Raw genomic sequence first — 60,948 nt, forward strand, 5'->3', positions numbered from 1 at the left:
ATTAAATGCTAATGAAAGCAGTCTTGAAACTGAAAACTGAAAAGAGGTAAGCATCCCACAGAACTGATGTTAGAATTATCTCCACTTACCTCTGTGTTTTAGCAACAGATTAGCACAAGATTTGTCTATCTCAATGCACTTGAATTGTAAGAGGATTTCATTTTAAGATAAGATAAAAACCATCACTAGTTTTGATCTTGCAAGGGCATACTTGAATCCAATGCCTTTTCTTTTAAACTATGTAGTCAGTGAATGTAACCTAGTGATTTTCCGAACCTAGCACAAAATTCATGTATTCAGCTTAGCTTTCCCACTGAAACTTTTCACACCTATGAGCACCACCATGCACCACACTGAAAACAGCGTAAGCAAAGACAACAGGATCCCTGCACAGGAATCAAGCTATTTGTCATGCAGACCAAAAATGATTATTTGAAATAAGGCTGAACCTGAAGAAAAGTATTAGTGTATATTATTCAGATGCTTATACAGGTATCACCTTAGTCAGTATGCTAAGGGTGCTAAGTGGTGTCCATTTCTGAGTCTCACAGACCAAAAAAGTTCGATATCCTATGAAAGCAGTGTCGTTATGAAATACCTGTGATAAGATCACAGTGCACTGTAAATTATCACTCACCAGGTTCCATAATTTCTCCTGTTTCTGCCGTAACTGAACCTATTTGTGAATATTCTTTTTCATTTCGACTTAAATTTTCTCACTCAATTCCAATATAATCATCCTTTCTCTTTTAAAAACCCTATCACTTATTTTCTAGCATAGACTCCATGAATGACAATTGAAGGATATAAAATGCTATAACAATTTTATGCTATTATTTGCCATGATTTCATTGGGCCTACATCTTCTCTATAGCTTTCTTCTTACTTACAGTCCATACTTTCTGCATACTGCTTAATACAAAATAATGGAAAATACTCCTGGATAATGCCAAATTTTCCTGATTTAAAGAAACTCTTTTACACTCTTCTCTGACCGACAAGATTGAAATCTACATATATTTCTGGGACCTGATCACCTCTGTCATTCTGGACTGACACACGCCTTTTATGACCTCTATTTTCTTTAACAGCCTAGTTTTATGCAACCATAATTAAAATCTCATCCTCTTTTCACACATCCTTTGGCAACCTACTTACAATTAGCTACCTTCTCTTCATGACTTTTTCTTTTCTAATTCTCTTTCCTTAGTACTTCCCTCATTCTGTTCTCTGTGTTCACCATTTGTTGATGTCTGCCTAATCACTTATTCTCATTAGAAATACAGTCATCATTTAGTTTTGGAACCTTGTCCAAGATTCAACCTCATCTATCAGTCCCTATCCCTCATGAAAATTGAAAGCCTTCTTAAAGGCATGAAGTTTATTATTTGATATAATGTATCATTTATCCATTAATTCGATTGAAAGTTTCATTCTTGTTTAACTAGAAGCTCTTTAAAGTCTTGCTACCAAAGCATCACAAGGTATATGATGATACTATGAAGTTGAGGTGAAATTTCTAAGGGCATTAAGGCTGAGATCTTGAATGGTTTTGCTCTTGATTTCTAAAGGCTACAGACTTCAGGTGGCCACCACAGCCTTGCTCAACAACCTCTTTTCTTGCCATGGCAGATAGATTTCTTTATTTTCCCTGCACAATGGGGACCTTCAAACAGGCAGTGTCAAACACAGAAACTAGCTAAGGCCTTGGAAGTTAAATGTAGCAGAGGACGGACCAGATTTAGTGCACAGAGGCAAATACTGTGGTACAGCTGGGCTCAGTGAGTTTTGAAACAGTTCATGAGCAAATCATGTCTCCAGTCAGAAGAGAAAATACCTTTGATCTGTGAACATGTCAAAGACAGGCTGTCAGGTGGAGCTATATTGCAGGAGGAAAAATAAAACAAAAAGTAGATTTTAGCTGTGGGAGGAAAGAAGTCTACTGCATCAGAGTTTCCACACTCTTGTCAGTTGTTCCACTACACTAATTGTCTCTTAGTGTCCTACTACTATTAAATAAACTCCTCAGAAAGAAGAATGGCACATAGGAGAGTTGGATGTTTTGGGCCTAATTCTGTTATGTTAAGTGTCTATAGTATTACTGTGCCTTCAGGGCTCCACATATATGAACAAGACAAGGCCTCATTGACCTTAAAAGGAAGGTTTTATTCCAGTTCTGTTCCCAGTGCTGCACAAAGATAGCAGAAAGATATGTCGTAAATGGTTGTGGATATGCATAGCTGAAGTACATCCACAGTGTCTGTTGTAACACTCATCTGCAAGAACAGATTATATATAATGGAACAAATGCTGAATGTTTCTAGAGAGGATGAATTTCTGTTTGTCTAGCAGCCCAATGAGTAATGATACTCGTGGAAGCTTGAGAATCTGTGAAAGAGCGTGTAGCAGTTACTGTAACACAGTGAATTAGGGCTGCTGGAGCAGTACTTGGTCTTGAAGTGGGGAAGGAAGCCTTTAAGATGACATATAAAGAGCAACCCGAAATGGCCTGGGAACTAAAGATCTCAGAAGACAGCAGATGGCATGAAAGACTGAAAGTTACTAACCGACAAATGAGGAGGAAATGTTTTCATAACAATATTTAATTGAAAGTCTGTTCAAGCCGAATCCAGAAAGCTTTCGGAGTTATTATCATGGTTTCTCTAGCATTTCTACATCAAGTAAATCTGAACACCTAAATGTTTGGATAGTAACACTTAAAACCTAGAAGCCAGCTAGTAAAGAGAGCCTCAAAATCCTTTCTTATCTGGTCCTATTTAACACCTGGGAAGAAAAGGATTCTAACACCTACAACAATAAAGCAACTGTCATAAACATAATGTGAAAAAGAAATTAGTTTTGTAGTGAAGCCTCAGGCAGGCTAGCACGACCTTGATTTTGAATGAAAACCTGAGAGTCAGTTGTACCAGCACAGGATCTGAGATGTATGATCTCCATGGACAACTCTGGGATGAAGATCAGATAATCTTTTACATGAGCAGTAACACCAACCATACAGAAGTCAAGGTGGTTTATGGGTCCAAATCAGAGAGATCCCATCATATTTATTATATTTCTTCCCCAAAAGAAAAAATGGAATAGGAAGAACCCACGAAAACCTCTCCATGTGAAGTGGTGGAGCTATGCTGGAGATAACTACTAGATGGATTCGAAGAGAAAAAAGGAATAGGAATACAGGAATGCAGCAGACAGAACAATCTGTAGCTAAAGAATAAGATCTGAAAAGAGGAATCTAACATCAATTTTTGCTTTGACTAAATAAAGCATTCCTGGATTCCCAGTAGGGTGGGACAATGACAATTGCACAATGTGTATCCTCAAATTGATATTGTGAAATCCAATGAAAACATTGAAGATGCTATTTAATAAATCAAAATAGGGCTGTTCCATACAGCTGCACAATAGCACAAATAAAACTTCTAGCTACAGACAAGAAAAATGACTGTGTGACAACTCAGTAATATTAATGGCCTGATAACCTTAAAAAATTAAGACTTCGCGCTAAAAGTGATATAAAAAATCCTGCATCAATTTGTTAAAGATAAATCATGCCAGATTCCTTCTTCAATATGATAACTGATTTTTAAGAACATATGACCAAAGTTGACTCCAACAAATTTTTGTATGTTCGTTCTATGAGAAATCACCAGTTGAAATAAAGATAGGGAATTGACTATAAGAATTGAAGACATGTAAGAAACTGACTGAAAATAAAACAATGAGTTGCTCTGAAAAGAACACTTGTCAGTGTAGTGCAGGGGTCCTCAAACTACGGCCCACGGGCCGGATACAGACCCCCAGGGTCCTCAATCCGGCCCCCTGTATTTACAGACACACACACACCCCCCGCCAGGGGTTGGGGGTGGAAACCAAGCAGCCGCAGATGACTGCCTGAAACTGCATCCGTGCACCAGCCCCCTGGTTAAAAAGTTTGGGGATCCCTGGTGTAGTGAAATTCTTCAATAAACAGTCACCATTAATGATCACAACATGGTAACATTTTCTGATGGTACAATAATTGAAAACACGATATTGTTGGTTGACTGGAATCTTACACAGGAAATTTCTTACAAGAAATTACATACTAGGAAACTAATAGAATTTATATAGAACAAGGTGCAATGACCCACAGTCAGGACATAAGTATTTCTGCCATAACCTGGGAGATCATCGGTACTAACAAGGAAGGAAAAGAATAAGGGTCTTAAACTGTTGGTCAGTTTTAGACTGAGGGTGTGCCTCCTCATGGAAAGCACAGGTATGATCCTAGGTTACATCAGATGGAACCAGCATTCCTGTGGGAGTATGTAAAATTACCGCTACTTTACAAGGTGTCACTGAGAACTTATCTAGGTGGACACCTTTCTTTTCAAAAAACATAAACTCAAACTAGAATGATGCTGAGATGATTAGGATGCTAGAGAAAAGAGTACTACTAGAGAACACTATAAGGATTTGGCCAGTTTAGCTTAGCAAAATGAAAGTTAAGAGTAAATAAGATGGGTCTACATCAGAAGGATAAACACCAGAAAAAAGAATAATAAACATGGACAAAAGGCAACAAAGGCAGTGGAATAAATGGATAAAAATTGATTATAAAAAGAAATGGCTAGGAAATTAGGTCAGATTCTTGCCTACAGAAGAGTGATGGTTAAGTTCAGAATTCAAAACATACCTTTCAGATCAATTTTGGGCCAAAGATATGAGGATACAACTACTTGTCTTTGGATAGTGGCTGCCCACTTCATGTAATCTTGGGGAGCATATTGCACTTATGTTATCTAACGGTCACTGTGCCCACAAATAAGAATTTTGTCTCCACACAGACAACAGATTAAGCCCTTGAGATACAGAAAGGAAGTCTTTACATTTGAAACACACACATGACATTTCAAGAAACTTATGTTTTAAAAATTCTGGCACTTACTTCAGGCTCCTCTAATTCTTAGACCCAGTTAGAACTTACCAGCAAGTCCTCTGCTTTCTCAGTATTTACACCTAAAAGATACTAATGCACCAGGAGAATTACTGGCAAAATTTATGGGATTAAGATTCAATTTCTGTTCCATTTACAGAGTACTTTGTGGACCTGCTAGCCATTCCTTGGGTGTTAACCAAGGTAATTTCTTTAGCCTGATCAATAAAGTGTCTGTCATATATTTCAAAAATATCATGTTCACATCCTGCTGGAGTTGTATTTTCACTAAAAATTCTTTACTTATTTCTTTCTCTCAGTGTCAAAGGGTTGTCAACATACCCATTTATTATTTATTAAACATTTTCAGCCTTCCTCTGTTTTTAGCTTTGTTTTTTTAATCAAATCAAACAAATTGTGTCAACACAAGAAAAAAGCATTAAACATGAGAACAGATGAAAATAATCTCTCAGTGACTGGATGCCCTCTGTACTGATTAATATGACACACACTAAAACAAACAAAAACATACAGCAATTAAAGTCAGAGAGAAAAATGTGCAGAGTGAAGAAGAGGGAAAGAAAAAGAAAAGGGAAGGAGACACATGGACTTAACCCCAGCTGTTTGTCTAAGTCTCCAACTATGAAATCCATTTAACTGATTCAAAGGGACTAAGACCCCTTAACAATTGCTGTTCATTCAGTATTATTCTTTGTCACATCCCGCAACCACCAAAAATTTAGTAACTGCCTGTTCTACGCCATATAGAGACACCATTCATTAAGGTCAACAAGGTATATTATGATTACACTGATATCACACCAGAACTTTGGAAGACAGGACATGAACAAAAACCTACACAGTACTGCTTCCCCTACACCAGGGGTCCTCAAACTACGTCCCGCGGGCCGGATACGGCCCCCCAGGGTCCTCAATCCGGCCCCCGGTATTTACAGACCCCCCCGCCGGGGGTTGGGGGGGGGGGGGAACCAAGCAGCCGCAGATGACTGCCTGCCACTGCATCCGCGCTCCGGCCCCCTGGTTAAAGAGTTTGAGGACCCCCGCCCTACACCTTCAACATCAGTCAGTGGTTCAACTTTTATGTCATAAGGCCCCTGAAGTGCCAAGGCATTGAAAGATTATTTCGGTTAAAACTGAATGATACATATATATATATATATGATGGTCAAAGATTGCTCCTTTAATCTCATATGTTGCTCTTTTTCATTCTAAGTGAGCAAGAGGTTTCTTCCTAATCCTCATTACATTTGTTAACTTTGTATGTGTCTCTGTATACACATGCATGTGTACATGTGTGTATGAATAATCCATATGTGTCTATATATATGATTTTATAATATATAAAATGATTCTGATATAAATATATTGATATAATTTTATAATACTTGTCTGTGTAAACTTTGGTGTTTCAGTGGAAACTTACACTGTAGTTGGCAGTCTCTGCATACATAGTATCACTTTCCGTAACGAGAGGATTTAGGTGTTTCAATGACATAAAAATTTGGGGGCTTTATTCTGATGTAAGTGATATATCTAAACATATCGCCTTATTTCAGTACATGCTAGACTTCTTGGCAGCTCAAGATAGGTGGAATCCAGGCCTCAGTTACTAACTGAGACATATTTTTGGAGGTGTATACATATATGTGTGGCAGCCAGTCTTTTCTCAACCTTTCCCTTCAATTCTTAACTTGAAACTTTCTCCATATGGGAGGAAACCTAAACTGATGTTGATACATTAATCAGGCCTTTATCTGACAGGTTCAATGAATACTACAGATTAACTAAACATTCCGAGTTCAGAACCACAGTATAAATAATGGGACTCAAGCATATAGGCATTGCATTTGTGATAGAAAGTAGACGTTGTATAGCCTGGTTTATTTATAAATGGGGTACTTCCAGAGCTTTAGAAGCCAAATACTGTCAGACAAGCAGATAAGGGCAAAAAGGCAGTTCCCATTTTTAAGGGTATCCCTGATTTTCTGAAATTAGTGTTGAGGTAGAAATCTCCCTGAGCCCTTACTTAATCTCAGTAGAAATACTGATTTCCATCTTTCTTTTCTCAGTCTGAAAGACACTCATTTAACTAATTCTCAGTTAGTGTTTGGTGTAATAATGGCATTGATTTAGCAGGCTGGTTTTGACTGGGGTAGAGATAATTTTCTTCATAGTAGCTAGTATGGGGCTATGTTTTGAATTTGCATTGGAAACAGTGTTGATAATTCAGGGACATTTCAGTTATTGTTGAGTAGTGCTTGAGTGGGGCAGCCACAAAACACCATAACTCCATCCATCTCCCCCTTCTTTCTTCTTCCCCCAGCTTTACATGCTGAGTACAGTGCCATATGGTATGGGGTATCCCTTCAGTCAGCTGGGATGTATCCCCTCCCAACCTCTTGTGCACCCCCAGCCCACCCGCTGGTGAGGTGGGGTGAGAAGCAGAAAAGGCGAAAAGGCCCTGACTGTGCCTCTTTAATGAGAAAGATTCTGAAATCTAATTATCTATTATTTGCCTTAGTGAGGGGTCAGTATATGACAATTTAATCTGATTCTTAAAAGGGACGTTAAATCCCTTTCCTTCAAGGGTTAGGAAAAAAATTCCCAAGCAACCCAATCTTTTTTCAGTGTCCAGCAGCCATGCTACCATGCATTCCTTCAAGCACAATTACATTTATGAGTTGTCTGCCTCTTGCCAAGATTGAATAAATCTGACCTGATTTACGTGTCTAATTAGAGTAATAAGAGGCTGGGGGTTTTTTCATCTTACAAGCCAACAGCTCTGGCAAGAACCTTTGTGTCACAATACATCAAGTAAATTGAGCAGTAATTTGTGCCATTCACAGATAGATTCCAAACTTCTGTAATGAAGGTTCTTCAGCTTTCTTAATTGTTACACCTCTGTAGTAAATTCTGGTTTTGCTTGCCAAAATGTCTTTGCCTGTGGAGGACTGACACGTACGATGGCTAATACTAGCCAATGGGTTCATTGTTTGTATTAGCACTCATTCAACATTGGTTTTCAACAATATAACCCTTCCTTAATCTAATTTTAACACTTTTTGTTTCAAAAAATTCCAGGTTGAAAAGTAGAGATTCACAAAATCTGAGCCTATCTGTAGATACTTTGTAAAGTAATGCCAAATGTTTTGAATCCATGGGAACCTCCACAAATAATTCAGGCTGCACAAAGTTTGTGTTCTATGGTTGCAAAGACTGAATTAAAGACTTTCAGGTGGGGGGTGAGGGGTGGGGTGGGGTGAGAGGGTGTTGCAAAAGAAGAGTTGAAAGCTACTACCAAACAGAACTTTCTGATTTAGGCATGGTGACAGGCCAAATCCCCAGTCTTATTTGAGATTAAGAGACAAATTATCTCCTGTAGCTTGACTCTACTCCAATCCAATTGATCCTAAGGTCAAGTAAACCGGACGAAAAATTCTTGAAGGAACTTGATCCATTCCACACATTTAGTGGTGATACATCTCCGTGGCTTGCTGCCTTTAGGGCAGTTGTTCACTGGACCAATTTCTGTATTTAATAGCCTACAGACTATATCTTGCAGTTTACCGGGAAAGCACACATGTGTCTTGAAAACATGACTTTGTGTGCACGCTGTCCCAAAAAGCTGCTTCACACAGATTCTTTTTACTTTCAAAGAGACTATAAATGCCCAAATTCTCAGCTTTACCCCAACTTCTCCCATAATACTATGCGAGTATTAAAGGTTAAAGCACAATAAAAGATAGTTTATGAAGCTAAAATTCACACAATTAATTACAAACCTGTAAACTGCATTGCAAATAGTAAATGCATTTTAGAATGCATACTTAAAATTTAACAGCAATGCTTTTTCCTTAGGTGCTCTAGAAATTCTTGTTGCAAAAGCTAAGGGTGCAAAATTCATCAAATTACTCCATCTGCTGGGTGATTCCCTCCAATCCTGGATTATTTCTCTTAGACTGTGTATTCCTGTCCCTTTTTAATGCAAATGAAACATTCAAAGCTTGATCAGTGTCCTTTCAAAGCAAATGAAATATTCAGGATTTGCCTTTGATATTCAAAGCACTTCCCTGGAATCATGACTCCCTCTTTTCTCTCTCCATTTACAGTTTAAGAAGACCTTTATATTGCAATTTTAACATATTCTTTCTTCCACAGAAGGCACAAGACAAATGTTTTAACACTTTCTTGACTTTACTAGCCTTCCTATGTTGCACATCATAAAAAGTATGAATTACACAACAATTTGGCTAAGCTTATGGTTTCTGGTGCGTTGCTGTTTTCCTATGGAGAGGATTCATGACTTGTTAGAAACACAGATGTCCTACTCTGCAACAGAGTATTCAGACTCTGTGGCTGCCTCCCACCCTTCATACATCCTAACCCTCCTGAATAGTCTTTCCTGGACCCTAAACTCAACTGTGCTACACAAGATACTGTGGCAACTCTACTTCTTCATGAGTCAGTGTCCTCCGGTATGTTGTATCCAGTCATGCTCATCCAGTATTCATTGAGGGCTGCCCCATATACCCCTTTTTCAGGATTTGTCTGCAGGTATGAAATTTTCGGTACAGCCTTCTCTCTTTCATGTTGTTCATGTCCTTTTCTGAACATCAGTATTGCCACCCATCTGCATCCCTGTTCCTCAGGTTTTGGTGTTAGGTCTCAGAAATGACATTTCATACCCAAATGTCTCCTTTGATGCTCCCATTTAGGGATAATTTTCATCCTGTAGAATCTGCAAACACTTAGCTTCATTGTCTTGACGTGCGGAATTTGACTCTATAACTCGAAAGTTATAAAGTAGGTATGTTTATTGCGCGCAGATGCACGGGGGATCGCTCCTCCACAAGCGTGCATACCCGAAGTGACGAACCATCTCACATTTATACAATGAACAAATGAATATTCAATTAACGCCTATACATATTTGTTACCTAAACCCCGCTTCGTATGTTAATTAGCTTATCAGTCCGTTTCCTGGAATGTGGTGGTCTTGCAGGTTTGTAGGTGATTCATGTTCTTGTGACCATCCGATCTTCTTCAGGTGATTCATGTCCTTGTGACCACCCGATCTTCTTCAGGTGATTGTGACCACCCAATCTTTTCCAGCAAGGAGACTTAACACTCCCTCCCTCTAGATAGCATTTGAATGTCTCTCATCTTTTCTTATTCTCTTTTAAATAGCCCCTTTGTTAGAGGAAGAAGGGCAGGCGTCTCCCCTTTGTTAGAGGAAGAGGGGCAGGCGTCTCCCCGTCTCCCCTTTGTTAGAGGAAGAGGGGCAGGCGTCTCCTCCAAACTGTGGTTGTCACCGCACCCATGACTAGTCACCATACCCACATTCCTTAAGCAGACACATACAATCACAATCCATGTCCATTATCCCCATTTCACATTATTTCTCCATATCAATCCCCCCTTTTCTATTAAATTAAGTAAATTCTTTTACTTAAGCAGCCTTCCCGAATGATATAAAGCATCATACATAAGTATTACTCTTTTAAACATTCTCCAAATCCACAAATATAACATAATGGTTAGTATTAAGGAAATTCCTAAACTGATCAATAAGATCACAATGGGGTGTACAATAGTGTTAAGAATTCCTGTTGCAGAGGGTGACCAGCCAAAGAGAGTATCCCACCAATTATGGTTTCCATCCTGTTCTACCTTTTTTAAAACTTTCTTGATCCCCTCTACATCATGATGGATCATAAGAAGAGTTTCATGTCCCTTTTCTTTGGTTTCTTCCAGTATACGTTGTAAATCTGCATGTTTTAATAGTTCTTTTATACTGCTTATATTTAGTCCTATGGGGGTAGGAATTATCTGTGATAGGGTAAAACTGGATTTTAAGAATTGATGAGACACTACTGGGGCCGAGTAACTAAAATCGCATCCTATGATAGTAGTAAAATTACAAATACAATAATTTGAATACTGTGCAGTCTCTTTTACCTCCCCATCTATGGTTATTGTGTTACACTTAGTTCTCAAACACGCACATCCCTTCCCTGCATATATAATTACTGTTTTCAAGTTTGCATTTGGTCGGGCCTCGAAATGACATATTTTCTGATCTGTATCTAAACAAGTATCCTGAGCCATTATAGTATTGCTTTCACAGAGGAAGCCCTGCTGTTCTCGCATAATACAAGATTCTAAATCTACTGTTTGCCACTTGTCGCCTGTCTTTCTGGCCCATGTTCTATGTTCAAAAGGGTATAGGAGCACCCCATTATGGTTAATTCCAAGGGCTACAATGGGGTGTATGGTAATTATTACTGCATTATGTATGGTTAACACAAAAGCTGTGATGGTGTGTGTGTTGGGGTCATAGGTAAAGTTCACCACATTCCACCATGACTGGAGTTTTCTTTCTACCTCCGTAGCACTGTCCCAAACCATCTTTCGAATTTCTGTAGGAAATATGCCTTCCTCTCCTTCTCTTATTATGGATGCAGCTATTGATTGCATCCACATTTGGGCTTGGATGCAACTTAGAGCCAGGGCGACGTCATCCTGTAAACCACCTAATGCCTTAGTGATGAGTTGATGATCTTCCATGTTTATTTGTTCCCACCTGGGGAGTACCTTCGATATCAACCATTGATGTGCCCCTAATGCCAATAATGAAGATTTTAGTGGTTGTTGTAGTTTTGATAGATCGGCCGTGGTGGCGGCTAGTTTATTCATTATCACCTCTGAGTCTATGGAATTTAATACTCAGAGTCCTGTTCCCAACATTCCAGTTACATCTCTCACTATTCTGTTTCGATAAATATTTCCCCTTTTTCTTAACCAAGTTGTCCATCCCTCATAAGAGGTTCGTAAGAAGGGGGAACAGGATGGATTAACATCAGAAACATTGACTTGTATTTTTAACTCTATTCTTTTAAGAGACCATTTTGGGTTAAACAACAGTTGTTGCTGACCTGTATTTCTGATTACATATGGTCCAATTGTATAAATCTTTGGATCTGGTTTAGTTAATTTAAGATCGAGCGTTAATGGGGTTGTTGTAACTGTGGTGGTGGTAGGAACAGTGGTTAGCATGATTGTTTTCAGAAAAAAACACCATAGCTAGTTTTGTCTTTGAGTCCACCTTTCCCATTATTCCAGTGTGGTTTTTCTGGGCATGATTCCAAGGCCAATTATCAGGCTCTTGGTTGTAGGCAAGAGAGAGGGTACAAAAAAACACAAATGGTTTAAACCCACTATTGATCATTTTAAGAATCTAAACGTTAAAATCTGTTTTGATCAAAAATATCTTTGTTTGAGTTGGGGCTTACTAATAACAAGTTGGGCGAGCCTGGCCACTGGCTCAGTCCCCGACTCTTGTTCTATATTGTTTGTTGTGGTGCCCTTCCCATATGGTGGATCCGCAACTGCTCAGGTTCACTTACTTGCCACCCACATTGTTCCCATTTGTCCGAGTAAATTTGAGTTTCAGTTCTTTTTTATCTGGGGTTACTTTCCAAGAAGTTGCAGGGGCTTTCTTAATCCGGGTATGGTGAATTCAAGAATTCTGTCCCTCAACCTTGATTGCAGTGTAGGTGGTGAGTAGGACTTGAAAAGGTCCGGTCCACTGTGGTTCCAGGGTTTTATCTGCAAAACACTTAACGTATACATAGTCTCCTGGTTGTATATCGTGAACAGGTCCATCCAGACCCCTACTGCGTGTTCCCATCATATGCTTCTCAATTCTTATTAATTGTTTGTTTAGTGCCACCATATAGGAAGTCATTGTTTCTTCACCAATCTGTGAAGACGTCCCCTTTTGTACCCCATAGAGTCGTCCATATAAAATTTCAAATGGGCTAAGCCCCTCTTTTGCTCTCGGCCTAGTTCGAATTCGTGTAAGAGCTAATGGCAAAGACTGGGGCCAAGTTAGATTTGTTTCTTGGCCTAACTTGACAATCTGTTGTTTGATTAGATGATTCATCTTTTCCACCTGGCCACTCGATTGTGGTCGGTATGAGGTATGTAATTGCCAATCTATTCCTAGATGGTGGCTGATCTGTTGCACTATTCTGGACACAAAATGTGGTCCTCTATCCGAGGACATTGCCGCTGGGACTCCAAACCTAGGTATTATCTCTTGGAGTAGTATTTTGGTCACTTCGCGGGCTTAAGCAGTTCTGCATGGGAAGGCTTCTGGCCAACCTGAAAAGGTATCCATTAGTACCAATATCGATACCCCCCTTTTCTAGGAAGTTCTGAGAAATCGATCTGCCAATGTTGCCCTAGAACATTCCCTCTGCTAATGTTCCCTAGTTTTATTTTATTTGCTGTATTGGGATTATTGCGTAAACACATTTCACATTGCTGAGTCACCTGTTTTATTACAGTATACAAGTTTCACCCTTTCAATTTCTGATTTAGACTTTTATATAAAGTATCAGCTCCCCAATGCGTCTTATTAATAATAGGGCTGTGGTCCATATTAAATTGGATGGTACCACTATACAACCATCCCTCAAATAAGTCCACTTACTTAATTTTATTTTATAATTCATGTCCTGAATTACCTTTAGGTTTTCTTTAGAATAGTTTGGCTCTTGATCTGTACTTACAGTTTGGATTTTACCGTCTGGTATTAAGGATAATTCCTCCTTTCCTACCTCCTCTGTTACTCGTCTGGCCTCATGGTCGGCCAGGCGGTTTCCAATTTCCAAATCAGTGCCTCAGAGTGGGCCATGCCTCACATCAAGGTCTGGCATGGCATATGTTCCCACCACTCAACGCCTGCTGGGTTGCAGCCAACAGCGGAGCTCAAGATTCTTCTTGGTGGCAAACACAGAGGCCAACCCAGTCTTGCCCTTGACTATGCTAGGAGGCACCTGACCAACCTTATTCCTTGTACTTCATTGTCAATGCAGTTTCATCTGCACATCCCATGACAAGTCACTGTCATGGCAAAACACACAGATTTACATTAGTAGAACTACTACAGAGTGTATTTTATTTCACTTTTTCTGCCAATATCCCCACAGCCTTGCTGACCAAGGGATATTGGTTTTCTGAACTAGGCAAGCCTCCCCCTTATCATTTTACTGTAACAGGTAAAGCATTTTTCACCTTTCCTGGAATTTATTTTCAGATACACCTGGTTAAAAATTTCTTTTACTTCAGGGAGGTCCTCTTTTCCTCTTTTCTGCTGAATTAAAGATAAGCTCAATATTTCAATTACTTGATCATATTTAACTTTTAATTTCATTTCCCCTTCTTTAAACGTCTAGATGTTCTAATAAATCTCATCCCAACAAAGATTTTAGTGAATTTGGCATTCTTATTTGGTTTTTTTTTTTTTAGTTTGTACTTTAAAGGTTTCAGGATGTTTTCCTGGTGGCCAGCAGCTCCCACAACTGTAACAAATTTATTTATTTATTTATTTATTACTGAAGTTTAACAAGTAAGTTGGTTTTGTATTCACTAAAATTCCACCTCATACCCATTCCCTGCCCTAGAAGGGCCGTTACCGGTCCTGTTGCACTGCAAATGCTGCAGCAATTGGGGTGACATTGTCAGGTCCTTCTGCTCAATTGTCAGCAATAGCAATCCCCTCCTCCTTACCAGCAGAAGGGTTCGGGGCAGGAGATGCTGTTCCTGCTCTGCAGGTTACACAAGCCTGCCTCTGCAGCAGCACTTCTGTTTTAACTCTTTCTTACCCTGAATGCAAATCTGCTACTTGTTGCTTTAAGTCTGTTGTTATTACGTATCATGCCGTTGCAGGCAAACAGAAAACATCCTGCCATGCACCCCAGCATGATTCAGTCGCACCTTCGAGGGGGTACAGGGGTTTGTACAAACTCACCCCAATACTTCAACACTTTCACAGGGTCTTTTGATTCTTCACACACACACGCATGCCTCAGGTTTTACATACATCAGTACAAGTTTTTATATCTTACAACGTGTTTCATTCTGGTTGCTCACACGCCTCAGGTTTTACATACATTAGTACAAGTTTTTATATCTTACAACGTGTTTCATTCTGGTTGCTCCACAGAAGGAACCGCAACCTGAGCTTTTAAACACAGAAATTTCAACAAGAACATCTTTCTAGTTTAGGTCTCAGTTTTTCCCTATCTTTTCTAGAGCCACAATCAAAGATCAGGTGATGTTAATCCCGCACTCTTTTCTAGTGCTAGTACCATAGGATCCCGAGGGGGTACTAATCCACAGTCCTTTTGCCACTCAGGTTTGTCCTGGAGGACAAAGAACATGTCTGCATATGATACTTCATCCCATTTTCCCTCTGTCCTCAGAAACAACATTAATTGCAGGAGAGTGTTATAATCTAACGTTCCTCCCTCCTGAGGCCATTTCGCATCGCTCTCCAATTTATACAAAGGCCACCACTGATTACAATATTTAACCAATTTCCTTCTATTTTCGGTACCACCCTGTCCTACGATATCACTCCAATGTTTTAATATACAACCCAAAGGCGATTTTTCACAGGGCTTACTCCTTCCATTTCCCATTTTGCAATTCTAATTACTTTGTTTTTCTCCGGCCGCCTTAGCCACCCAAGGTCGGAAACGCGGATAGAGCTTTTACTCGTTTTGCACTCAAACGCCTGTCTCAAGCACTCTTGCACTCACACTTAGTCAAAATAATTAAGCTATACACGGAAAATCAAAATGCGCATCTCAATCACACCATTCACACTCTCCGGGCAGCCCGCAGTCACACAAGCAGTATGTTATACGGTACCGTGCACTTATGTACAAACTCTTAGGAACACTAACAGTTCACAAAGTATGCATTTCAATGAACAATTGCCAAAAAACAAACAACAAACAAAAACCAATTTTTCCTGGTCTTAAGCAGAGTGTTAAGTTTTCCGCTATTTGCCACAAATACCAGAATGTTAATATTTTTTCAACATACATTTCATAACTCCGAGTTTTGAACATATAACAAGACAACACATAGAACAAACAAGACACAGAGCGCTATTTCAGTTGTTACATTCCAGGAATTCCCCAATTCTTAAGACAACCTAAAGGAAGTTTTTAGCTTCCTCTTTTTCCTACGCAAAAGTTTCCCTTTTACTTTTGCTGTGAGGTCCCTCTTGTTCCTGTGAGATTCCGCCTTATTCCGTCCCGCCCCCCGCTTTCCGTCACGAGGCCTCCGGGCTTTTAGGAATGGCAGTAACCTCGGGTTTGCTCGATCTGCCCTCAAGATCGCTAGCGGCCACCCCTTGGTCAGCAAACCCCCTCCCAAGGTACCTTTCCTCCTGGGGACTACGCTGCGCGCCGGACGTCTCCGTGCGTCTCACCAGCCGCCCCGTTACTAAACATACCGTTTTATCCGTGGATCCAGGGGTTTCTTTTCTGCTCCCGGGTGAACAGCTGAGAAGAGGAGGCTCCTCCGAGGAAATCTCCCGGGGCGCGCCTAGGAGCGTCCGCTCCGCAGCTGGTCCCTCAGCCGAGCAGAAATCCTCCTGCCTGGCTCGCCAAACTGACGTGCGGAATTTGACTCTATAACTCGAAAGTTATAAAGTAGGTATGTTTATTGCGCGCAGATGCACGGGGGATCGCTCCTCCACAAGCGTGCATACCCGAAGTGACGAACCATCTCACATTTATACAATGAACAAATGAATATTCAATTAACGCCTATACATATTTGTTACCTAAACCCCGCTTCGTATGTTAATTAGCTTATCAGTCCGTTTCCTGGAATGTGGTGGTCTTGCAGGTTTGTAGGTGATTCATGTTCTTGTGACCATCCGATCTTCTTCAGGTGATTCATGTCCTTGTGACCACCCGATCTTCTTCAGGTGATTGTGACCACCCAATCTTTTCCAGCAAGGAGACTTAACACTCCCTCCCTCTAGATAGCATTTGAATGTCTCTCATCTTTTCTTATTCTCTTTTAAATAGCCCCTTTGTTAGAGGAAGAAGGGCAGGCGTCTCCCCTTTGTTAGAGGAAGAGGGGCAGGCGTCTCCCCGTCTCCCCTTTGTTAGAGGAAGAGGGGCAGGCGTCTCCTCCAAACTGTGGTTGTCACCGCACCCATGACTAGTCACCATACCCACATTCCTTAAGCAGACACATACAATCACAATCCATGTCCATTATCCCCATTTCACATTATTTCTCCATATCAGTCTCCTCCCTTTAGTAAGTTGCCTTCAGTCCTTGCCTCCGAGGTATCATCATCATTCTTTCTAGCACATTTATTCAAAGATGGGAGCAACCCTTCCTCCACAGTCCCTCCTAGGTGGGCTGTGTTCTGGTTGCTGGGTTTATTGCTAGGAGCTTGTCTATTAAGCATTTGGTGTAGGCTAATTCTGATTCCCCTTTATCTTTCATGATCATCCATGCACCAGCAGAAACTGAAAGCAGGACGAGTGTGTCACATCCTCTGCTACAAAACCACCTTCTCAGTCATGACACATAGTCCCAAAACACAAACAGCAACGAAATAATGCAGACAGAGTCACTCTCTTGTTAGGAACAAAACTTTCTCTGCTTGCATTCCAAGTACATTCCAGGCAAGCAAGCTCTTGGTCTCGTTTTCTACTCTCTTTTCTGGCTTCTTTGCACAATAAACCATCAGTAGCCTGCTAGAAATGTGAATGCTGGCCTACTAATAAACACGTGTTTGGAGATATACTTACCTTGTTTAACAGAAACTACCCTTCAGCACAGACTCGGAAAACACATTGTGAACTCTTTTGCATTGACACCATCTATTATACACATCATATGTCTGTATTCAACCTGATTACACTTTTGTTTTATTCATGATGTTGAGCTAGTGCATCAGTAAATAAAAATATACCTCTAAAGAATCAACTGTGAAAACTGGAAAGTACATGTTCCTATATTAAATAATCACAATCTACATATATCCTAGTTTATGTGAAGGCTTTGAGAGGATGTAGCTCTAAGATCAAGGTCTTTGTGGTCTCCGATATGTTTCCCTGGAATTCCAATTTTTGCAGGTCAGTGCCTAGTCTACTGGAAAAGTAAAATGCAATAAGCAAAAATGTTTGCAGTCTTGAATCAGGATTAGGCAAGCTAACAACCAGAATTTCCATTCTGGAAGTTCAATTGACCCTAGTGGGTGAGAATTAAGAGCAGGCCAACATGGGTGACACTGTTGTGGGTATTTACTACAGGCCACCTGGTCAGGAAGAAGTCAATGAGGCCTTCTATAGCCAACTGGAAGTAGTCTCATGATCACAGGTCCTGGCTCTCATGCGGTACTCCAATCACCCTGGTATCTTCTAGAAGGACAACACACAGTCAAGGAGGTACCTGCAGAGCACTGGATAGCTTTTCGCACACATGGTGGAGGAGCCAATAAGGCAAGATGGGCTGCTGGACCTTGTACTCACAAACAAAGAAGGACTGGTTGGGGATGTGAAGGCTGGGGGCAGCCTTGGCCACAGTGACCGTGAGATGGTGGAGTTCAGGATCATGCATCAAGGAAGCAGGGCAATAAGTAGGATTGCAACCCTGGCCTTCAGGAGAGCTAACTTTGGCCTCTTCAAGGACCTACTTGGAGGAGTCCCATGGGTTAGGGCACTAGAAAGTAGGGAGGTCCAAGACAGCTGGCTGATATTCAAGCATCACTTCCTCCAAGCTCAAGATTGGTGCATCTCTGTGAGTAAGAATAAAGCAAATGGCAAAGAAGACCTGCATGGGCGAGCAAGGAGCTTCTGGCAAAACTCAAACAGACGAAGGAGGTTTACAAAATGTGGAAGAAGGGACAGGCCACTTGGGAGGAATATAGGAACATTGTCAGAGTATGCGAGCATGTGACAAGGAAGGGTAAGGTCCCCTTGGAACTGATTTTGGCAAAGGTTGTCAAGGACAACAAGAAGAGCTTCTTAAAGTTCATCAGTAGCAGAAGGAAGGCTAGGGAAAACGTGGGCCTGCTTCTGAATGAGGTGGGTGCCCTGGTGATGAAGGACACAGAGAAGGCGGAGTTACTGAGTGCCTTCTTTGCTTCAGTCTTTACTGCTAAAGGCTCGCCCTCAGGAATTGCAGACCCTGGAGGCAAGAGAGAATGTCTGGAGAAGGGACGACTTTACCTTGGTCAAGGAGGATCAGGTTAAAGTTCATTTAGGCAAATTTGACACCACAAATCTATAGACCTCAACGGGATGTGCCCCTGATTGCTGAGGGAGCTGGCAGATGTTATTACTAAGTTACTCTCCATCATCTTAGAATCATAGAATTATTTAGGTTGGAAAAGACATTTGAGATCATCAGTTCCAACCATTAACCCAGGACTGCCAAGGCCACCACTAAACCATGTTGCTATGCACCACATCTATGGTTTTTTTAAATCCCTCCAGAGATTGGTGATTCTACTACCACCCTGGGCAGCCTGTTCCAATGCTTCAACACCCTTTCAGTGAAAAAAAAATACCCTAATATCCAATCTAAACCTCCCCTGGCACAACTTGAGGCCATTTCCTCTTGTCTTGTCACTTGTTATCTGTGAGAAGAGACCTACCCCTACCTGCTTACCACCTCCTTTCAGGTAGTTGTAGAGATCAATAAGGTCTTCCCTGAGTCTTTTCTTCTCCAGACTAAACCCCAGTTCCCTCAGCTGCTCCTCATAAGACTGTTCTAGAACCTTCCCTAGCTACATTACCCTTCTCTGGACACACTTTTTGAAAGGTCACGGAGAACATGAGAGGTGCTCGAGGACTGAAGGAAAGCCAATGTCACTTTAGCTTCCAAACAGGGCAAGAAGGAGGAGCCAGGAAACTACAGGCCAGTCAGCCTCACCTCCATCCCTGGAAAGGTGATGGAGCAGCTCATCCTGGAAGTCATTTCTAAGCATGTGAAGGAAAAGAAGGTTATCAAGAGTGGTCAGCATGGATTCAGCAATGAGAAATCATGCTTGCACCAATGTAATAGCCCTCTGTGATAGAATGACTGGCTAGATAGGTGAGGGGAGACCCCAGTGGGTGTCGTCTACTTTTGACTTCAGCAAGGCTTTTGACACTGTCTCCTGTAACTTCCTCATAGGTAAGCTCAGGAAGTGTGGGTTAGACATGTGGACAATGAGGTGGATTGAGAACTGGCTGAATGGCAGAGCCCAAAGGGTTGTGATCAGTGGCCCAGAGCCTGGCTGGAGGCCTGTAGCTAGTGGTGTTCCCCAGGGGTCGGTGCTGGGTCCAGTCTTGTCCAACTTATTCATCAATGACCTGGATGAGGGGATAGGGTGCACCCTCAGTGATTTTGCTGATGATACAAAACAGGAAGGAGTGGCTGATGCACCAGAAGGCTGCACTGACATTCAGCGAGACACGGACAGCCTGGAGAACTGGACAGAGATGAACTTAATGAAGTTCAACAAAGGCAAGTGTAAGGTCCTACATCTGGGGAGGAACAACTACATGCACCAGTACAGGCCAGGGGTTGGCCTGTTGGAAGGCAGCTCTGTGGAGAAAGACCTGGGAGCTGTGGTGGACAGCAAGGTGCCCATGAGCCACCAGGGTGTCCTTGGGGCCAAGAAGGCCAGTGGGATCCTGGGGTGCATTGGGAGGAGCGTGGCCACCAGGTCGAGGGATATGATCCTCCCCCCTGTGCTCTGCCCTGGTGAGGCCACATCTAGAGTGCTGGGGCCAGTTCTGGGCTCCCCAGTTCAAGAGAGACAGGGAGCTACTGGAGGGCTATGGAGAGGATTAGGGGACTGGAGCATCTCTCTTATGAGGGAAGGCTGAGAGAGCTGGGCCTGCTTAGCCTGGAAAAGAGGACTGAGAGGGGATCTTACCTATGCATGCAAATATCTCAAGGGTGGGTGTCAAGAGGCTGGGGACTGGCTCTTTTCAGTGGTGCCCAGTGACAGGACAAGGGGCAACAGAAACAAATGAGTATGGGGAAATCGTTACTTTGAGGGTGACAGAGCACTGGAACAGGCTGCCCAGAAAGGTTGTGAAGTCTCTTTCTCTGGAGACATTCAAAACCCACCTGGACATGATCCTGTGCAACCTGCTCTAGGTGAACCTGATTTAGCAGGGGGTTTGGACTAGATAATCTCCAGAGGTCCCTTCCAACCCCAACCATTCTGTGATACTGTAAAGAAAGACAACTGCTAAGTGCAGACACGTAAGGAAGCTGCTGAAGGTTATCAGTTTTACTAATAAAATAACAGCATCATTGGCTCTTGGGCTTGAAACTGCCTTAGTGAATGCCTAGGTTTCTTTGACATTGAGTTACACCACCACCAGATTTTCCAGCCAGCACTGGTGGAATGAGGCATCCTATCATGCTTGGTCTCAGTTCAACTAAGCAAGGTATCAGGCATCTCCTGATCTTTCTGTGCTGCTTTTGCATGCAAGTGTTGAAAAGGCTCCCATTTCAGGCCATGTTTGCTATGGCTGTACTAAAGACTGCACTAGATAAGAGTCACCTTATCTTTCTATGGGTTTCCAGAGGGAAAAGAGTGACCAGTTTCAAAACCCCACAAAGGCAAGTGATCCAGCACACAGATATGGTCTATCCCTGATCTTCACAAACATTTTTGTCACTTATTGTCTTTATGAGGTTGAGATCAACACTCACATATGGAAGATCTTGGTCAATGTTTCTCTACAAAGAGTTCTGTGCAGCTGATGCTGTGGATCACAGTACTTCAGGGAGGAAAGAAATGCAGAGCACAGATAAGAAACTGAATGAATATCCCTTCCTACCAACCCACCTAGAGCAAATTAAAACTGCCCTCCCATTTTGCAAGCCACAGAGTGAGACAGAATCATTTCTATTGCCTTGAAATGAATCCCCTTAGCACTCAGCTCGAGTAGCACAACAATATGTAATTTATATCTGTTAGCACAAGCTTGAGTTAGCACAGCTCAAGGACTCAAGCAGATAAAAGTTTCTGACAGGACCAATGGGCAAGAGAGTGCCCTTGTACAGGTAAAGATATTCCTACATTTCCATGCACCCGAAGAAGGGATAGAAGAGACTTATTATGGGGAAAGGAATGGGGGAAATTAAGGCAGGAAAGACACAGGGCAGATGCAATGATGGCATTTACATAAGAATTTGGCACATTGCTTCCTACACTCTAATAAGGATGGCACCTATTCAGTAGTGGTATTTCTATTACTTACTGTAACCAGTCTATTACATTCTAGGCACATATCAACAACCTGCTGAATTCTTACTGTAAGACTCAACATTTTGTGTAGCTTCCCAAGCAAAATTATGCAGAAATAATCTGTCTGCAAGAAAGACTGAAGAGAGCATACCAAGTTTACGTAACAATACCTTTAGCAAGCCTTTGCAACACTTCTTATGATGCATAGTGTATGAAATTACATCTAAAACAGGCTTAGATACAACAAGCATGTCAAATATTAAGATAATACCATATGAATTCTTCATTTAAATAAGTATAATAATCTGTAATAAAGGGTCCTTGGCAGACCAGTTAAAGAAGAAGATACTGAACTAAGATACTGAAGTATCTACAGTGTCTTTATTCTCATTTTGTCACAGGAAATTTGCATAATTGCTTGAAAACACTATCAATGAGACAAAATAATGCCATGCCTCTTCTTTGCCTTCTTTTTATCTAGTTTAGGTGGAGTAAAAAGCTTTCATTAATACTTACTGATTGCCATGTTTGAGAAATTCAAAGGACACATGAAACTTAAATGCCTCATGCTTTTATGTGTAGAGATATGCTTGTATTTATGTAGCACCCAAGTTTCTTATACATATGTAACTATTCCTGACTCAAATCTACAAAGGCTTTGAAAAACATGTCCTGAAGGGATGCATTCCAACCCTTTCACATCATCAATATATTTACTCAGAAGAAGATCAAGTACATTACATGTGAGCGAGACGTCTGTTCCTGGAAAGGTCAGTATCTCCAACCTTGTTAGGGGATCATCTTATGAGTATTGGACACTGATGTGTTTGTGCCTCACTGGTCCATCTTCCCGTGACTACAGGGGAGGATTCAAGCAGTTCAGCCTAAATATGAGTATTATTGTATTAGTGTGAACTCATCAGTTAACATAGTCAAACAAAGCCGGATTAAGTAATAACAGTAATTGAAAAGAAGATCATTGAGGATCTTCAGAGAGAAGGTAGCTATGAAGGATTGACTGATGAGCTTACAAACTAAATAATTAGCCCAATTTCACACCCTCACCTGACACAGAAGTATCTCACACCCACCTGACAGCAGGGTAACACTGCATCTGGGTGAAAAGGAGACTTGGCATTGGGTAGAAGAGGTGTAGGAGAATGTTTTCTAGTTTGTACAAAGTGCAGTATCCAGTGGCAGCTCTATGTTGTCTCAATTGGTTTGCCTGCTTGGGCAGCATAAAAATAAAGAGGGAAATAGAAGAAGCAAAGAGTCACTGTGGCCTCAGGGTGTCAAAGGGTGCTCTTTGTACACTCTCCTGGCAAAACCACTTGTACTTCACTAGAAAAAAAAAAATATTTCTGCAATTAGGTAGTATGTGAGTGCATCAGGATACATCAAGTATCGCTATTCAGATGTTCTGTGTCTACTTCTTGCTGTCATTCATGCATACTGTATGGTCTCCAAATGCTGTCTTATCACCAGCACATCAATCTTCCCAATTCCAAGATAATGTAACTAAACTTCTGAAAGTCAATTACTGTGTTCTGCAAAAAACTATTATTCAGGAATTGGGCTTCATTGCAGAAATAAAAGCTCTTCAGAACTGCTGCTTGATAAAGCACTGCAATACTCATATAGTTTTCCAGTTTCCTTTTAGGTAGAATCTTTTAAGTACACCTTTCCCTAGTGGAATCCTTTAAGGTTAATTTCCTCATCAAAATGTGGCCTAATTGCATAAGAGGCTCTTTAATGCAATGAACAATTAGTAGTATTCAGTGTGTTTGTCTCAAAACAGCAGAAGTCAACAGCCTTACAGATTTCAGATATACAAATCAATGGAACCATCTGAAAACTAAGAGCTTGATTTATATTAATCTAACAAAAAATAAGAGTTTTGTTCATATTTTGAGCAAAATGCATTTGAAAAGAACACATCACTTCCCACTTAGAAGTTGTATGTTCTTTTTATTTTGTTCTTTACCACTACCTCCCATTGTGTAAGAACCAAAAAGTTTTCAATAGGGAGAAAGGTGAAGCCTGCTTTAAGCTCTCTACATGAAGCCTTATATCAAGGGTACAAGAAAGAACACAAGAAATTGGACAAAAGTACTTAGCAATTGTTTAAAGCAGCATTAAATGTTAATAAAATTGCAGCATTTTGAGAAAAATGTAGATGCTCCTGTTGGCAAGGAGGGATCCAGCTAAGATAAGCTCTGTATAAAAGTACCTTCTTTTCATTAAATGTTTGTAATTGGCAGCTCTAAATTGTTCTTTCTTTATCCCCCCTATATGCTGTTTTCTTGGTTACAACATTACTGGCTGCTAATTTTATTTTTGTCCTGTGATAATGTATAAAAGTTACTGTGAAACTAATGTGAACATACTGTGAGTTTAATGTGCATCTCTTGCTGTTATTAGATAGGGCTGTAGGGCAGGCCTGCTTGGGTTTACTACACGGGTATGTTTTATTATCTAACAAACACAGCTAAAGCTGATAACAGCTTTAGATAAATATCTAATTGAAGATATTTTTCTGTCTGCAGGGGAAAGTAGAAAACATTCACTATGTACACTGAGAGGGAAATAAACAGCATGAACTAAGGAGGATGACCTGAAAAGAGATGTGTTTTGTACACAACAGGACAAGCTAAGTCAGTCATCAGTCCTTTGCATAACAGGACTTACAGACAGAGACAAAATATATTATCCAAAGATTTATTCAGATCAACCACTACCCGGAGTTTCTCTGTGTCCCAGTTTGAAGCTTTAACAGACACAGATAGCATTACCACCCCCTGACTGGTCTCCAGCTGTTTCACAAAAGCTACATTTAGTTTGCCGATTCTCTGTCCTTTCAAGTTCCCAGTCCTAGGCACAATTTACAGCATAGTCAAGTTCCTTATCACGGCTAGATCCAGGCATGCATCTAGTCAATCCTCAGCACTGCAGCTTTCACGTAGGGGAAATCCAGGCCTGCTGGCCAAATGGACATTCTCAGCTAAGCGTAATAGCAGCCAGTGCTGACTCTTGGCATGACCGATGCTGATACTGTGTATGTGGACTAGGGAAAATCTTGCCCTCAGCACAAGTTTCACGTGGTCTAAGGAAAGCTGTATCTGAAATGATAACCAAACTCTCAGTATAAAGTGCAGTATTAGTCTAACGCTCATGGGACCTTCTACGTTCCATAATATTTTGAAAATCAGGACACCCACATAGGACTTAAAGAACCATGCTTTAAATTAGAAATTTTGATATGTTTGGAACGAAAAGGGGTGTTCCTCATGAGTAAGGTTAAGGGCAATATTTAGTTGGGTACCCAGTTCCCAAAGAAATTCACTAATATTTGAGCACCAGTGTCTTTTTGACATTTCAACTTATGGATAAGATACATATATATAAAAGATATAGATACAAGAAGTAGCTCTAAAAAATCACAGACTGCGTTCCTGTTCCTGAAACACTGTATATTAATTTTCCTGGTTTAATTTATATTTTTTTCCACTACAAGAAAGTCCTTCCCTCTCCATTCAAATGTGAAAAATATATCTGTTTTCATCCACAGAAATTTCTTTCCAGTTGACTGGACTTCTTTATCCACTATATACACCAACAGAAGAATTTCAGATCACCAGTGACCTCATCCAAAAACTTTAAATGAAGGAGTTACTTCAAGTTTATGTGGAACAATAGCAATGCAACCAAATGCTTCTTCATCTTTTTCAGTTGGAGGCCTGGTTAATATTTCTGGAAAAAAAAAATCCCCAGATACTATATCCTACTATTCTTTGGCAGCTGGGAAAGAAATTGGTTGTTTTAATGTTTACCAATAGTTATTCTACTGTTAGAACTCTAAAGGATATTTTTTAGAAATACTGCTTATCACCTGCAGCCTACCTTCCAGCAGGCAGCAGGTCCCTGCACTACTAATTGTAACACACAAAAGGAAAGGCTTTTTAAAAATACTTCTTGAATTTAGGATAATTTTCTGAATATGATATTTTGTGTATTATCCAAAACACAGTATTTTGTCTTTCTTTTTTTGTTAGTTCCCAGCACCCAGCTATATTTTCCAAAGCGTATCAAAGCCTTTTACATATGCTTTAAGTAGATTACAGTTTTGCAAGGCAGAAAAGGAACGAGAAGCCAAAGCAGGTCCCACTGTCTTGATCTAGTCTAATCTAGGTAACACAAGAAGACTGTACCCAATCATCAAACAAACAAAAAGGGACTTACTCTGCTCTTGACATAAGTCGTATTTGCTGCAAGGATGCTCTCAGGAACATAGTAGCATTTTATCAATTCCACAGATTAATTTGAGCTCACCTCAGCACTGAGTTTCCTCATGACGGGGAGAACCAACTGCTTTGTCTCCTTTCAGCCTCAACTTGATATGATCCCAGCACACCCTTCCTCGACCTCAAGAGCTTTATACATTCAGCAGTGATAATAGCAGTATATGGGAAAGAATGAAATTAACACCATTGAGAGAGGCACAGATTTCCTCAAGAGACACACCTGACTGGAGAACCCTGCAGCTGGAGGACATCCACAATAAAAAGTCACGTTTCAGGGATCCAAATCAACAGTGCTGCAATTTTTGCCCTGCCACACCGCACAAAGGGAGCATTGCATTGATCTAAGCAGAGCTAATGAAAGAGGTTACAGCCATCTCATGGGTAAGCCCACCTCCAGATATTTCCAGTGCCCATTCCAATGGGGAAGCAGCTCTATTGACTACAAACTAGCTGGGAGTTTCTCCCATAGCCACCCCAATACTCCCAGGTAACTAAGGTTTTATCTGACACCTTTGCTCTGACTGATTAACACAAAAGAAAAGACCTAAAAGTATATAGCTCAAAAGGTGCCTTAACATGCACTTAAACAGAAAAAGCAATTTCCATGTGCTAGTCTCTGCAAGTATTTAGCTACATGTTTCTGATTTCTTCATCTCCTTTATTTCATTTCATCTGCTCAGGGTTTGTCAATAGTTTGCAAAGAATTTAATTAGAACAAGTTAACTAAGTAGTTGCAATTGCTATCAAAACTGTACAGACATTACAAACTGAGGTAATCTAAGAAATCTATAGCTGTGAGTCCTTGGAAGAACAAGAAACCCAAACCAAAGAAGCTCTACAGCATCTTCATTTAATAAAACCAGAAATTATTTACATTCAGAAAGAGATGTGATTCAAGTAAATACATATAAAAGTATCTGCTGTGAGTGGCTTCTCCTAATTGATTTGAATCATAGCAAGAAAAAAAAAATTCTTAAGTAAATGTACTGGAAGCTGGGAAAACATAAGAAGAGTTCTCCAAGTCCCAGTGGGAAATTAAAGGATTGCTCTCAGTAGAGTAAGGATTGATTTTCCCATCCTCAATGTCAAGCTAATTTGTTTCTAATTTTAATGGGATTAACCTACACAAATTATCCATTGGTCAGTAAAGGTTTCTAAGAATACAGCATCTTACAACACAGCAGCATTTGTAGGTTTAACTTACAGTTTATTACTGGCTTACAAAATAGTGGTTAGTATAAATATATTAAATATATTTGAGGATTTTTCATTTTTCTTTTTGAATTGGGACCTGATGAACACCATGTGTTTCATGTGTGACATGAAGGTTTCCTTGCAAACAAATCTATCACTGTAGTGGGTTCGCATGGCAAGGCTTTGGTAGAGGGGAGGCTACAGGGGTGGCTTCTTTGAGAAGGTGCCAAAAGTTTCCCCCATGTCCAATGAAGCCAATGCCAGCTGGCTCTGAGGTGGACCTGCCACTGACCAAGGCTGAGATAATCAGTGATAGTGCCTCTGTGATAGCATATTAAGAAAGGGGAGGGGGGGGGGGGGGCAAGAATGAGCACAAGGAGGAGAGAGAAGTAAGACTGTGTGAGAGCAACCACTCTGCAGACACCCAGGTCAGTGCTGAAGGAGGCAGGAGGAGCTCCAGGTGCCAGAGCAGATTCCCCGGCAGCCCCTGGCAAAGCCCCTGGTGAGGCAGGCTGTGCCCCTCAGCCCAGGGAGGTCCATGGTGGAGCAGACACCCACCTGCAGCATGTGGAGGGTCCCATGCCAGAGCAGGTGGGTGCCTGAAAGAGGCTGTGACCTGAGGGAAGACCATGCTGAAACTGGTTTTTTTGCAGGACTTGTGAACCCACGGGAGACCTTGAAGGACTGCACCTCAGGAAAGGGACCCATGCTGGAGTGGTGTGTCAAGAATTGCAGTCCTTGGGAAGGACTCATGGAGAAGTTCATGGAGAACTGTCTCCTGTGGGGGAGCAGGAAAGAGTGTGAGGAGGAAGGAGCAGCAGAAACATGACATGTACTGACCATAACCCCCATTCCTCCACGCCACTCAGGGGGAGGAGGTAGAGAAATCAGGAATTAAGTTAAGCCCACAAAGAAGGGAGGGTTGAGGCAAGGTGGGTTTTTTTCTGATCTGAATGGTAATAAATTAAACTAATTTCCCCAAGTTGTGTCTGTTTTGCCTGTGACAGTAATTGCCGGGTGGTCTCCCTGTCCTTATCTCGACCCATGAGCCTTTCGTTATATTTTCTCTCCTCTGTCCACCCAAGGAGGGGAGTGACAGAGTGGCTTTAGTGGGCATCTGCCATTCAGGCAGGTCAAACCACCACAATCACACAGTGGAACAACTTCCCAGAGGACAGTCTGTCAGTTTTTTTTAAACTGGCTGGATCACACATTCAATAGGGTACTAGCCAACAGTGTTATTGAACCTCTCTTCACATGGAAGACAGTTCACAGCTTAAAAAAAAACCACAAAAACAAAACATAATGATTGTCTTGTACAGGGTTCTCACAATACCTTGTCATTTTCAACCAAATATAAATCAAGATTTATCTTGAATATTTGTTTTTTACTCTTACTCCTCACTATTTTATTTGCTTACTTCCTTGTTCATATTCCAAGGACATTGTAACTGGTATTTGACTATTTTTTTTCCCAGACAAGTTATTAATGTCTTATGTGATCCATACAAGTTGTGAAAAGCAGTTTACCAATGGGCTAAACCCAGAAACTGAATCTGAGTGCTTCAGCAATGACATTTTAGAATATATGTTGTGTGCATACTTCAAATTTTATGCTTTTGTGCAACTGGGGAACAATTTCAGGATGGAAGAGGAAACTAAGCCCTAGGGCATAACTAGTTGAGGAAGAAGCTGTCTTTTTAGTTGTATTTTCTATATAGCCATACTAGAGTATTTAGCTACATTTGTAACTAATAAGGATAAAAAGGAAAGTAAATTTTTAAGACAAAATAAGTTTCTGGGGAAAAACAGAACAGTGCAGTGTCCCATGTGTTATTTAACTGGATAAACATTTGGCAGGCACAGCTGAGGAAAGACCACAGACCACGTACCCTCACACACAACAGTGAACCAAACATCCTTACAGACTACAGCCCACAGAGCGCAGTCGAGAAACATTTCACCATGGTCTGAAGAGCTCAAACGTGGCTTACCCCTTTGCTTCACCAGTGACCTCAAACAGAGCTAGAATTGGAAAAGCAAGAGAAAGGCTGTTCAGACATGTCGAGTGTGGACTGAGAATGATGGATGAGTAGTGCCTTGGGTGTTCCCATCTCAACAGGAAGAGCCATACCAACCCTCTGGGATCTGTTCTCTGAGCAGCAGGAGACAAGATCAAGGCAAAGCCATTCTTTTCCTGTCTTACACACAGCTCGCACAAGAGTCAATAGCAGGCTTTTATCAAGCAATAAATTACTGCAGCAAGTCAAACCCCTTCTGGATTTTTTACATTAACATGCAGCCTAACTTTTTTAACAATAATGCTCCATTTTTCTTTTAAACTGTTTACTATTCAAATGTAGGATGGTGTATTTTACATGCCTTCACTGCCACCTTATGGTCAATTTTTTTTCCCAATTGCTTTTTTTATTTCTTTTTCTTTTTAAAACAATACAAAAGAGCAATGTAACAAAACAAACAAACAAAACCCAAAACCAAAAACCTGTAAGGATATCTAGAGCAAAAGAAGGTGCAAGATGATACAAGTACAACTTTTCAGTATCGACACTTTCAAAGCCTAAAACAAGAAGAAAAAAAATGGAGAAGAAAAAGGTGCGACAAGAAAAAAACCCAAACCTATTTTATCCTAAATTCAGTTACAGAAATGTTCACTGCTGTTTATTCACAGCCCTCCTGAGGTACTTTGATTGAATAACAATTTATAAAGCTGTCTTTAGATATGCTGACTTCAGAACTAGAGTTTACCTGTTTTCTCTCCATAGATAAATGCCTCCCACTAAATACTTTTCTTCTAATAGTTAGCTGCTTTTCAGCATTATTAGAATTCACATTTGTTCTATGTTAATGCACAGTAGAATCTTATTTCGCAATGAAGGCTGCTTGGTGTCACTGAAAGGCACACATAACATTTTAATAAATTATTATTACCACTATATTAATTTGAAGTTTATATAGCAAAAGCACTTAAAATGTAACTGGAGCAGACTTCACTGTATACAGACATACAGTAAAGTGTTTATTCATGATCAAATTATTTCAAAGAAATTGAGCAATATAATTATATTTGTTAATTCCTCAAATAACCTGTAATGGTCTTCAGCTTTGAGAAGCCTCAAAAAGCATGGAGCTGGCAGTCAGCTCTCTCCCCTTGCTTCCTGTAGTCTCAGCAGGAGACAGGGAAAGGACAAGAGGAGGCATGGCTTTCACCATCCACCCCGCAATTTCCGCCCAATGAATGGTTCTTAAGAAAGCAGCCCTGACTGATATTAAAATAATTTTCAGACTCTTCTAACGTGCTCTGCATAGTGGCAGAGCATCAGACACTACTAATCCCTAACATTCTTTTCCCACAGCCACCACCCAAGTCATCTGCTATCCTCAGGAGACATAACACAAAATCTGCTTTCAAGGGAAAAAAGGAAGATATTTTGCATTCTGAGAGAGATGAACTCTCTCTGAGTTTTTAGTTTGTTCCTCTACAAAAAAAGACTCATTTACAAGTATCTATCACATCCTAAGACCAACTGGGATCAGCACCTAGAATGTGCCTGCTCATTTATCAAGGGCTTAACTCTTCATTCATTAAACAACATTACACAGACAGGCAGCAGCGTCACTACTTTCTGGCTGCCGCGAAGTGTTCTAATTAACTGGAATCAGTAAGAACCCGAAACATCCTGGGAAATGATGCTGCTTCTCTACAAGTCTGGGTAAGATGATGAAATATGTGGTAGAGAAGTGTGTCAACCCATAGAAAGAGTATATACAAATAACAGAGGTATTTGTAATTGGTGCTAAATAAAGTCTCAGGCTTACAATTTAGCACACTGCAAGCCTAGGAAGTATAGCAATTGCCTTGCCCTGCTCTATTATTTCTCTTAATGATCTCAAAATATTTTCATAGACATGAGGATGAACATCCTTATGGTAAAGAGGGGGAAACAGAGACACAGAGAGTGAAGAAACTTTTCCAAAGCCACCCAACAAGCTGTCAAAAGTGGCCAAGAAGGAGGTCATCACAGTTCTACTCCAGAATACTTTCCTCCAGTCCACCTGCCCCTCACACCATGCAGTGGCTTCTCTGAGAATGCTCCCTCAGGACGCTGCCCACCAAAGGCAGTGTGCTAGCTTAGGGGACAGACGTTTGCTTGAGAAAACCGATGTTCTGAAGTAGTTGGGAAGCACTGTTGTTAGGGCTTATACTGCTGTATGTCTTGTCTGGATAAACAAAGTGAGCATAAAAGAAGATATCCTGAAATCTCTCTCCAGCATTAATAATCACTTTAATACTTTGGGATTTGTCAAAAGTTATGATGAGAGGAATATGCTGGCTCATACACTGGCACTTTTCAGACCCCATGATAACTTGGTGGACTTCTGTTTACAGTGGATTTATGAAGTAAACAGCTGCTGTAGAAACAATCAATGAATAAAAAATAAAATACACTTAGTGAAAATATTAATTTGCTTTAATGTTTATTTCATCCTGCTGCCTCCTTCACGGCATATTTAAGCCTCCATTATGAAGCAATTAATTGCAGAGATTTCATTGCTTAATTCTAATTGTTTATTACTTCGGGAAGGGATTGCAAATAAGTGTCTAATACTATTTCACATCACTCAGTTTATAAGGAAATATATGTTTTCACTGTGTTTTTATTCGTGTTGGACATGACTTAACCCATTTCTGTAATTAAAACAGATTTATCCTGCTATAAAAGACATATTTGATACAACATTTTAACTCCCATTTGTTGCTAGGTCTGCTAGCTGTACTAATGCTCAGACTTAGGGTCTTGTTACAATGTGACAGCAGCTTAACAAGTTACGGAACATCAACTGAGTTATTTTAACTTTACATGTACCTGTTCTTAGTGCACAACAGATGTGAGATACTGTATCTTAACATAAACCACAAACTACACAGGGAGCCAGAAAAACTCAGCCTCCTATCTCAGGTGCCTCTGTGGCATGTCAGCACTGTGCATGTGCACCCTGGAAATCACAGCTACGTTCTTCCCTAGTGCTCACCTTCACAGGAAAGCAAGCATCAAGTCTGACACTGACCTTCACTTTGGAGCTCTTGGTGTAAGAAACTTCTTGCAAAAGACCAGATACAAAGTCTGTTGAAGTCAGTGGAAAAATATCTGCCCTTGACCTCAATGATCTTTTGATCAGGCTTTCACCCCTACAAAATCTATGTGCTATTTCAGTGTGAAATCTATTGGTGAAATAGTGACACAGCCTCTCTGTTCCATCAGCAGCAGGCACTCCCAAGAAAAGGAGCATGTTCCATCACAACCAGCCTCTGAGAAGCAGGGACTTGTAAAATCACTTTGACAGAAAGCTTGGTTGCTTCAGCTGAAGGGTCTTAGGGCTGTATCAGGATGTGGGCATGATCTGGCTTTGTAACCAATTCAGCGATGGTATTGGGGTGGAGAAAAAACAACACGTCAGAGAACCCAGACTAGATAGACACAAACCTAGGTATTTGTTTGTTTTCCCTCACCCAGAACTTTCCTTTATCTTATTAGAGTTTGACTTTGTGCAGGGTTTGTGTTTTTTTTTTCCAAATGAAGTCACCCATGTCTCCAAAGTTTCAGTTTTTCCTCAGGTATAACAGAACTGATTAATTAGGACAATGGAAATGGCTTCTTCAGTTTATTTTTAGTCTTAAGAAAAACAAACAACATCTACTGAAGTTTTACTCCTCAGAGAGCATGTGGCAGGGGGGAAGAGTAGAAGCTGTTTTCCAGAAATAGAGTAATTAATTCACAGATTTCAAAGTGCGTTCTTATGAAGAGGGAAGGTTGTCACAGGGAAACAGGGGGCCACATGTGGAAAAAGCAACACGTGGGATGAGGAGAGAAAATATACAGGAAGCACTTGTTTTTCTCACTGAGTCAAAATATAACTTTATGCGATTCAGACAGCTAAATAGACCGGGGGGGGGGGGGGGGGGGGGGGGTAAGGAGGGGGTAAGGGGAGAGGAGAAGGAGTGCATATGCATGGCTGCATATGTAAACATAGATACAGGCACACATGAACTATTTCAGCACTGTTGTGGCAGCAGCAACAGCCACTAAAATGTTCAGGATTTGTGAATGAAAATAGAGGTGGCCAGCACGACATCAAGGGGAGAAGTTGTTTCATGGGAGAGTTTGGCCATTTTCCCATACCATCACATCTCAAAAGTCTTTCTAACAGAAAAAAGGACTTGATAGCATATGGATTAACATTCCTCCTGTGGATTACGCTATAAAGCGCTGCTATTTAAGGGTAAATTAAAAAGAGTATTTTTATACAAAATTTACAGGACCCCAGCAGCAAGCTCTTTCAGTATGGAATATTCCAGTATCTTACAAAAGAATGAAATTGCCCCATAATTTACTGAAGGATTTCCACAGAGGATACTCTATAGGGCTAAGCCATGTCCTGTTTTGATGCTAAGTAAGGAATATTTTCAGCAAAAGTAATATAACACTAGTGTCAAGCAGATGTGATGCTAAATCAAGTCCACAACCACAGAATTAGGTAACCCCACCAATAGTTTTCAAATTGCTGATTTCATTTTAAATAAAAGACAACTTCTTTCTCTGCTCCAATGCAGCCCCATTTATTCTAAATCACATGCACTACTGTATACCAAACAGCTTCAGAGTTTCATTTAATGTTTCTGACTCTACAATATAACTACATTTTAGAGCAGGAAGAAAGACTTGTATGAGGAAAAAGTATTTCTTTTTCTCTGATACAACTGATATCCATTTTCTTCATTATAATTGTATGTACATCTATTTAGTACTGCTACAGTATTTGACTCGTTTATAAAAATTCTTGCAACATCTGAATGATCTGTGTAAACTTATATTTGAAATTAATGTATTACCAAAAGAATTTATTTCATCACCATTTTACTTCACTCTACTGATGTGTTAAATGTGTTGTAACACTCTTCCTTTCAAAGGCATTATAAAAAAGACTGACCTGTCATTTATTCTAGTATTATGAATAGCTATGTACATTTTGTGCAAATTAACTGTGCAAAAACATACAAAGGCAGCATCTGGGTTTCTTGTTCAGCACCAAAGCAGTAACATTAGAGCTGAGCTCAGTATGAAGCAAACAAAATTGGATGCAATTCTATAATATATTTTTATTACTTTGACAGCACCTTTATTGAAATGTAATCAAACCCTTCAACTATTTTTATACAGTAACTTTTAGATAACACAGAAACACATCTTTTGAGTTACTTTTAAACAAAGTGTCAGGATAAGTGAAGAAAACCAGGATTTCCTGTTTCTATCAACATAAAATTGTCCTTGTGAGACCAAAAAGTTTAGTAAAAATTTAGACTATAAAACCCAAAGAATACTAAGCTACAGCTTTTGAAAGTACTTTGTCCTGACTTTCCCTGCTAAGTTGTGTTTTGGGAGTGTATGTTAGGATGGCTTGTCAGGATTTCTGTTTTGCTGAAAGCTCTAAATTTACAAGAGGTGGCAGACAGTAGAACTGGGAACCATTTAGTCATGAATCAATCAAGCGAGGTACCTTCTTACAGACAAAGATAAGAGGTTTATTGTTTACGAACCCAGTTTACTAAAGAACATTAATTAAATACCTCTATAGTAGTCATTTAGGCAAGTTCTTCAAAGATGTTAAGGCATCCTTAAGCGTATCAGCCTACTTAGGTTTCTTCGGCATGCAAAGCACCACAAGGTAGGGAAGTCAGACAGATGTCTTTCAGAATGGAGTTTAGAAAGCTCCAGACAGTTGTTTCAGGCAATAAGAAAGTGCTTGTAAACATAAGGTATCTCTTAAGTAAGAATAAAGTATGAATAAAAACTTGTAGATCGACCCCTTGTAGATCACCTAATAACATTCAGGAGCATAGATACTTTCTTTGAAGTCTCTATTTTTTTCATTAACTGTTAACTAAGGAAGTCAGGGCAATGTTGTCAGAAAATGCAGATTAGGAAGGGAAAAAGGAAAAAAATCGAATCATACTTCATGACAAAGCCAGGACTGTTACCGATCCATATTGACAATCCAGAAACTATAATAATAAATCATTTTAAGAAAAACTTGTTTCCTTCACTTTGCTGCTCTTTATGAATGCTCAGAATGAGTTTCTCCACACTGCTTCATCTTCTGAAACTGCTTCTGAAAATAGATAGGAGATAAGATAATGCAGTGTTTCTACTAAGTAGTTTAAAGACCTGCTGGTTTGGCTCTCATCTTTGCGAAGGTATTTCAAAGCTTTCATTTAATAGCCTTCATTTAAATCAATGTCAATGTCTGTCTTTGCTTTCACTGCACTCTCCCTGCCTCCATTTTCACTGAGATCTCAAGTAGAATTGTTGGCAGAGACAGAGTTCTCAGTGGACCATGAATGGTACGTCACCTTAGGTCAACAACTCTATTAAAACAAGCATGCCAAAGAGAGTAGCAAAATAGCAGAAAACCAGACTTCTACTCTAGACTTCAAGTAATGGCAATAACCAAACAAAAAAAATGTCCTGAAAGGAGATTTCTAAGTACACTTCCTATAACATGGATTTAAAGATCTATCAAACTCTTGTACCCATCATTTAACCTCCATATTCAAGCCTGAGTCCAGATCCTGAAACCATCCATAATCATTAGGGTCACATATCACTGTGGAGTTTGATTTCAGCCTCTTCACAATCAACATACCTTCTCAATCACAGCCAATCAGGATTATTTTTTCTTATGTTTAAATGGAATTTCCTGTATTTTAGTTTGTGCCCACAGCCTCTTGTCCTGTCACTGAGAAAAGTCTGGCTTTTCTTTACCACCTCCCATCAATTATTTATACATATAGGTAAGATGTGCCCATGCCTTCACTTCTCTAAACTAAGCAGCCCATCTTCTGTTAAATGCTCCAATCCTTTAACCACCTTTGTGTCCCTTCACTTTGTGTTCCCTTCACTGAAGCATGTCCATGTTTCCCTTATACTGGGGAGTCCAGAACTGTACACAGCACTCTAGATGTGGAGTGCCAAGTAGAGAAGAGTAACCTCCCTCGACCCACTGGCAATGCCCTGCTTACTGCAGCCCCAGAGATTGTTGGCCTTCTTTGTTGCAAGGGTGCTCATGTTCATTTGGTGTTCACCAGGAATTCTAAAGCCTTTTTTGCCAAGCTTCTTTCCAGCTGGGTGGCCACCAGCCTATACTGGTGTAAGGGTTTATTTCTTTCCAGGTGTAGGACTGTTGATCTTCATGAGATTCCTGTTGGCCCATTTCTCCAGCCTGCTGAAGTGACACTGAATGGTAGCACAACCATCTGCTCATTTCTGTCTGGATGGCTGTTTGATGGAACCTTACAGCTTTCCCCTGGAGCCTGCAGCATGCCAGAGCCTGCTGTTCTTGCTCTGCCCGAGCTCCCCACCTCTGTTCCAGTCCTGCCTCATTTCCTGCTCCAGTTCTTCCCCCAGTCCCTGCTCTGCTTTTAGAGCAAATCAGTGTCCCAGGCAGCAGCAAAAATTCTGAACAAAGATCTCAGCTCTGGGATTATTTCTGTCAATTAACTTCAGCTATCTACTGTCATTTGTAGTGTGCAGGTAATCACACAGTATAACTAGTACTTCTGGAAAACAGCAACATTTTAATGTTGACCATGGATAGTATTTTCGAATCTTCAGCTAGAATTCCAGTATGTAGGTTTTGGACAAAAAGATCTTTATAAGTAATAAACCTGTCCAGATTTAAACATACTCTTGCTCTAAAAACTTATAATTGGTATAAAATATCAATATTAGAACTTAAATTGTTAAAATTCCAAATCTGGCAAAATTTCTAACCTAACAAGCCCTAATTAGCACAATTATTTCCATATTGAAGACCTATGTGTAATTGTGTTGTCAGTCTTTGCATGTGAACAATTCCCTTACCAGTCAACCATAACAAATTTATTAATGTGGTATTTTCATGTAAAAAAATTGCCCAAAATCTGATGGCAGACACCTTTGAAACATTTATTGCTTAAATGAATTATGGTATTATTTAAACTGTTAATAATGATAGAATTATTTAAGCAATTCCAAATGTATTAGCAGGTTCTGTTCCACATACATTTAGATTGCATCAAATTTCTAATAACTGTCTGATCAACTTAGGGTTTTTTTAAGTACTTCAGTAATCCTAACATAGTATTCTAAGAATTTCTCACATCTGCTCACTTCTCAAAGACATCTTGGTAACCAAGAAATTACTTAAAAGTTCTGAAAAAGCCAATTCTTTGCCTTCCTTCAAATCCCCCTTTAAAATTAGGAAGCTGTTGTTATTACAGTGGCATCCAGCAGTTGGAACTGCTATCATCACACTGGAGAATTATCACCACAGCCTGACATCCTAACCATCATCAACTAATTGCATTCTTAAAACTGTGCTTAGCTCTGCTTCTTCCCTGTGTGCATCGCGTCTCTCCTATTGTTTTGAATGTGAAACCTACACTGTAACCTGCAGAGAAAGTGTCTGTATTTGTGGTTTGTGTTTGCAGAGCATCTAACATGATGGATTACGGTTTGTAGGTACTATGGTAACAGGCAAAAAACTGATGGCATAAATACAAGGAATAGTGTCAAAAAAAATCCTTACAAATTGTAAGGTTTGTAAAATATGGTATTAGAAGAAGAAAGGTTTTCTGAGAAATTCCTGAGGCAGAAGGCCTGGGAAAGGACACTGTTGTGGGAGGGATCCTGCACCACTTTGACAATTTTGTGGTCTCACCATGCGCCTCCATAAGTCCTCAGTGGAAAATATAATGACATCAGAATGCCATTCCTAAACCACAAAATCTATCAAAGAGCCATAACTATGGGAAATAAGCCACACTAAATGTTTTTCACAAGGTATATTCCAGAGCACCTTGATTTCAAATGATTCTTGTAGAAATACTGTAAAAAAATATCTTTTTTAATGATTAGAGGTGGTATATTTTCTGCTGTGGTGTACATGGGTATTTGTTACCTCTATTTGCTATTACATAATCAAACGTAAGCAAAATGGTTTCCTGTAGAAAAAAAAAAAAAGCGGAGTCGAAAATTTAAAAGAACTCAAACTGGGGGAGATCAAATGCCTACCTGCATGCCCAGTTTTCTGTCTTTGCTTAGTAACCCTACCCCATGAGTCCACTCCCTCCCCTGTATCCTTTACATTTTACAGTCTTGAAATGCTGCAGCTTTTTTGTTAATCTGTATAAAAATTACCATTATTTTTATTATCACTGGTGTCATTATTGTAAGTACATTAAGGCAGTCAGCTCTGTACTACAGTGACACGTGTGCAGTAAAATCATGGAATCATCAAAACACCACAATCAGAGAGTTACCATAACTGCTTCAAAGAATAACAGTACAATTTTAGATGTTATGTAAGTAAAAGGGAGAAACACAATAAGAAAGGCAAGTATTACTTTAAGAGTACGTGGTTATACACGAAGAATATCACTATGCCTGACAATCAAATTTTGTTCTTAAATATGAAACAAATTCTTCTGTGTTGCTTCCCAGAAATATCATGCATTTTCAGAAAGGAATGTGAAAGATGTTAGTTCAACCAACTAGGAGTGGAAATGCTTTCTGTACTTGTCTATAAATTAATTATATGCTTATATTAAATCTAGAATGCAATTTCTTTTACTAGGAATAAGAAAATAAAATACTGCTATTCTCCTCTGAGTTGTTTTTCAACTCATTTAATTGAACTTTAACTGAAGCAGTCATGTGGTCTTTACTTGTACTTTCAACAGTGTCTAAAGGTATCACCGTTAAAAAATTATTTGGGTGTCATGTGGCTCTTATTTCTCCTAATTCAGGAGAAGTAGTATAAAATTTTGTTTCTTACATGTGTTGGACTGGACTGAACAGCCTTCTCAAACAATCAAGCCTCTGGGTTTTTTCACTGTATTTCTTTTCCTCAGCTTCCCATAACTTGGCACTGATGACTTAAATCCTCCAGGTGAATTCAAATATTTCAAGTACTTTGAGAGCCGCTTCTTTGAATGAGAATTTATGTGATAAATCCAAGCCAAGTAAGAAATTTGTTTGACTTTAACAATGTTACTCACTAAGAACAGCTGGTCCTTTACTTCACATTCATTCAGCAGGGAATACAGTAGTGGTCTGCTTATTGGATCTCGTTCTATCATATTCCCTCAGATAAAGGAGCATATTAAATGCCAGTAAACCAAATATGTTGTCTGATGGCCCTGTTCTCAGATGGCCTTAGCCCACAAGGAACAAGCGTTCCCTGCCAGGTGCATCTGCAACAAAACACTCACAATATGAACAGAGGGCACTTATCACTTCCATTCCCAGCTCAGCTCCCTCCTATTTAGAAGCTAACACTGCAGTTTCTTATGCTGCAATTCTCAAAATCAGGTTAGAGTTGATTGCATTTCAAAATTAATTTCCCAATTATTTCATAATTTTCCAAGTTCACACATGGTTCTTTGTAATGCATATTTTTTTAAAATTCCTTTTCACAGATCGCTGGGTTTTGGAATTTTGAGCAGGAGTCTTCTTGTTGGCATCTCACACATCTTCATGGCCAAAAACATTAATTCAGTTAAATTTTGTGTCCACTGTCCCACTCCAAGCAAGACCCTTTCCAATACCAGATCAAGTCCTAGACTGCATTAGGAAGAACATAGCCAGCTGATTGAGGCAGGTGATCCTTCCCCTTTTTTCAGCCCCTTTGAGACCCATCTGCAGTGCCATTTTCAGTTCTGGACTCTCCAGTAGAAGCAAGACATGGACACACAGAAGTTACTTCAGTGCAGGTCACCATGAAGATGATTAAAGGACCAAAGCGTTTCTCCTACAAGGAGAGGCTGAAAGAGCTGGGACTTTCAGCCTAGAGATAAGGGTCAGAGATGTTCTTAACAATACATATAAAATACCTGAGGGAGGAGGGGACTAAAGAAGATGGAGCCAGATTCTTCTCAGTGGAGCTCAAAGAAAGGACAAGAAACAATGGGCATCAACTGAAATACAGGAAATTCCATCTAAACATAAGAAAAAAAAAATTACTGTGGCAGTGGTCAAATACTGGAAGAAGTTGCTCAGAGAGGTTGTGGAGCCTCAGACCTTGGAGATATTCAAAACCCAACGGACAATGCCCTGAGCAACCTGCTCTGTTAACACTTCTTTGGGTCAGAGGAGTGGAGGATGTGGACTAGATGATCTCCAGAGTTCCTTTCCAACCTCAAGAATCCAGTGATTCTGTAAAGTCAGCCATCACTCTGCATAGCAAAATTTTGAAAAGGTCCATAATTCTACAAACCCTCCAGCTTTTCACTATCTTCACAGTGATACCTTTGAGATGCAATCTGTGATCCCTGACCGTTCTTACACTCCCTGGCACTACCAACAAGAGCTGGGCTTCCTCATCTTTGTACCTTCAAGTGTCTGAGGGTTGCTACTACATCAGCCCTTAACCTGCTCTTCACCAAACAAGCCCAGTTCTTCCACGTTTCCGCTCAGGGAGCATGTACTGTAAGCCCTTCGCCACTTGGTAACCTTCTGCTAAACCCCATCCAGTGCCATCCTGAAAACCCAGCCACTGTTTCAGTGTTTCAACCCAGCTAAACCAAGCCTACTTGCACTCGCTTAGATTACAGGGAATGGTTTCCACCCTTCCACACCCCTTCCCCCTGTGCAGCATCATTTGTGAGTCACCCAAGAGCATGCTAGAGTCATCTTGCTGACAGTAAAAGTTACATTTGGCTTACTCAACAAGTACAAGTGTTGGTACAATTATATGTAAGCCTGTGTGTTACTGGAAGACTGCACCACTTTTCCAACCAAAACGTTGTTCTCAGAGCTTCTAGTCTAAAGAGCAGTTGCAGAAGCAGATGAATTGCCCTACCCACAGACTTCTCTCTGTATAAACTGTGGTGAACATGTTCTCAAGATTAAAACCCTGTCAGGCAATCTTGTCAATGATGCAATAATTTTTTTCCTCCAGAAAATGCAATCTACCATTCCCTCGCATCCTTTGTCAACATCACACACAGACTGTCCAGAATAAAGAAGGACTGAAACACAGATGGGCTAAGACAGTCACCAAAGTGTTTTTCATCTCTAGAAAATACCCTGTCACACTTCAGCAGCCATAGAAGCATTACTCTTTCTCACCCAGCTCCTGCAACGGTTAAAGAATACTGACACTCTTGTACATGTTTGGAGCTAGCCAAATCTTCTCAGCTTTTAAGTTTTTTGTCAGTGAGATCATCCCCATTCTGCATCTGCCAAGAGAAATTACCTCGTTGTGAATCAACTCCCGATTCCTGTGGCGCTTCGTACCCTAAGTCTCACACTTCTTACAGAGCACTTCACATAAAGACCAGTTCAAAGCCACCAGCGTGCAGCAGTATCCTGTAGATGTAGCAGTCTACAGGACTGCCATGCAGTTTGCTTTCCAGTAACTGTTACAGCACTCTCCAAACTATCAAACTTCAACAAGGCCTTTTACCACCTCATACCAGCACACACTTCATGCCAGTCCCTCTACTGCCTTCTCCTCGTCTCACCTCATCCAGGGCAGGTGTTCTCTCTTCTCTTGCTTCTTCCTCGGCTGCTCTCTCTTCTTTGGCTCTCAACCCCTTAACAGAACCAGCCACAGCTGCACCTTATCTACATCGGCCAACCCACCGCCCCTGAAGCCAGCCCGCAGCTGTATATTATCAGTGCTAATTAACCCAGCTTCATTCCTCTACAAGTAACCACTGATACTAGTGGTACTTTGAATGACCTGGAAGTCATGCCTTAGGCTAGCCATGAAAGGAAGGTTTTCCTTAGCATTTGATTCCACTTCCACTTTGTTAGCACCCACTTAAAATTGAATTTCAACTTTAATTCACAGACGGGCACCTAATAGTACTCAGGCTGCAGAGACTAGAAAGGGGATTGCTTGTCCAGAGATACCTCGGAGCATCTGTGCAGGGCAGCTTACTGGGTACTTATTTAATAGTCAGGTCCTGCTTTGGCTGGCTTTTCATCTCATCTTCTGAGAATGCTTATGCAGGAGCTTAGCTCTTGTGTCTTTTGTGACACAAGAAAGGCTATCTAAGATGGGATATCCAGATGCTGAAATCCCTCAGCATCTTGAGCTACCTTTTGGTCTATAAATGTAGTCTCTATAACATTAACTTACACCAGGACTTCTGAGGAGAGCTTTACCATGGAATTCACTTGGTATAATGCAATGCTTTTAGCCCTTTGGACTATAAATTCTCATTTAGCCAGCGTGTAGGAGTGGCCTGGTACACCTTGCCACAGGCAGCCTCCTCCTCCCCAGCACTCCCCTCCCAACGGCCGGCATCACCCTGCTGATGCCAGGTACTGGGAACTGAAAAGAAAAAAAGAAAAATAAAAAAAAACCCAACAAACCAACAACCAAACCAATGGTGTAAAAAAGGAGTAGAAGAGAAAATCAAACTGTGCTTTCATGAAGTGACAGCATACAAAAGTTAGCATCCCTTGCAAAAAAGTAACTAGTGGAAAGCATGTGGAAAATAGCCTTCATGCAAAGTGCAAACATGCTAATAAAGGCAACTATAAAGAAAAATTGTAAATTTAAGTTTTGTTTCAACACCGGAGGGACAATTATTCTCTCTTTTATTCCTTCTAAGGCAATCTCCTCTTTCCTGCCAGAGGTAGCATTCAGATGGAGTCTACGTCCACTTAACATCTACTGAGAAGGAGAAAAAAATCTATTGCCAAGGTACAAAGAGATGGAATTTGGCATCATTTCTGTGAAGACATCCTGAGGAAGACACAATGAGCTCAGTGTGAAGAAATGAAAACATTTCTGGGACAGACTGGCCATGCTTTCTGCAATGTCAGTAAGCCACTAAATGACAAAATAACCACTAAAAACAGAGGTTTCACAAGATGATGATAGCTCAGGCTATCGTGTGACTAAGCCTTCAGGAGCCAACCGCCTTTTCAGAATCACTAGCACAGAAAAAAAGGGCACAAGACCACGGTATTAGGGAAAAAGTAGTTTTTGAAGTGAGGACCGCTTGTATTAGAAGCAGGATTCAGTACAGCACTTGTCAGACTGGGAGAGTGCCCGGACTGGAAGAAGCGGTAGGGAAAGGAGAACGGACTGAAAGGCGAGGAGAAGGTTTCCCGTGTAGGGATTCGAGGGGCTGCGTTTTGCGGGCAGCCGGTGGGGCAGGGGCAGCGCCGGGCCCCCCTCCGGCCACCCGTCCCGTGCGCCCCGGCAGGGGGGAGCGGGGCTGCGGACGGCAGGCGGTCCGCGGAGGCGAGGGGCGCCGGGGGAGGCAGCGCACCTCGGCGCCTCTTCCTCCTCCTCCTCCCGCCTGCGGGGTGGGCAGGGCGCAGGTGAACGCGCCCTTTGTTCAGCCCAGGCCCCAGCGGACCCACGGCCGGGGCGGCCAGCCCGGGCACCGCGGCCCCGGAGGGGAGACGCCGGGGCCGCGCCGCTCCGGCGCCCGCCGCGGCCCGGGACTCCGGCTTGCACCCCGCCGGGGCGGAGGGGAGCGGGATGGGCGCGGAAGGCGGAGCCGGGAAGGGAGGTGGAGGCTGCGGCCGGGCCCCCCTCGCCGCTCCCCTCAGAGTCCGGCAGGCGCTCCGCGGCTAACCCGTGTCCGCCCTCCCCGACAGAGCCGCGCCGCGGACGGGCACCGGGCACCGCCGCCGGCGGGCGCTGCCCCGCTGCTGACGGAGCCGAGCCGGGCCCCGCCGCTGCCGCCGCCCCCCGCGGCGGGGGCTCCGGCCCCGGCGAGAAGAGGAGGCTGCGCCGACGGCGGGCCGAGGTGGGCGAGCCCCGGGGCGGCGGGGAGGCGGCGGCCGCTGCCGGAGCCGCCGGGGAGGGGTCCGCGTGGCCGGGCTGCGGCCGGGTTCCGGCGCGGAGCTCCGCCCGGCCCGGGGCCGACGGGACGGGACCGGTGCCCCCGGCGGGCGCGGGCCCGGGCTCCCCGCGGGGTCCGGCCTCCCCCGGGCAGCGGCGCGAAGCGGCCGGGCGTCGGGCTGGCAGCTCACCCGGCCCTGCCCGGCAGCGCGGTGCGCCTGACCGAGGAGGAAGGCCGAGCGCTGCTCTCCTGCTCCAGCCCCCGGGGTTTCACTGGGTTTTCCACAACGCTCAGCAGAATTTCCGAAGAGCAGAGTTACTGACTCGTGCCCCGAGTGCTTAACACCGTCCTGCGACGACTGTCGCTAACGCTTCCGTGCTGTCATTTTTCGGCGGTGCCCAGGGAGGGAGATGGAGTCACTGTCTCGTGCCTCTTCCATCACCTCAGCATTATTATCATAACCTGTTTATTTCCCCCATTTTTCTTTTTCCGTGGAGCCAGCCCTGAAACCCCTTACTCGGGAAAACCTCTCGGTGGCCTTGGGTGATGTTTTCCCTGGGTGATGTCTGCACAGCTTGTGTCCCGTTTGGCTGTGTTGCCATCAGCCTGTTTGCTCTGTACAAAATGCAGTAGCGTACTCACAGCGTTGGAAACTTGGCTTTCTGCAGCTGGACATCCTCCATCCTCATTCACAGCTGCCTCCTAGAGCAGAAGGGGTGTGCACTGAGGATGGACATTACTACAACTGTTTTCTTTCATAACGGTTGCGACTTAGGGCTGTAACTGATTAGTTTCGGTCTTTCACAGGACTCCTAATTTTTTTTCTCCAGATGTATTCCAAAAAGACACATGCTGTAGATGACTCCTTTCTGGCAATTCATAAGAATAGTGGGATTATAACTGCCTCGTATTTAAGGTTTTCCAAGACTGTTACTGTGCTTAGTTATTGAGCGTACCAAGAAATAATTTTGCATTAACTCTTTTGTCAGAAGCCAAGTGTGCTGTTTAGCACCTATGTTTCCTTGCATGCAGTTGCATGGCTGTAACCTGTATTTCCAAGGATGAGCACATGCATTCATTCACAGACACTTTCTTTTTTCTTCCCACTTTGTCTTCTGCTGCATTAAGCCATTAATGCTGTATTTAACATTGTATTAAAAATTGTTTCCCGAAAGAACCAATAAATCAGATTTTAGGATCAGCAGCTGGCATTCTAGTTCATGGATATTTTTTTTCACATCGTGATATCATTTACTACGTGCTCATCAACACAAACCTTTAGCTAGAAGCTATTACTAAACTCTTAATTTCTAAATTTTCTAAATGAAGAGTGATAGCAGCATAAGAATCGGGTGAGTCAAGCTCTTCCACACAGAGCTTCCCAATCTAAAATAAGTTTTTGGAACCCCAAGACAGTGTGGTACGCAGAAAGGAGAGTTACAAAGTGGCTGAGATCGCTGTGTAAACTCATGTTGACTGGTGATACTAACAGCTGAAAGCTTAACAAAGATCAGTACAGAAAAAAAAAAATTTAAAGCAGCAAAGACCTGAGCCACAATGCTGTTTTAACAATTTCAAGAAGCTGGTCTCATTACCTAAAAGAGTAAAAAGTCGGTCTATAAGTTTATGTCCTTTTTTTTCCACATCAAACTTTAAAAATCAGAGAGTAGCCCGCAAAAACAGTGTGACTGCCCTTCATATTCTGAGTTCCTTCAAAAATACATCTGGAGCTCACTGTATTTGCTATCATTTTTTTCCAAATAGGTACAGTATACTGAATTCTGTTTGTAAACTATTCTTTGCCAATCTAACAGCTAGAAATACAGTATACTAAAACACATAGAAGTATAAATCTAACTAATCATGAGACTGCAGGAGCTGAGGTTTAATGAAGATACCTGATACCCAAAAACGTGTGATAAAATCACTGGAACTAGCCCTAGGAATAGGGTGGGGTGGGGTGGGGAAACTGAAATGTGCCTTCATCAGCCCATGCTTTCTTGTGTGCAGGATATACAAACCATCCATTAGGTGGTGTAGGAAAGGGTTAACAGGCTGACCTTCAGACAGAAGCTCTTGTTGACCCTACTCTGTAGCACTTGGCTGAAAGGTTATGCCCAAAGGGAGAGCTTTGCTAGCAGGAGGGATAAATCCAAAGAGAAATACTTGGGAAAAGAATACTTCGGCCTCAGGAGTCAGGTGGCCTGGCAGAAGGCAAACCCTCACAGCAGACAGTACAAGACTGCAGGACTCATCCACTGAAGGAACCAGACACAGTACAAAAAAGACAACTGCCAAAGTCTGATTTGTCCATACAGTTTCCCAAAAGGTTTGTGGATATAAAACAATCAGTGGTTAGCAAAGCAGTTTCATCTCTAGTAATTCAGCTGTTCAGCAGGAAGGTACCTGGAAGAGCTACCTAGTCACTGCCTTAAAGGTAGCCACAGAAAGTCACACTGTGGTGTGGCACCCTGAGCTTCCAGTGGTGTGGTGCTAGTTAGTGCCTTTCCTCTCGCAGCGTGTGAGAGTGGGAAGTCCTTGTTGCAGGGTCCTTGCAGTCCTTTTATAGCCTTCAAGATACTATTTTTCCTGCTGTCCTAGGATTTTCAGAAACATCTCTTCCATTTTATCTGTTCTCCTTTTTCCTTTCTGGCTTCTGATTTCTTAAGTCCTTAGTAGCTTTCTACTGTACTTGCAGGTGATGAGTATTGCCAGTATACCTTGGAGCAGCATGAGTGAAGCTCCAGCCGGAGTTTCCTAACAATCTTGAAGGGACAATATACTTCTAAAGCCACAGAGTGACTCGTCAGGTAGACCAATCCTAAAACCTAAATCCCGATACCTAAAAAATATTAGGAACAATGCATTTGCACGTTTCTTCCATCAGCAAGTCTCAAGAACTTACTAAAATCCATCTTCATAACATTTTACATGTTATTTCTGTACACTGTTTCAAACTTACTTGTTGTAGATTAAAAACTTTCAGCCTGAATTCTTTCCACTGGCAACATGGGCATTTAGCTTAAATATTATTTTTCATCAGTGATTTTGTTCTGTTGATTCATATCTGCTTTACTCAAAAAATAAGCTGAGCTTTTCTGTTCTTTTCTCAGAGGACAGACTTTCCTTTCCCTAGATTAATGTACGTTCTCCAGCAAATGGGTGGAGGAGAGGGAAGAAAACATTTTGAGGGGAAAATAGGCCTCAAAGTTCCAGTCGGGCTTTTCAAAACCTGATTTACATCCTGTGTTTGTTTTGCAGGGAGTTTCCACAATGGAGAAGAGGGAAGATGATAATCATGGCATTGATCAAAATGCAGGTCAGAGCATCATGCCAAGAAGAAATACAGGAAACCTTAGCAACTCGGTAATGTTTCTGTAAAAAAGCAGCTCATATGTTACACAGAATATTGTAATCTATCATTTGATTTTGTCCAAAACAGTGTTCTGATCATGCTGGCATATCATCAATACTTCTAAAATCTTGTCACAAAACTGACATGAAGAGATAAAAAGATAAAGAGCATCTCATTCAATTTAATCACAGTCCATGATAAAAATTAAACAGAGTTTGGGCCAGCTAAAAACTACATGAGGTTACTTGCTAGTTGCATTTTACCAGACAAGCAAAGCCCCGTAGACATAATTTGGAATTTTTACACAGGAATATAAAATTTACCTTTGGAGGAGTTTTCATAATTGCCACATCATATTCAGTAGGTTTTCCACATCACACAAAAAAGTCCAGAAAAAAATCCGCTCCAACAGCATTTTCCTCTGCAACTGCTGATGCACAGAAGTAGTTCAGGCTACAACTTTCTATTCTAATGTGAACTGTCTCACAGGCTGTGAAATACTGAATTAGCCTTTGCAAAATATCTCTTCAAGAAACAGGTATCTCTAGGCAAAACTTGGTTCAGGTGTGAATCTGTATCATTTATGCCAACTTCTGATTCTGCAATGCGTAGACTACACTCTACTTTTCTTCACAGACTAGAGAATAAAAGTTACTTAGGCTATACATTCACTGTTAAAAAGACATGCTTTTGTCATCAGATAAACACATAGTAGCTATTTAGCCAAAAAACCCTAATGAAGACCATGCCCTTTAATTTTACAGTGAGGCACTGTAGGCAAGACAGACATGTGGTGGGAAACAGGCTACTTTGTCTCTAATTAGGATTTTACAGCAAGATAGCAGTGTACATTTTCTATCTTTCTGTTGAAACAAAACATCTATGTATTACTGAAGATGCAAACAAGACTTGCACCTACTTACCCTTGCATTACTTACAAGTAATACCTTCTTTGAATTGACCCCTTAATCAGCTTCAATGTAATATTTGATTCTTAAGAATAAAACCAGATAATATTGCTGAGATAGAAAGATCTCCTGTATCCTAGCAGAATACTAATTTAACACTTTAAAACTTCTAATATTTGCCTTCCTCAAAACAGAAAGTGCCATTTCACTTCTTGTAGGTCTGGACATCTGCCACATTAGCCATTCTAAAGCAGAGTCATTGCAGCATTAGTTCAGTTTTACTTTATATTTCATGGGAATATTAAAGGACTTAAATACCTAATGTTATCAGTTCTCCACCCCTGATGAGCTGTCTGCTGTATCAAGCGAAATGTCCTGCTGTTGATACACACATTTTCATTTTGTATGCATACTGATCATGTACCTCTTTCATGAACTATAACTATGAGACAATCTTTAAATATTTTATCTCCATGTAAAACAGTTTACAAAGTAACACTAAAATGTTGTACTAGCTTAGTTCCTTCTAAAGTCTGTGATAATTGTGTCAAGATCTTTTGTGAGACTAGAATCAAGCCATGCCTACTTGGCAGCAGAAAATTCAGCTTTTTAAACTGAAGTGACTCAGTTTCACAAGATTTCATAAAAGTTGAGAGGACACTATTATAGTTGTGAAGGAGAAGAAGACTACAGGACCTGATGCTGGAGATGATAGATGTGCAACTGATCTAATGAACTGGATCCAAAACATTTCTACTTACATTCTTATTCCCCCAATTAAATGTCATTAAAATAGCAGTGACTGTATGAAATGTTTTATTGTCTTGACTCTGGATTCTGTTACTGTGCATATTATTTAGGCTACACCATTAAGTCTGTAGTTGAAATTTGACATTCGAAATCTGTAGCTCATATCATAAGAAACCGTAATGATGCTTCACATAATGTACTCCATCTTCCCTTGCAATGTAGTTAACTTCCTGGAACTAAAATCTATTTTGAAATCACAACAGATAATGTATGAAGAATGAGAAATCTATGCTAAAAGTGTGTTGCTCAACTACTGAATATGCTGTTTGAAATGTTACGTTTTCAAGCTACCTTGTGTTTAATAGTGTGTATGTTTTGTATCTGGTTTCAGCGCAGTACAGTGTAAAAGCCATGATGGCAAATATTGTCATTACTGAAGTTTTTAATCTTCTCTTGAACTCACTTGGTATTTCCTTTCTGTCCTTTCCAGGATGTGGATATGCAAGTCACCAATCCACCAGAAGCAGCTGCACTTTTTAATTTACATCAAGCACACCATTTTGGTGAGTTTGAACACTCTTCAGAACAACACTGCAAGCAGGATCTGTTCCCCAAGTGGCACTTGCCAATGAAGATAGCATCAGTGATCTCATTATTAACATTTATTTACACTTCTATGAGAGATGTCATATATCCTTTTATAACCAGAAAGGAAAATGTTTTCTATAAAATTCCAATCCTTGTCATAAACAAAGTTTTACCAGTGGTTTCAATTACCCTTTTAGCACTAGTATATTTACCAGGAATATTAGCTGCTGGTTTCCAGCTGTACTTTGGCACCAAGTATAAAAGGTTTCCCCAGTGGCTGGATAGATGGATGTTATCAAGAAAGCAATTTGGACTTCTCAGTTTCTTCTTCGCTACAATGCACGCCTGCTATAGCCTATGCTATCCAATGAGAAGATCATACAGATACAAGCTGCTGAACTGGGCATTCCAGCAGGTATGATGGGCTTGCAATCACCAAGCCTTCTGTATTCAAAAAATCCTTGTTTTGGTCATTCAAACAAATCTGAATGGGGGGAAAGCCATTTTCATAGTCTTCATTTGATTTTGAAGCAGATCTCCACAGAGCACTGTTAAGGAACGGAGCAGGACCTAGTTGTCAAAGCATGTAATAGCGAGTCAAGAGTGATCACAGCTATGCAAGTGTGTATTAAATAAGTAACTTTCTGCATTTGGGATTTTTTCTCTCACTGTAAAATGTATGTAATTATACCTGCCTCACAGGAACATTTTAAGTCTTTGGCACGCTATTAGTTTAGTGTGGTTTAATCTTCTCTGCACTGTGCAATCTTCCTACAAAAACTGAGCACACAACATTTTTAGACATCTTTGTAAAGTGAATTAGCCAGCAATGAAGGAGGGCTGAGCTAAATCACAATCATCTGTATTTGCCACAAAATAAATTTGTGAACACTGATGGCTCCACAATTGGGCTGATGCACACTAACTTGCTAAAAGGTAGAATTTCAGTTATGCTTCTGAGTCATGGGCAATAACTGGCTTACAAATATAAGACCCTCTGTGACTAGGGAGTTCCTAATACTTGCGTATCACCTGGAGTGCCATAAACATTACAGTATAAGGATTATACCAATATAAGGTATAGACTGCAAATGTACATTTTTATTACCTTCAAAGTCTAATCTAGAGTTTTATTAAAAGCAGCCTTACCGGTAATCTGACTTGCTGACTTGAATGGATTGCCAGAAATTTCCTTGAGATTCCAGTCTTCAAGATGCATAAATTATCATATTTGGGGCATACTACATCATGGTGATCACTGGCCATGGTGATCAAAGGGCTGTTGTAAGTAGTTGTAAATAGGAGAAACTTTGACATCAGTCCATTAAAATCACAACCTTTTCATCCATACCAACCATTGTATTCAGTGCAGCTGAATGTACCAAGTTGTTTTTAAAAAAATAAAGCTAAAGAGCTATCCTGACAGGATATCATCATTAAGAATGCCTGCTGAATTAGCTCCCTAAAATAATGCTGTTAATATATTTCCTGTTGTTACAGTCTCCCAGATATGGTATTTAGCCAGAGATGGAAATTTTTGTCATAGATCAATATTTCTTCTGCTGTGAAGACAGGCTAACAGGTCTCAGAACCAGTTTCTCCTGGGCCAAGACACTGATGAAGTCTAAATTCTTCTCACTTAAGGCCCACTGTTGCTCTGAAGATAGTAGTGGAGACTTTGTAATCAGAAGTAAAGAGCAGTTACATTCAAAGATATTCGAACAAACAGAAATACTGTGTTTCTTGGCTGAGTTCCTGAATATCATGGTGAAAATATCTGTATTTCACACAAAAGGCTAAGTGTGCCAGTCTGTCATTTTAAATATGGTGTTCTGTTCTTTTACCAGGTCAAACAAAAAAAGGAAAGTGCCTGGATTGAACATGATGTTTGGAGAATGGAGATTTATGTGTCTCTAGGAATTCTGGGACTTGCTTTGCTGGCCTTGTTGGCAATAACATCAATTCCATCTGTTGGTCACTCTTTGACCTGGAGAGAGTTCCACTACATTCAGGTATGCATAAATGTCATTATTGCATGTCATTAATCCTCATTTGTAAGAATGTGTCTTACCAACTAAGACCATTAGGAGTTAAAAATATCAGACACAGAGGAGTTAGTGAAACCAGTCTAAAAGTTCCATACTCTTTGTTAATTGCTGTGCAAGAAACGTTTCTTTACTTTGTTATTTTGTCAGGAGAAAAGGCTGTCAGGGTATAAAATGGGAAGAAAGACAACTCCAAATCACATTTTTCTCTTCTGACTTTGTGAGCAGCAGCAGTTGTCTTTCAGGACCTGTCCTTAGGTCAAAAACCTCCGGTGCTGAAGGCATTTTAGTCACCTTCTGGGTATCTTATGTTTCAGGAATGTCCTGTCTCCTGCTGAATTCGAAGTAGGTGGTATTGAACCAGACAGCGCTGTTGCCATACAACACACTAAAAATTGCTTGTTGCTCTCTTGGAGCTGTTTTGAAAATTCTTTTTCTGCCAGCCACCAGGTGGCTGAAAAGTCCAGGAGAAGACATCCGCCCAATAACACATGCAAAGATTTTCTATTTGCGGCTTTATTAGCTTCATAACACCACCCCACCCCACCCCAAAAAAAAAGGTGTATTCTGAAAAGGAGACATCTGAGAACAGATGCATAGTAAAATCCAACCAGTCCTGAGTTTTCTACAGATGTACTTGTTTTGTTCATCGAAGTATTTGGTTTGCTCTTAGTTCTCCTGTATCGTACACAATAATAATCAGGAATAGTTCTGCTAGCATCAATATGATCACACTAGAGTATTGAATTAGGTCCCTGAACACCAAAATCTGAAAATTCAATAACCTACTAAGTACCTGGCATTTGAAAATTTGATCTGAATTTGAAAAGTAGAACTGAAATGTGTATCTTTGTGCAATTAGTGATTTGAGATTCTGCCCACTCTATGAAGTACATCATTTGTAGGAAGAGTTTTCAGCATTAAAGAGAATACATATGGACAGGTCTAGGAGGGAGTCTTCCAGTGCATGACTACTTTCAGTATTAAATTAGTATGGTGAAGAAACCCAGAAGAGTAATACTACTATATTGGATTCATTTTACAAATAACCTTTACGCTCGAAAATCAGTTTCTGTGGATTTAGCAGTTGGAAAGGCAGTGTTTGACTTCACTGATGAGTAATTCTATTTTTCCAACAATACCAAATTGTTATGCAACAAGAAACTGAAAATTACTAGTAACTCTGCATAGTTGCCTTTACTTCTCATTTTTTTAATATCCTAAGCCATGTATCACTGTATGTGGAATGAAAGACTTCAGTTTCCTATTGTTGTGCAATTGCTTTTGTCATAGTACTAGGCTTACTAGGGTTTCTGATTTGCATTGACCTTAACATTTTTCTTTGCAAGTAATTAAGCCATTTATAAATCTGCTTTTGAACTCATTTATCACAGAAATAAAGTAATTTAGGATACAGATGGCATCTATAAATTGTGATATTGAGAACTGACCCTTTTTCAAGAATAACCTGTAATCTATAATCTCGTCTGTATATTAGCTAAGTGTCATAGCAATACTTGAAAAATGTGCCTCATCTGTTTTCTCTTACAGTGGCGTAGAGGGGTGTAATTGGGTTCTTGAATTAGAGTCTTTAAATTTTAGTTCAAAGCCAATGGCATTTTTTCTTTGATTTAAGGGTGTTAGTTGAGGCCATTCCTGATTTCCCTATTTGCTTAACAGAGTACTCTTTTTGCCAAGTTGGAAAAAATAGCTCACTATTTTCTTTCTCTTTTCAGAGCAAGATGGGATATTTAGCTCTGCTGCTGTGTACTGTTCACGCACTGGTGTTTGCTTGGAATAAGTGGGTTGATGTTAACCAGTTCATCTGGTATACACCACCTTCATTTATGGTAGCAGTTTTTCTTCCTATTGTAGTTCTGCTTTGTAAATGCGTACTGCTCCTCCCATGTTTTAGGAAGAGGATAAAAAAGATCAGATGTGGTTGGGAAGCTAACACACAAACCAATCAAACCAGCATGACTTCTAGACTGTAGATCAAATATCGACATTTCCTTTCCATATATATAAATAATGCTCAATGCCATGAAATGTTCACTTGCAAGCTCTGTTTTCACATTCTCCATAGATGTTTCTTTTTCACTTTTCATTTTGGCTTCAGGATTATGGGATACTTGATGCAATTTGAACCTTTTATAAGGCACAAGATGGAAACATTCCTTCTACACGTTAATCTATTCAGTGTTCTGGTTTTGTTCATTTCTTCTGACTCACTGCTTTTAAAATCCAAGGGCTTCATTGCCTCAATCCTAATCCTTTTGTAGGCAAAAGCAATCATAAATCATTGCTCCAGGTGAGCACAGAAAGTAAATAAATAATTACACCACAGAACCCAGGAATGCTTTCTGCTTTCCACAGCCATGTTTGTTCCTTTGTTACATCTCAGTATTCTAATGGAACAACTAGAGTATTTATCATCCCATTCCCCCTTATCACCTGCATCCTATGTTTCAGTCTACAGAATGGGGACCTTGGCACAGGAGCCAGACAGAAACTGTGTATTCCCTCCAGGTCTTGAACTTAGACAATTGGGCAAGCAGAATTGCAGGGAACTTTACAAGGTAAATCTCTCCTGAGGCTTCGGCACAGTCTAAAAAAAGATTTTTTAGACTCAGATCTCCATTTTACACAGGACTAGGTGTGTCTCTGTTTACTTAAAACTATAAAACATTTCCCATTTTTTATTCCATGAACACGTTCTTTTGTTTCTGATGCTGGAAATTTTCCATGCTTTTGACCTAAGCCTGCAGCCTTTGACATGTGCTAAACTTTATTTGCACAAATTATTCCAGTGGGATAACTCACATTAGGTAAATGTGTTTTACTGTTTACTCTAGGGCTAGCGCAATTGTGTGATTAGAAGAAAAACATTAAAAATAGACATTTGAATTTTGACATTGATTTGGTGAGATTTTCATGCAAAATGGCTTTCAAATGCATTTGCTTTTACAAAAATATTCATAAAATCTAATTAAACCTTTCTTTCCTTATGTTGCATAGATCTGGCTGAATGTTTTAAGCAAATAATTCATTTGTTATTATCTATTTTTAAATATCATATGCAGTAGTGAATATTTTCACCCAGCATCAGGAACATTTCTGCCAGTCTCCCTGCATGAGTTGACTAGGACATGGACTGATGATGCCACCTATTGCCAGGATCATCTGAATGAGAATTGTAATTGGTTATGGCTGTGGTATTAAAACAAAGAGGAAAAAATGTATGTGTAAAAAAAAATATCCAATACATGGTGCTAATGATTCTGTTGTACATTTGTGGACTTTGTACACTGAGCAGCAATAACATAACATAAATAGCTACAGGGATACTACATTTTGTATTTTGCTGGTTATAACCCCATTCAATTATTGCAACTTAAAAGTTGGCCTTGTTATTTGCACTTAATGTAGCACTGTGAAAATAACTGGGGACATAGCAGCCTGTATAATATAGACTGAAGAGAAATGAGTGGCATTGTGTATCAAATCAGTAACGCATGACAGAGGCAAACACTTTCTAAAACACTGGAAGCTAGTCTGCAATGTGAATCTGAGAAATTTCTAACAAAACAGAAAAAGTGGGGTTGTCAATGCGTTAGCATTTACATTTCTATAAATGAAATAAATCTTTTAGAAGTCATATTAGGGATGAAGAATAATATTCACCAAAGGCTTATTCAGAATATTACCTGCACTTTGTTGTCAGGAGTCATAAAAATATTATAAAATTCTTTTTCTCATAGAACAGGTTGGGGCATGTGCAATGATAAAGAAATCCCTTTGTCTTCTGTATTATCCACTAACTACTCATAAAGTGTGCTCAAACTTACCAATTAGGACAAAGCTGAGACTAAATACTCCAAGCAACCACTGATACACATCCATTGAAAAGGATGACATTTAGTTTTATCAAAATATGTATTAAATTGTGCTCTCCAGAATCAACCCTGCTGCTCTTTTATTTAGGAAGTCTGGAGAATTTAATTCAGTCTCCAGCTTTGTTAAATTCTGGTCAAACAGTTGGACTAATTGTTTACAACTGGTCAGAGAAGCCAATTAACCCTGTGACACAGAGGAATATAAATAGCTTCAGGGGTAACAAAGCATGTGGCACAGAAAGCAGAACCTAAACCTTGATAACTGAAAGCAGGTGAATGATGAGATGCCTTGGAAGAAGCTATTCATATGGCATGTACAAAAAAAAACCAAGGCAAATTAATACGTGTATGCATTTAGAGAGCAAAATAGTTCAGGGGTGTGATAATGGGCTTCAAGGCTTTTCACCTTACTGTCACCATTACCAGCTGAAGTCTTTTGCATAAGTGCTCTGTTATGGATCAGCTAGGTTAGTGAGCACTGAGTAGAGGAGTATGTCAGTATTGATATGAAGTTAACAGAAGCTGGAAGTTAAGATTTCTGTGCCTTCAGAGTCTGTATCTTACTGTACAGCAGCAGGATTTAGGCTGCTAAGTCACATTTGAAAATGGACCTTTAATTCCAGAGTTGGTTTGGCCCTTCTGAAATTTTTGTCCAAGTTCTTATAATATTCTCTTTCTGAACCTGTAAGATATGTCTAATTTGGAGACTAACAGACAGATCCTTATTGCAGAAATCACTATAGGTACTACTGTTAGAAAACAGGCCAAGAACTTCATGAACATGTAAATGTATTTTCTATATTCAACACTTCTTAAAAAGGTTTTGAGCTGCAGGAAGGAACTGTTGTCTGTACCATGGTATTTACTGCATAAAATCTGAACAAGGCACATCACAAGCACAGAACTCCTTTCAGGAAGTGCTAAAGAAAATGTATGTACATCTTTATTTATCTTCTATTCATGGTGTAGCAGTGATAAATTTAGATTCATCCCACTTCCTATGGCTGAGAAATTGTGTCCTAATGAAGCATTCTATTGTAATACCCTGCTCTAGGCAATTGTTACATAAGGTAAACTTGCATAACTTCATTCATTTCAAACTGCTAATATGCACTGAAATCCTCACAAAAATTACATGTGAAAACCAATTTCAAAATCATCACATACTGACCTTTGGTGCTTATTGTTTAGCTGGGAACAACATTAAGCACACCAGATTTTTCTCTCTAGTATTGCCCAGGGGCAAACCCAGAAGTGTCTTCTGCTAGCTGAAATTTGCATCTGTCTACGAAAGCTATTCCTAAAATCACAGATTACATCCAAACATTCAAGCAGTTTTTTCCCTACTGATTGTCTCAAGTAGTAGCCAGGTTTTCTGCGTCACAGCTAGCCATTTCTCTAGAAACTACTGCTGAATGCTTATAGCCAGAATTTGAGACCTCATATCAAGTCTCTTCCCTGCTTTGTAAGTCTTTAGTAAACTACTTCTAAGTAACTCATTTCCCAATCTGCAGAACTGGAGGAGTAATACTTTACAGGACATTGCAACAGTATTTTCAAGTTTTTAAGGCTTTCACATAAAATAAGGAGGAGAGTCATGTAAGGTCTATAAAAGGCTACAGAAGAAAATGTTAGTGACAGTATTTTATTTCTCCCTTTGTAATAGACATGACTTAGTTCAACACTAATTAAAATAACTTCATATGTACCTTTTAATTTATGCTTATGTACCTATTTCAAAATTCAGTGTATTAATATGCCTGTATACAACTATAATACATAAAATCAATGTATGTGCAACTTTTAGGCACTTATTTGTATAACAATGATTACTTTTATAAAACTGTACCTCATTAAATGCTTCAGTGTACGTTGTATCTGCCATTGTGTCATACATCCAGGGTATAAGAGTAAAAAGGCACAGTAGGCTCTAGAACAGCTGCTGCCATGAACAATAAAAATGGCTTCAGTCAGGGGGAACCATTCTGCCCATGCTGGTGCAGAGCCTGGAGTCTCCAAAGGAAAGAAGACAAAGATGAGAAAAGCAAAATGGACACTTTCACAGGGGAATGTAATGAAAGCATTTTTCCTGACAGATCTTTTACCCGACAGACTGCATATTCTAGCATTCAGACAAGATTTTGTGAGAAGGAAGACAAAGCTGAGGCAGTTGTGTAGTGCTTTGGAGCGAGGCCTGTGATCCCTGAAAACACTGATCAAAAACAAGGAAAAGCTCAAGAATAGTGAGGGCATTGAGGAGGGGAAAGGAATACAGGCATATTTTTGGGTAAGACTCCATCACTCCAGTGTAAGTGGTTCTGCAGTGCCTCTATGAAGGCTGCAAAGCACTTCCTTCAGTTGTTATATGTCTCATATTTAAGTCAGAAACATAGAATTGAAATGCTGGAAAGATATAAATTGTTGAAGGGATTTGAGGAATTTTATGCCAAGTTTACCTGGGTTAGCCAGATTGCAGAATACTATTCCCAAGTAGTGGTACCAACAATAAGTGCCCAGGAAACTAGCGCCCGGGCTGTGCTGGCTATGGTTTAATGTAAATTCCTGATAACAGCAGCATTTACTGTAAGCCATTCCTCCCTTTGGCCATTCTTCTCTGTTCTGTCAGTTCTGCAGGTGTTTAAAGCTTGAAGTTAATCAGACCAGGGAATTGGATCCAGTTGAAAAGTAATGCAGAGAAATGAGTGATGCAGCCAGGTTCATACACTGGTCTGATTCACCTGGTAGCCATGTATGTATGCCAGCAGGAAGGACAGGGAGAGCAATGGCATAAAGGGGCAGTTTAACTTAAACCAGCTTAAACTGCATGGTTGTAAGTGCTCCTAAAATTCAAAACTTAAGTTATTTAATCCTATTTCAGTAGCAAGAATGTTTCATTTCTTCACATGTTTCCCATGAATCAGCAAGCAAAAATGTGTTCTAGAAATTGTCACTGGAAAACATATAAAACTGACTGACCTCTATGTGACTGTGGACTGCGTGGCCTCATTTGTAGAGATGATCTCACATCTTCCCTTCTTTTCTGCTACATCCATAGTTTCTATTACTGTCCCTTAATATTAAGAAATGTTAATGATAACTATTTTTGAAATTTGGACTAATTAATTTTAAGCTGATTTTCTTAAAATGACATTAAATTAATAATTTAAAAGAACAAAACAAAAATATTTTTTAAAACCTGCCGAATCCACCCCTGGAGAGTGTAGTCTACTGTGGTCACTAAGTGTCTGGCAAAGTCTGATCATTGTCATTGATTTTTTTCAGTAGTGCCAGGATTTCTTGATCCCATCAGCATGCTTTGTTGCTGATGGCAAAATAATGTCTTTTGATAAGACTTGGACTCCATTAAAAAAATCTCATTTAATTCAGTTGCATCACAGGGGGTTGGGGGAGGAAACCAAGCAGCCGCACATGACTGCCTGCCACTGCATCCGCGCGCCGGCCCCCTGGTTAAAAAGTTTGAGGACCCCTGATCTAGTCCAACCTGCTGATAGAACAGGTTCACCTAGAGCAGGTTGCTCTAGAGCAGGATCATGTCCAGGCGGGTTTTGAATATTTCCAGAGAAGGAGACTCCACAGCCCCTCTGGGCAGCCTGTCCCAGTGCTCTGTCACCCTCAAAGTAAAATTTTTCATCATATTCAGATGGAATTCCCTGTGCTGCAGTTTGTGCCTGTTGCCCCTTGTCCTGTCACTGGACACCACTGAAAAGAGCCTGGCCCCAGCCTCTTGACACCCACCCTTGAAATATTTGCATGCATAGGTAAGATCCTTTCTCAGTCCTCTTCTCCAGGCTAAGCAGGCCCAGTTCTCTCAGCCTTCCCTCATAAGAGAGATGCTCCAGTCCCCTAATCCTCTCCATAGCCCTCCGCTGGACCCTCTCCAGCAGTTCCCTGTCCCTCTTGAACTGGGCAGCCCAGCACTGGCCCCAGCACTCCAGGTGCTGCCTCACCAGGGCAGAGCACAGGGGCAGGATCACCTCCCTCGACCTGGTGGCCACGCTCCTCCCAATGCACCCCAGGATCCCACTGGCCTTCTTGGCCCCAAGGGCACCCTGCTGGCTCATGGGCACCTTGCTGTCCACCAAAATCCCCAGGTCCTTCTTTCTCCACAGAGCTGCTTTCCAGCTTACCTATGAAGATGTTATGGGAGATAGTGTCAAAAGCCTTGCTGAAGTCAAGGTAGACAACACCCGCCGGTCTCCCCTCATCTACCCAGCCAGCCATTCTATCACAGAAGGCTTTCAGATTGGTCAAGCATGATTTCTCATTGCTGAATCCACGTTGACCACTCTTGATAACCTTCTTTTCCTTCACATGCTTAGAAATGACTTCCAGGATGAGCTGCTCCATCACCTTTCCAGGGATGGAGGTGAGGCTGACTGGCCTGTAGTTTCCTGGCTCCTCCTTCTTGCCCTGTTTGGAAGCTAAAGTGACATTGGCTTTCCTTCAGTCCTCGAGCACCTCTCATGTTCTCCGTGACCTTTCAAAGATGATGGAGAGTGGCTTAGCAATAACATCTGCCAGTTCCACCAGCACTCAGGGGTGCATCCCATCAGGGCCCATGGATTTGTGGATCAATGAACCGAACTCTATAAAGTTATAAAAGAGAAATCCACAGCTACTTCCAGTAAACATGAGGCAACAGAAGATACATTTGTTCTGTCTTTATTTGTTTCTTTCTTTTTATATATATTTCATCTTTGAAGCACAAAATTATATTACTGAGATAAATATGTTATGTCCTTGACCTGGTTAAAGACGTGTAGTCCCTGTGGGACTGGCAGAATACTACCACTGCTACTGTTTGAAGTATTTGGTCCATAAATTTTATCTTTTGGGCTCACTATTAAAAAAGAAGTGAGGCAAGTGTGAGGGTTTGGGTTTTTTTAACTGTACAGTCAAATCTTGTAGTTTGCAGTCATGTGCAGTCTTTATATACAAGTTTACACTGTTTTGTTGGATGTACTCCACTGAAAAAAAATT

At 40.7% G+C, this 60,948-nt stretch overlaps 1 protein-coding gene across 1 annotated transcript; it reads left to right on the top strand.

The window, feature by feature from the left end:
* Positions 1–44,062: 44,062 nt before the first annotated feature.
* STEAP1 (STEAP family member 1) lies at positions 44,063–57,805 on the top strand. Its single transcript, XM_055710093.1, has 5 exons — positions 44,063–44,369; positions 47,667–47,771; positions 49,909–50,421; positions 51,854–52,018; positions 53,788–57,805. The coding sequence occupies exons 2-5, from the start codon at positions 47,679–47,681 to the stop codon at positions 54,043–54,045; spliced, it is 1,029 nt and encodes a 342-aa protein (XP_055566068.1). The 5' UTR covers positions 44,063–44,369; positions 47,667–47,678; the 3' UTR covers positions 54,046–57,805.
* Positions 57,806–60,948: the final 3,143 nt, after the last annotated feature.

This window comes from Falco cherrug, chromosome 4, assembly GCF_023634085.1.
Source record: "Falco cherrug isolate bFalChe1 chromosome 4, bFalChe1.pri, whole genome shotgun sequence".
Classification (NCBI taxonomy): domain Eukaryota; kingdom Metazoa; phylum Chordata; class Aves; order Falconiformes; family Falconidae; genus Falco; species Falco cherrug.

Bases quoted from the DNA above. Each gene is read 5' to 3' on its own strand.
- STEAP1 (XM_055710093.1), top strand. From the start codon at position 47,679: ATGGAGAAGAGGGAAGATGATAATCATGGCATTGATCAAAATGCAGGT. The intron at 50,422-51,853 runs GTATGATGGGCT...TTCTTTTACCAG, and splicing joins TGAACTGGGCATTCCAGCAG to GTCAAACAAAAAAAGGAAAG. The intron at 52,019-53,787 runs GTATGCATAAAT...TTCTCTTTTCAG, and splicing joins GAGAGTTCCACTACATTCAG to AGCAAGATGGGATATTTAGC.